Source organism: Neovison vison, chromosome 3, assembly GCF_020171115.1.
Source record: "Neovison vison isolate M4711 chromosome 3, ASM_NN_V1, whole genome shotgun sequence".
Taxonomy (NCBI): Eukaryota; Metazoa; Chordata; class Mammalia; order Carnivora; family Mustelidae; genus Neogale; species Neogale vison.
This window is the reverse complement of record NC_058093.1, coordinates 156,160,584-156,232,672: the sequence shown is the minus strand read 5'-3', so window position 1 is coordinate 156,232,672 and position 72,089 is coordinate 156,160,584.

Here is a 72,089-nt window from a genome sequence, read left to right as displayed (position 1 = left end):
TGTAAGTCTATGACATCTAAGTGTTGGACCCCTTTGATAAATCAATAAATTGATCTGAAATCCATCTTCTTTATCTACAAAATGAAGATAATAATATCAGCCTAACAATATTATTACAGAAGCAAGACAATCTAGTAAATATGTATACTAATAGGTTGGGGGAGCTCTTCTGTATCCAGGGAAGAGGTGACACTTCTAGAAAAATTTAAGTTCAAAGTTCCTAGGAGAGTGAGAAATACTGGGAGAACATAAGATCTTATTGCTTCAAATCCCCAAGTAGTTATCTGCCTTGACACTCAAATTGGAAAGATTTCAACTGCATATCAACTCTTTTTCCTTAAAGGTTGATATAATAATAGAATTTTTTAAAAAACTAGATTTCAGAGGCTGTACTTGAGCTTGTGGTTACTTGTCTCCAATTCCAAAGAGCATATAAAATCAGTTAGTTTCCACTGATGTATTCCCATTTGACTACTTAATAGAACTCAAAGAGCTCACCTCATATTTTAAAAAAAAAATACACGTAGTAAAATCTAACCTTTTTGGTATATATTTCTAAGTTTTCATAAATACTTCTAGCCATGAAACTACCACCCCAATTAGGATGGTTGGTAACTCCATCAACCAGAATGATTCTTTCATTGTTCTTTCATGATGCCCCTTTCTAGTCAACTCCTCTCTAATTGTGTCACTGGTAACCACTGCATTGTTTTGTGTTTCTATAATTTTGACTTTTCAGAATGTCATGCACATGGTATCATACAGCCTATGGAGTTAGCTTCTTTAACTTAGCATAGTGCCTTTGAGATTCATGTGCGATACTGTATGTATCAACAGCTTGTTCCTTTTTGTTGATAAGTAATATTCCATTGTATGATTGTAGTACAGTTCAGTTCATTTATCTATCAGTTTAAGGGAATTTGTGCTGTTTCTAGTCTTTCACAATCATGAATGAAACTGCTTATATAAACATTCATGTACAGGTTGTTGTGTGAATATATGGTGTCATTTCTCTTGAGTAAATTCTTAAGGTTGGATGTCTAGTCACATGTAAATGTATTCTTTGTGAGAAATTATGTTCCAAACTGACTGTACCATTTTGCATTCTCACTCTCCTGTTCTACATCTTTCCTAGTATTTGGTGCTATCAAGTTTATTTTGCTTTTTCAAACTATTATTTGTGTGGTGGTGTCTTACTGTGGGTTTTTGAATTTTCCTAATGGTACTGATGTTGAATATCTTTTCATGTATTTATTTGTCATTAGTATATCTTCTTAAAGAGCTGCAGTTTAGTCCTTACATCTTACTTTTTAATGGGCATGTTCTGCATGATGAAATAATCACTATATCCTCACTATCCATTCCATTATGAGACTGTACAAAATCATTCTGAATTTGGGTCCATTCAGCTTCTTACTGAGGATCTACTCAAGAAATGTCCATTCAATGGCCACAGAGGGGGATATAAACAGACTGGGTGAGCCTCACAAAAGCTCATTCCCTACTCCCTAATTTCTATAATGATCTTAAGTTCAGTGAAGTGCCAACTTTGGCAATGGAATATTTTATCAGCTTTTCAAATGAGCTTCTGCATTATTTTAATGCAATCCACTCTAAAACCAAATATACAGAACTGTGATTAACAAACCAGAAAATACTTAAGAAGTTATTTATTCCCTCTTCTTCTGCTAAGGCTCCTTTTCTAATGCAGTTAAGTCACTAATATTGGGGACATTATTCTACCTAAATATTTATTGAAGGTTTACTATGCATAAGACACTGTCTTAGTTACTCAATAAATATTTGTTGAACTGAACGGGAGACAAATATATACAACCATATATTTTCTAAATAAAATCTATAACCCATATTAAATCATTCAAATATTTCATATCTAAAAGTCACACTGGGACTTTTTACTAAGTACTAATGGCATGCTAGATATAAGAACACCCTAGATGACTGAAGAGATGAGAAACATAACCCCAGACCTCAAGAATTTTTTATTTTGTTTGGAGGATATACATACATGAACCAGAGGACAAAATGTGCACAAAAAGTGCAAAGTAATATATTGGTCTTTGCATAAATGCAATGATTGAAATGATATAACCATAGGAAATGGTATTCCAGCAGGGATGGGCCATAATAGGGGCATAAAGGATAGAGATGATAATAAATTCTTTCTTGGGCTCAAAGCACAAGGGGAGGGGACACAAGAATCAATATGGAAAAGACAGTGAAGAAAAGGAGTATCAATTAAGTCCGGGAACAAAACCTATCACCCAAGAAAGGAAAAGAACTGAGGATGAATTTGGTAGCTATGCCGTGTGTTAGGTGATACAGATCAAAGTGGCATGGAAGACTTCCCAGGTACACGGAGCACACGGACAGGGGACCAGTGTCAGCAATATTTAGAACAGCAAACTGAAGACCAGTAATGCTAAGATATTCCCATAGTCAAGAGACCTGGCGATGAATGACAGCTAGACTTCAGCTCTAGAAGGAGGAGGAGGAGGAGGAAGAAGAAAAAGCAAAAGTTTCAGTGCATAGTAATAAGGACCAGTATGAAAGTTTCATCTTCAGCTATGATCGGATGAAGACATAATCATTTTAGGAATGAGTGAAAAAAGAAAGTCCTGTTCTAACCATTGGACTATAAGAGCACATCTTTGGGAATTCATTTAGTTTTACCTGGTCAGGGGACAAGGTGAGACCTTGAATGGAGCTAAAAGTGAGCTTAGCTGAGAGATGCTAGAAAATACTGAGTCAAGAGAATCAAATCCAAATTTACATGAATGAGCATGACTATAGGATAAAAAAAGTAATAGGTTTGATACCTGATTTTCAGGATATTAACAAAAGGAAGTTAATGATATCCCCCTTTAATATTATATTTTGCCTCCCCTTAGCATCCAAGACCATATTTTGCTTCTCTGGTACAGACCTAGTAATTTTCAACTAGTAATTACATAACTCCCTCCTCCTCCCCAAGGAGAGAATCATTTTACAAATGCAATATACAAATAAATAAAGGCACCAGTGGAGCTAGACCTGCAAGCTTTTAGAAAGCCGATAAAATTTGATTAAATTCTTCTTTTGTTGTTATTATGTTTTCATCACCTTTGTCATTGTGTCTACACTTCTGAACTCCACCTGGGAGCAGCAGTAACAAGGTATCACAAAACTGGCTTTTCTCACTCTAATTCCAACCTGCCAGAAGCAGCAAACACAGGAAATCTCAGGAGAAAACCCCTTGTCATACAATTTACTGCCCAATTTTGCAAACCCGAGAGGTTTAGCTACTAGTGGTTTCCAGAGTTTCAAATAAGCTTACCAGTTTGGGGCTATTTATCCATAATAAAATTCTAAATATTCAAGATCAAAACCATGAGCTTTCAGCTTCGAGTAGACTGATGAATATTCTTTGAGGATTTCAGGGAAAAGGGAGTTCAATATATAAAGATGCCATATGATTCTACTTCTCTGTTACCACCTCATATTTACAGTGAAAACTGTGCCACTGCAGAACTAAAAGAGACCTTGGAGATAATCTGATTTAATGCATTCATTTTATAGAAAGGCCTGAAAATGAGTTATCCAAGATCACACAGTTATTTAGTAGAAGAATAGAAATACGAATCTGGGTTTGTAACTCTGCCCAGGCATATACTCTATTCAGAAATTGAATTGAATTCACTTCAACAGAAGCCCAAAGATGTTCTACAAAAGAACTAAAAGGGATAATATTTTTCCTCAATAGCCTTATACTGTCTACAAAACACATGGGTAAAGTAGATGATGCTTTTTGGCTATATAGGATTCTAACCTAAACTGAATCCATTGAAATAGCAGATGTGTGATGTTCTGGTACAGAAAATTTATTGAAGGTGGTCATTAAGTTAATCCTTGGAGATATGTAGATAGAGAGACAGGTACTTTTTATACTGTAATATATAAACAAAAAAAAATAGGACCATGGGATTACAAACAAAGAGGAAGAATGAAAATCATCTATGAATGTAATGAAGACAGGAGAAAATATACAGTCACATTTTCTAAATTAATAAATTTCTAAATCAAAGATTTTAGTTATGAAAGAAGTATTTAATTTACTATTAGAATCTTCTTCTAGGCTGATCAAACTAGCCTGTAGGAAAGATAAATTCCATCTGTAAGTGTCAAGTAGCAGCAACAGATCTATTTGTTAGTTTGTCTTTAAATATGTGAATTTTTAATATAATCACATGTGAAAAGATTGTATATATTTTATTACTTTTTAAAATTTTTATATTAATAGATTTTATTTTGAAAAATTCAATATTTCAAAAATAGGAGAGTTCCTATGTAGCTTCTCTCCATTCTCCCCAATAATAACACCTTATGTAAGTACAGTGTTAAAACCAGGCTTTTACATTTGTACAACATTATTATTTATTTTTAGAATCCCATTATTTTCATTATCTCTTTTTAAATATGTTTTACTGATTGACCCCAGACTGGCAAACAGATCAAAGCAAGAAAATTATTTCATACCTGTTCTAGTCCAGGTGCCTTCAAGAAAACAAATGGCATACACAGAAGGGTAACTGAAGAGATTTTAAAGACCATTTTTAAAGGTCTAGGCAGAATTAGATGACAATGGCGAGGCAGTGAAGCTCCCTGCAGGTATCAACAGCAGCCAGTAAGAAGCCTAAGCTGAAGGCACGAAGCTGAGAGAGCAAGAGCTGCACTGTTCTAGAGCGACACTGTTCTAGAGCTGCACTGTTCTAGAGCGACACTGTTCTAGAGCTGCACTGTTCTAGAGCTACACTGTTCTTAGGCGGTGCTATATCAGACATGAGCTATGTACAGTTTTGAAGAGGAATGCAGTACTATGTACCAGTGCCCTTGTAAAACGCAAGCTGGGGAATAAATACCCCAATTCCTCTCTCATCTTGGTCTTCCTCTGGTTCTTTCCATGGCTCCAGACCAACCAGAAACCATAGGATAAGACAGCGGTTGATCCATTCAGTAGAGGTCAACTTCCTTGAACACCAAGCAGAGTGAGAAGAGCAGCTGGTAAGTCCAGAGGGGAAAATAGAGAATATCCAGCAAAGTAACTGAAATATATAATAAACAATTCTTAGTTCATACAATTATTTATTCATTACCAATCCTGCCACTCATTTGTTGGCAGACTTGATAAAGCAGATATGTTATTAATTTACCTACACCAGTGCGCCCTTATTACTCTCCATTGTAATGTCAAGGTATAAAATGTGGGAAGGAATTCATGTGAGATAAGGAAGTTGAGGCCTCATACGGTAAACAATAGCTCATGATATAAATAATAATACTTGCATCAGAACTTTCTCATCTCTGATCCTCTCACATTTATGAATGCAAAGATTTCATGAACAACTTATCCTTGTTCTTCCCTCTGAAGTTTCAATCTCCCAACCACCACCACCACCACCAGCCCCCAAACACTTTTCTGGGTTGCTTCAATAACAGTGCTAGTTGTTTTAGACTTCTGCTTCTGCCCAAGATGGAGTAACAGAGCCATATTTGACCACTTTCCAGAAGCTATGAATAAATGACAAAGCATATTTAAAAACAATTTTCAACACACAGAACATTCAAGTAGTAAAGGAGAGTTATCTTTGAGAGATAGGACACAAAGTGAGGCATAAGATTTCCCCAGCCTATTGCCATGAGCATTTCTAGTCTATAGGGCATCCAGGCAGAGTCCAGTACACTTACTCACTTGAGGAGATGGAGCTAAACATGCCAGGGAGACAAGGGCAGCTAAAACTAACAGTTCTAGCTACTAGAGTAGTACCAGACAGGAAGTACCAGACAGTACCAGAGAGGAAAGATTATGTAGAGGGAGAATGTTAGAGATTTGTGGAAAGTTACTTTCAAGTGATTAGCAGAGTACTAATAAGCACAACTACCTGAGGAAAATATTTGAGACTAGGGTAAAAATCAATTGAAAGAATTAGAGGAAACAGTGCCAGCAGTTAGCCATGTCTGGGAAAAGTGCTATTCCCATTAGACATACTGAATGGCCATAAATTATAAGGTTTCTTTTTTTCTCAGTCAAGAAGTTCTTGCCCCAGAATTGGGAAATGATTAGGTCCAGATTGAGCACTGCTCTAGACCCACCTCAACAAATGATAGAAGAATCAAACCTGAAAGCACAAACTATATATATATATATATATATATATTTGTAAGATTACAAAAATTTCGAGCATCTAACCAGGTGAAATTTGACTACAAACTAACATAGATATTGGGATTTGAGACAAAGACATAAAAATGGTTCTTCCACATCTTTAAAATATAAGCAGAGGATTGAAAGGTATTAAAACTGACTGAAACAGGGCACCTGGGTGGCTCAGTGGGTTAAAGCCTCTGCCTTCGGCTCAGGTCATGATCCCAGGATCCTGAGATCGAGTCCCGCATCGGGCTCTCTGCTCAGTGGGGAGCCTGCTTCCTCCTCTCTCTCTGCCTGCCTCTCTGCCTACTTCTGATCTCTGTCTGTCAAATAAATAAATAAAATCTTTAAAAAAAAAAAACCAAAAAAACAAACAAAAAAAACCCTGAAACTGAAACAAAACTCTTACAAGTGATAACTACCATGTCTGAAATGGACAAGTTTTTTGCAAATCTAAGCATTTGAATTGTACCAGGAAGTAAGATATAATAAGGTTTCAGGAATTCTGTATGCAAAAAATTAATAATGTGCATTTCTAGAAAGCTCCAGTTCTATAGTGGAAATACTTTCATCAGCCAATAGGAATTTAAAAACAATACAAAATCTGCACAGATGGTTTTATATAACTTTTATATAACTTATATTTTTAAAATGGAGTTTATTTACGCACCTGTGTGGCTTAATCAGTTAAGCATCCAACTCTTGATTTTAACTCAGGTCATGATCTCAGGGTTGTGAGACTGAGCCCCCCTTGGGCCCTATGCTAGGTGTGGAGCCTCCTTAAGATTCTCTCCATCCCTCTCCCTCTGCCCTGCGCCCCCACTCTCTCTCTCAAAATCAATCAATATGGGGTGTATACACATATTTGTTTGAATATGCAACATAAGCAATAAAGTACATGTGTTCCCAGTCAAAAAATACATATTTAGAGAGAAAGAGCATGCATGTTGTGGGACTACCTCAAGTGGTTTATAAACATATAATTAGCATTCTCTCTGCCAAAAGAGTGGGAGAGGAGAAGAGACAGAGAAAGAGAAGGAAAGAAAGAAAAAGAGAGAAACAGAGAGATGGGTAGAAAAAAAATAATCAAGATATAATGGCCAAAATCTTTCCATATTTGTTGAGAACTGTATACCTACCAATCTGAAAATCTCAATGAGCCCCAAGAAAAGGATACGAGAAGTAAACTGCACTAAAGGCATACCACAATCAAACTGCTCAAAACCACTGATAAAGATAAAAATTTTAAAGCATCCAGTAGAGAAAAAGAATATATACTTCAAAAATAAAGATCACACTGAAAGTTGAAAGAATTTATCAACAACCAACCAGCACTACAAAAATGTTAAAGGAAATCCTTCATAGAAGGGGGAAGACTAACCAAAGGAGATATGAATCTATACAAAGTAATAAGAACACTGGAAATGGTAACTGGTAAACGAGTAAAGATATAGATAGATATAGATCTATGTATGTAATATGTAATGTGTGTATGTGTGTATATGTATATGTGGATATATATCTCACATGTATATATACATATACACACACATATATACATATATACACATATGTATGTATACATATATGAATCCCAAGGGAGATGAAGGAGCAAGGCCTATCTGAGGTGGCTGGAAATCATTTGACTATTTTCACCACATAGCTCTATTTCTCCTGCCCTTTCTACTCCCCTGACACTCCTCCCTCTTTTAGCCAGTCAATTGAGTGTTTTTATTCTTTAGTTAAAGGGTTTCCTGTTGCTCCTTTGTGCTCTGCCTGGCTTCTGCCATCTCTATTTCTCCTTCACATGGCTACCTCAGAAAGGTGGCTTTCATGCCTAAACGGTGGGGTAAACACCAGTGTGAGAGACCACCGATTCCTATTCAGAAAAGTGCTATTGAAATTCTAGCTGATTTCCTGAAGATCTTACTGAAGTGTAGCTCCTTCTTCATTCTTTTTTTTCTTTCTTTCTTTTTAAGACGCTAGCTGGTCTGTGAAAACCATTTTCTCTTAAGCCGTACCACGGCGTGGTTCCCATTATGAGCATGGTTAAATAATTCTTAATGAATCCTCCTTTATCAGTAAGACTCAGCTCTTATGAGGAGGATTTGCTACTTTTAATTCTATATGGAACATAAATGGGTCACCAAATTGTTCCACGCTATTACTGACAAGATATGTTGCCATCATTTAATTACATTAAATTTTCAATTTTTGAGAGTCGTCTTTAATGTATGTGACTACACATTTTGCGTACAAGGGATATGGGGGTGGGGGAGCATGTCCAGGGTCCTGAATTGCACTTGGTGAGGCAATTTAAGGAAGGGCTAAGTTCTGGGATAGCTTATGCAATATAACTCGTGACTTCAGAGTGAAAGAATTTATAGAAACCAAGTGCTTCTCACAATTGGTGGACATAAACATGCATTAAAATGGTCATAAGATCGTAATTACCTAGACATTTGGGGATGTTGCTATCTGAAAACAGACGGTTTAGAATTCCAGTTGAGGAAGGGCTCAGGAGTGAGGCAATGTGCTTCAGTGATCTTCGGAAAGTTACTCCAATTGCTGCCTGTATAAATCATTTGTTAATTAATCACACCATGTGTTCTGCAGCAGTCTTGAATTGTAACTCAAATAATTCTTGTTGTACGCTTATCCTGTATCTCCCCAAACAAACTCTAAGATTCTCAGGGGGAAACCCATGTGTGCTTCACTGACAAGAGGAGGTTGAATAGTCCCTTGTTTATAGTTTGTGCCCAATAAATATGTTAATTTTTGATATGTTACTGAAACAGAATGAAGAGAGCTTACGTGACAAATAAGTATAACAGAATTAAAGGGGATATTATAAAGTCTTGAAAAATTGAAGGCACATAAAAGTCCTGTTTAAGGGTCAAGTGTGGAAGAGGCATGAAACCTACTACTTTGTAGACCCTGAATGGATCAAGAAGTTGAAAGACAGGGAAAGATTATATATTAATGGCTGTAAAGGAAAAATTGAGTATGTAGAAGGCTTTTCTAGTTTCTGAAGTTTGAATGTAACAAGTACAACAACAATAATCCATGAATTTTACTACCCCAGATCTCATGAGAAATTGCACCTTGGGTTTTAGACTCTTGTATTCTTATGATCTTGTTAGACTGACACAAAGCAGGCATGTGACATATGACAGATGTATTTGTTTCCTGGGGTTGCTGTAACAAATCACCAAAAAGTTGGTGGCTTAAAAACAACAGATTTTTTTTTTTTTTTTCTCTCACCGTTCTGGAGCCCAGAAACCTGAAATCAGTATCAGTGGTACAAAATCAAGAGTCAGCAGAGCCACACTTCCTCTGGAGCTTCTAGAGAATCCTTTCCTTGCCTTTTGGTGGCTTCTGGCAATCCATGGCTTGCGCCTGTATAAACTCCAAACTTGGCCTCTGTAGTCCCATTACCTTCTCCTCTTCTGTCTGTGTGTCAAATCTCTCTGTGTCTCTCTTATACAGACACTTGTGATTTCCTTTAGGCTACACCAGGATAATCCAGAATGATCTCTTAATCTCAAGAACTTCTACTTAATCACATATGCAAAGATTCTTTTTCCAAATAAGGTAACATACACACTTTGCAGAGCTCAAGCCCTGACATCTTTGGAAACAATTATCAGTCTACCATAACATCTATCTTTGCTGTTGCTTTTATTATCTGTAGCAACATATTCATGACTCTTTGTGATTAGACAGAGCTGAGTTCACAACCATGTACTATTAAAGTCATATTGAAGAAATTATGTACCTTCATGTTTCAATTTCCCTACCTGTTAAAAGGGGTATGCATGGATAGTATCTCACAATACTGTCATAATTATTAAACAGGATGGTATATATTAAATTTTAGCAGTTTACACTTAGTAAGTTCTCAATAAACCATAGCTATAATTATTTTTATAAAATTAATAAACCCTATCACTCAAAACAAAATGTCAGTTAATCTAAAGGTTACAAAAAGGCATAAATCTTGACCACCAGTTTTAGAAGTTTGCAAACTAATTGGTGAGATAAAATTTACAGCATAAAACAAATACTGGAGAAGAAATGCATACTGAAAAACTTAATGCTATAGCAGTTCGAATAAGAATTAAGGGCATGGCAGGTTTTTCCACAGAAGGTTTGCATTGATGGGGCTGACAGGTAGGAGATGCAAAGTCACATGGGAACAGGACATGTGCAGTAGTAAGAAGGGATAAGAAAGGGTAGTAGGCAACTGGCAGCCTAGGACATAGAGGGTGCAAGAATGACTGGAGTAGAGTATTGGAATGAAGGCTGAAGACACACTGTCGTCAGTACGCTAGCCTAGAAGCTCCATGAATGGGACAACTGAAACTGTCTCCAGACATTGCCAAATGTCCTTAAGAGGAAGAGGGCAGAATTGTCCTGGGTTAAGAACTACTGGGAGAAACCAAATGAAGCACTGTGGGAATTAATTTAAGTTGAGCAGTTTCAAAAGGGGAGAAGCTGGAGTACAATTCACCACATATACTAATGGATTTCCAGAAGACATGTACTCTATTGATTTTTACCTAGTGAAATCTAGAACGTGATTCCTTAGCAATATAATAATATAATCATTTCTAAAATTCCAAATAATTTTTTTTAAACCCAAGACCACAGATCGAAATGCTTCTTCAGATGTTGTTATAGCTCATATATTTGGAGGGGAGGGTCTCCATGAAACAGGAGGCACTAGCCTGCTAGTGTTGCTTACGGGGCTGGCCCTGGAGTTCTGCACCTCCCGTTTGCTCTACAGAGGACACCCTGCATCCCCAGGGGTGCTGGTGTATATCCTGTTATCAGAAATAGACTTGATTTAAAAGGAACAAAGAAAACACACATATTGATTTCTGCTGCATTAAATACATTTACACTTCAAAGGAAAAAGAACATAGAAATGTTTCAATTTGAGTTACATACTTTAAATTCCATTATTAAAAAAAAATCCACATTCTCTAGCAAATTTGGTAATACTCTTTTTTTACACTTTCATAACCAAATGGTTTCCTTCTTATGGGCTATATTTTTTGGAATACAATGAAAATGGCAAGGCCATAGGAAAACAAAACGTGCAATTGCCTATTTAGCATAACAATACACACGTAACAATACAAAGAAATTTGGAAATACTCCATACTATAGAATTTTATATTAGGAGCCCCAGTTAGAGTTACTTTCTATTAACTTGTGGTAATAGAACAAAATGTGAATCTGGACAAATTAAGTACACAGATAATACAAAAATGCCCACGTTTGGGCACTATTTGAAGTAAGCTCTAGCTCCAGGTAAAATGGTAAAATTGCTAATTTTTGGGGGGAAGAGGGCAGCCTCTGTTCCTTCTTTAATAGCTTTTTCCCTTGTTAAATATACCAGTGTCTGGACAGTTAGTACTTTGATGCTTTTATATGGATGATGTATGTATTTACTTATTCAACAAATATTAATTTGGTACTTACTGTGTACAAGACACAGTATTCAACAATGATATTATCAAGATGAGTAACCTATAGATTCCCTATTTTCCCTGACCCTGTTTTCATCTTTAATTAAGGTTTTCCTGTCCAATTTGATTTCTTCCCAAAACTAGTTTTTCTTTTACCCATAGGAGTTTTATCCTATTTTAGAGATGATATGATAAATGAATTATTTCTAGTATATTTCTTAATGATATATGACCTCCTTCTGACAATAAAAATCAAAGTAATAGGATACTTAAATTTATAAGTAATAGGAAATAGAAAATTTTTTTAGCGTCATAACTTGAGTGAGGCCAGTATTATTTGGAGGTGGGGCTTATTATAGCATCCATCTAATTATTATAGCATCCATCTAATTACATCATCCAGAAAGCTTATATTTCTGATTACCTGGAATTTATGTTTCCCCAATTTACTTTGCTTAAGAGCCCATAAACGACTTCTTTTGTCCTTTGAAAGGAAGAATATTGGAGAAATAGGCCAAAAGAAATTAACAAGTGATGGGAAACAAAACAAAACATAAATGGACTGGTGAATCACCTCTGTTTGAATGTACACTTTTTTTTTTTTTTTTAAAAAGGTAAGAACTTCAACTTCCCAGTGGCCCAATCACATTGAATTCTTGATAACCTCAGGAAGAACTATTTGTAATTGGAAGTTACCAGGGGACTGAATTATAAGTAAAGAAAAGACTGACTCCATTTCCAGAACTGTTCTAGGCCCTATGGAAATGCAGAAATGGTGTCATAACTCATTTCTCTCTGGGACAGCTAACTAATGCAAGCATGAAGTACTCTAGAGTGTCAAAGGGGATGGAGATCGACATGAGTTGCCAAACTCAGGGATGACTCCATGGTGAGTTTTGATATATCCTTTATGTGTCTTTATGTCACCAAGAAAGAAAGATGTGAAAATAAGCTTTAGGATGCTTAAATTACTCCAATTTGCTTTTCTTTACAGTTGTGTAGTTCCTGAGGATAGTGTTTGAACTGAATGCATTTTGACAGCACAACAATACAATTCCCATGATCAGTATGAGATTACCCATTGCTACACAGATCTGTTACCTGCTTTGTTGCTTTTTCTTATGTCTGGTTATCTACTGTTCACCATGTAGTAGATAATTACCATCTTATTATATTTCTATCTTTAGATGGAGCAAACTTAAAAAAAAACAGGGGAATATGAAGAAAATCAGAGAATTTCATTTGAGCCACAGTGAAATGTAATTTGTATTTTTTTTAAGATTGAGAACCATTGTGTGCACTCAAGAACACTTAGATCTCAGTGCTAGAAGAAGGCAAAGAGAAGGATAAGGAAAGTATTCTTTCACTGTGCTCAAAAAATTGGTTATATATTTTCCACAAACATATTTTCCTCCAAGTATTCTTAAAGTCACTGGGAATTTTCACAAAAAAAGATGCTCTAAGCACTCAGACCATCCGTCACAGGGGTGCAATTATACGAATCATGGATAGGTAGTTTTTTCAAACTTGATTTCTCCAAATCTGAATTTTTAAATTTTGAGATGGTGGGACCATACTGTCTTACAATGATACAAAACACATGAGCCGCTGATATCTCTACCTGTTGTATACATGGCTAGAAAGAGTAGGATACAAAGTTCTCTTAGTATGTATTGCACAGAGCAAGAGGTTTCTATGAGATGCTGACTTGATTTTTTTTTTTTCTTATAGCTCTATTTAACACATGCTTAATCAAGTAGGGCTACAATTTGAGAACAGTCAGATGGTTCTCTATTCAAACATATCTCCTCTACCAGTATGGCAAAATTATAAAATGTCCATCATTAGACATCCCCTTTAGTTAAGACATTAATGTTTCTTATTAAAATGCAAATATATTATTAGACATTAATATCTTATTACTAATTAGTTAATCAATTTTATCCTGACGAAGAGAGGGATCAAAAGACAAGGGAAAATCAGTGCTGGGCAAGAATATTTATGAGGTGAAAGATCAGCAAAGGCCTGAACCATAGGGCATTTCTGCGAGGAGGGTTCAGATGAGGTAGCATAGAGGAGGGATTGTAAGGAAGGCGGATAATATTCTGGGAGCTTTGAAACTTTCAGATCTGTCTCAAATCTTGATACCAGAATAATCATATATGCTGACTGAGCCAGTGACCTGACCTGAAATGTGTGTGTGTACTGGGAAGTAGGTAAGAGTCATATGTACATCATTTGTATGGATTTGCATTCTGATGATTTAAATTTACTTTGGAGGAGGGGCGTAAGACAGAATTCATGATTTTTCTTGGACATACAAAATGCTTAAATTTGAGCAAACAACACAACCACAGTTTGGGGGGAAATGGTTGGGTTTTGAGAGATACTGAGAACACAAAGTAAAACAATATAATAACAACAACAACAACAAGTGGTTTTTATGCAGCAGCCAGTGCGCAGAATGAGACTATGAAAAGATGAAGAAATGACAGGGAAATGTTAAAGAGCATAAAAGAAGAGCTGCTGAGTTGGCGGGACAGGTGTTCCTGGATGTTTCACTCTTGACCTTCCCGTGTAACATCCTCAGAGAACAGTCCTCGATCATCAGGAAATCCTAGTTCCTGTGGTTCCTTCTACAAGTAGACCATTAGTTGGCATGTCAGAAGTCATGGCCAATATTAATAACAGCTAAATATTTTGAACCTTTGCAATATATCAGGGACTCTGTTAAGCATTTTATATGTAAAGGTTATGGTTATGGTTATATGGTTAAAAAGGCCATGACAAACAATAAATTACAAAGGCATCTAAAGAAACCATTTCCAGAACAGAGGGGTACTTAAATGTCGTGCTTTAGCCTGTCTTTCCAGACATCAAGATAGAAAAAGGCTTTCTTTCTCTCTCACCTTCTAAATAATAACTAATACTTTAATGTCATAACACATTACCAGTTCACGCACTATCAACACTTTGATGTTTAGAATATTTACATGCTTCTAATTTTTAATTTCTTATTCCATTTTTAAAAAAACCTTGGAAATTATGATAAGAAAACTGAGACATAAATTAGTAAGGAAATTTGCCCAAGTCACACAACCTGGAGCCAGGTTGGAAACTCTGGCAAAGGCAGAGTTCTTAATTACAAGACAGAGTAGGTGACTTCATGAACCGAGTCAGTGTGACCTCAGTAAGTCTCTGCTCTCCCATTGGTCAAATCTGTAAAATAAAAGGGGTGGCACTGGAGTTCTGGAGTCCTTCCTAGCTTTTAAATTCTATGACTCAATCCTAGTGAGGCTATGGGGAAACAGTCGTAATCATATCCCACTGGAGGGTCTCAACATAGATTGCTTCATAGCAGAAACTTGCCAGTGTATTATTTCACTTCTAAGAATTCAACCCAGGATACACAAAATATAAAGGCAAGACTTGATACATGAGAATGCTTATCTGAGGTTTATATATACTACCATACAATTTGGGAACAACTTCAACATCTAATAGAAAGGGGTTGTTTATATACATTTTGATGTATACTTTTGATGAACGATCATGCTCTTACTAATATGTTTAAAAATAATTAATGATATTGAAAAAGCTCACAATAATAGGCAAAAATAAAACAATATATAAAATTATAAGACTATCCAAGTTTGATTGATATTTACATGTAGATGCAAACAGTATACATGTTTATATTTTTTAAAGGCAAAAACATACAAGTATTAACTTTTTTGGCAACATCATCATACAAAGCTTCTATTTCCAAATTTGCTAATACTCATTACTTATATGATCAGAAAAATAAAATAATTTGAAACAAAGCATATTCAATAATGTATAGCAAATCCTATGAACGATTACCCTCTTTTCTTCTTTCTACCTCTGATGTCTGAGCAGATCAATGAGACTCTAGTCAAAGACTGACTTTCTATGGATCCCCAGGAGCTTGTCATGTTCTTGCTGCAACCACTTGGGAAAGGTTTTGGAATGGCCATATACTTTTGCAATGATTGTAAGATTTCCCACCTGGAGAGCATGCTGATGGCAGCATGTTATCCATGGCTGAGACTCTATTTGTAAAGACCTGTATAGTGCTGTTAAATCCATGGTCATCTGATGCTGCCTCTAATAGTATGTAGCATATTGTTTGCACTCTATAAATTTTAAGTCATAATAATCAATAATAATAATAATGAGGCAATAAAAAATAACTGAACTCAGTAGCACTGATGCAGTAGTTCTTTATGAGTTCCCAGTAGGGAAAGCAAGTTATGAGCAAAACTAGGAAAGCCATAGTGTTCAGCATGACAGACCTTCCAGAACAACCTGTGAAGCAGAGCCAATCTCAAGTGTGCACACATCTGGGCATGTAGTCATGTCAGTTTGCAATTCTAGGAATCAGGCCTGATTAAATAGATAAGAGGAACTGGAAAAATTTGCCTGACTCTAATTATCTCTCAATTGTACCTATACCATTATGAGAACAGGGTTTGAAAAATCTGAGCATGTCATGAACTTGGTTGTTCAAGCAAACCCAGTGTGAACAGGGTGTACAAGGTGTACAGGCAAACCCAGTGTGAACTTGTTCCATTGTAATTCTTATCTTCCCCAAGGAATCTGTTTAAATCATCCCAATTTTCGTGTTCTTTTCCTTTCCATACTGTTGTTAGCACTTGCTGCCTTATTGGTGCATTCAGATGCTTGAATATTTTACATTGTACCTTGGATGTATTTATGCACTTTTCTCTCTGTATCTTCTTTGTGTATTTTCTAAATTATAGGATAATTTGCTGGAGGTTTTTATTCTACCAACAAGTGACGTTGGAAAGTTAGGACCTTGTGAGCGAGACCCTGGTCCACTCTTAATGAAGCAACCGTGGAATAGAAAAAGGGGCCTGAGGGCTGGATATATATGTATATATTAATTTCTTTTATTATTTTCATTCCCTCTTGACTAGAATGTAAGTGGTAGGAGGGTACAGCTTTGTTTTATTCACAGGGTAACTCCAGCCACTAAAAAAGCATCTGCAACACACGGAACACTTGATAAATATTTCTGGTGGGCAAAAAAATATTTGGAAAAAGTTGCCCTCCCAGAAAACATACATCACTATGAGAGGCCACCTCATCAATTCTCAAAAAAGGCCTTTTAAATCCATGGGGCTTGGCCAGGCTGGGGTAGTAGCTGATTTGAGAACATTCAGCCTAAAGGTGACACAATTTCCCTTGTATCTATCAGAGAACTGTGCTGAATTCATTTATTTTCCCAGCCCCTGACACTGACCTGATTACTTTCTGACACTTAATTGTGACAGATCAAGTATTTCTCTTTGTCCATCTTTCATCATGCTTTGTGATCCAAGACACCAACTTTAAGCTTTTTTAATCCAAAACAATCACAACTGACCAAGCCAAACATATCAAAACAAAACAAAAATCATAGGACTGGCCACAAAGGGGATATTCACTAAATTCCTATTGTGTTAAATGACATACTCTACTTGCACACCAGCCGTAATAGGAAAGAAATTCCTATGTGTATAAGACGCAAAGTAAAAGACTTATAATGATAATTGTTATTATTCAATAATCTCTCTTTGTTTTCAGTTAATACACAGAGGAAGTGGATTATGCATTTTCACTGAGCTTTCAATTATATAGCTGTAGATAGTAAATATGAGATATGCATATGTTGAAGAATTAAGACTATTCTGACTTCCCCTGACACTTATTTTTAGGTTTTGCTGAAAGTCTCTGTGTGACCAGGGAATTGAATAATAAAATACGTGTTCAAACAAAATTTAAGGAGGTTGTTGTCTACTGTTGAATCATACTCCACAAATAGCATCCTCACACACTCTCAGATAAAGATTTTTTCATATATTTCAATGTGTGTGTGTGTGTGTGTGTGTGTGTGTAATGTTTCACTAAGTTTGTCACGTCTCTTTCCGAATGTAAGCTGTTTGGGTTGAAATGCCTCACAGAACTAGCAAAGGAGCAGCCACAAGGTGTGGACTGTTGGTCTATTGTTTGGAGACCTATGGTTGGGATCCCTGCTTTGAGCAGGGAGATTTTATTGTTCATCTACTCCAAAAGATTTACCTTTGTCTTCCTCAAAATTAATCATGGACTTTCTCATCTGAAAACGTCCTTAGGGATCATTCCTGCCAATCCCTGGTCTTGAAACACGAAATTCATTTATCCCAAGCTGAATGAGTGGCCATCTAACAAATTCCGGGATGAGAAAATTTAAAAAGTAGAAATTCAAGGCCTGCATGTAAAATGTGAAATAGCAGCAAAAGCAAAGAGACACAAACCCAGGAAGAATAAAGGACAATTGACTTTCAGAAAATTTGAAAAAGAGATATGATACCAAGTTGGATACCGAGTTGATCAGTGCCAGGAAACATCACGTTTTACATGAAAGTAAATCGACAAGACCCCCTCCTCTCCACCTGTGCCTCTTTCACAGTCCAATTAAAATCACGTTTTCTTTGAAAACACAGAAAAAGAAAGAATTGTCTGGGCACGTAAGAGACATCAGTCGTCTGGTTGTGCAGACAGGCATATTTGTCATGCCCAGGGGAATGATGGCGATAGTTTCATTTTATTAATTGAGAAGATTATACATCCATGATAGCCACGGTTCCCCATTCTCCTTCTTGGAGAGAGGATGGAGGAGGGAAGTGAATATTCCATAGTTAAGCAGGAAAAAGACCCCCCCCCTTTTTTTTTGTTTTATTGCATTCTAATTAAGCATGATGGGAGTGAGAGATCCTACAGCAATGCAGCAGGCTTGAAACACTGACAAGGTCAATTATCTCCTGATAAGCCTTGCACCAGCAAGAATTAATAATATAACTAATATTAATTGAAAGTGAGTTCATTGAGTTTTATTTCTTATTTTAAAGTTCTCTTGGCGGGTGTGCACGCCATGGTGCTCGGAGAATGATGGATGGAAGTGATGGAATCACTAATAAGCCCTTCGACCCCCATGGCCCACTAGGCACCCAGAGGATGGAGGTTTGATTTTCTTTTTGGGTTTCCAAAGAAACCCTGGCAGAAACCTAAAAGGAGCTAGTTTTATAATATAATTTGTTCCATGAATGAAGAAAGTACAAGAGATTTCAGACCTATGAATTCAGAATTTCTCAAATGAAACTAATGTACAACTAACTGATAATGTCACTTAAGGTGAATTAGGTATAGTTGTTTCATATGGAGAAAAAAGAGAGCAGGTCCTACTTTCTTTCATGGAATCCAAACTCACAGATAAGTTGGTAATATATAATAATATATATACAAATATAATATTATAAGTAATATTAATCATATTATATATAAAATATTATTATATATAGTATATATCACTATATATTGTAATATATACAATATAATGTAATATGTTGTATATATAGTATATATTACATTGTACATATAACATTATAATATTAATCTATTATATATAATAATTAAGTACTATTAAAATTATTTGGAATTATTAATATAATAATATAAGTGTATTATAATTCCTGTACAATGTTCCCTTTAATTTTATGCATCTTTGTTATGAAATTAGGAAAGTATGTCCAGGGACAGGACTTGTTTTGAATGAACTGAAAGATGGATGCCAAAGCTTGTACTGTGTATTGTGATCTTGAAAGTGATTTCATTGACTTGGGAACTGAGATATGCTACTTTAACCCAATTTCTTCCCTATGCATTGGTATGGCTTTTATGGCTAAAGATATCAGGCCTCCATTCACTGATTCCATAAACTTACATCTCTCCTTTTCAATGTTGGGAGGGGATGTAAGGAGTTGCATATTCTAAAGCAAAGAAAATATAGTAATTCTGTGTTTTTAAAACATTGATTCAATAAAACAACATCACACTTTATTTGACTAATCCTTTCTGTTTGAAATGCTATTTGCTTTTCAATGAATGTTTGGTTAGAATGAATGCTATCCACGGAAATAAACAGGAGAGAACCAAAGAAAGTAACCGCAAGTGCAACAAATGTCACAAAAGACCTAAAAGTGATTTGAGTCCAGCTTGTCAATGCTTTGAAGATACCTTCAAATTACATGTGATATTTAAAACAGAATATCAACTTCCAATTAACTCATCTTTAAAGTTTTTTTTCTACCTGCCTCAGCTAAATATAACCCCCCCTCCTCTGAACTTAGAGTTCAAAATCAGGATACTCTAACTTGACAGCTAGGAATTAGTTTTACTATTTGTATCTCCATCATTTTGCAGTTCAACTCGTATGCAAATGTGTATTCCTTCTTCCATGTCTTCTGGCCTTATCTCCTCAATAGAGAAATTTCTTGAATATAGGTGCCATTTCTTTAACAGTTTCATATCCTAAAGAACACCACAGGAGGCAGAGGATGCAGCAGGTGCTAAATATTTAATTGAGTAACTAAGGCTCCAGCATGTTCTACATTCAGATGGGAAATCAGTAACAGGCATATGCAACGTGCATGTGGAGGTGCCTTTACCCCGGCGATCCTGATAACTTCTAGAGAATCACCTGGATTTAGCAAATGACAGTCATGCTGGGGGGAGGAGTAGGGGCCACAGGACACAGTACCTACTATTCAAAACTAACAGATCATAGTGGGAAGGGGGATAGTGAGAGTGAGAGAAGAAACAACTTCTACTGCAGAGAAGAAGGAAGAGGATACTCATTTGTGCCAAAACAAAGCCATAAGCCAGACTCCTCCAGGGGCACCAGAAGTTCAGAGCAATGAAAAAGGCGCTGGAGAGGTTGGTACCATCTGTAAGTTTATATGCTGATAGCTTGGGGGGGGGTAAATTACAATTATTTAGAAATACTGATGAGAAAGTTCATAATTAAGGAAAGCAAGATTTAGATAAAATATAAATAGTTGGAGGTAGTGTTCTCTGTTTTGTTGTTTCCTTATTTTTCTTATGATCTACCATTTAGTATCACCCAGGAAAAATGAGAAATCCAGGGCCTGATGATACAGTTTCTGATGCACCCTCTGCCCAGTGATTTTGTCCACTCATTTTCCCTCCCCTGTGAGTGGGGTTGGCAAGTACAGTTGCCACCAAATGACAGCAGTTGACGGCTAGAATATTAAAGTCTGATGCATGTGACTGGGGTTCAGTGAAAATACATCAGGAAGGATGAAACCCTTCCAATTCAGTCATACACTTTGCTCTGCAATTTTCAAAACCAAAATACTTGAAGTCCCTATTGCAACACACTGCAATGTCCCATCACCTATGTCTTTCAGAATTTTCCATTTTATCCATTTTCCATTTTTACAGTTAAATGCAAAGCATGTTTATAAATGATATTTATTTTATTATAAATAGGGTTTGGGTTCCTCTTTACTTCTGCCCTCCCCCCCTTTTTAAAAAAATTTTATTTATTTATTTGACAGACAGAGAGATCACAAGTAGTCAGAGAGGCAGGCAGAGAGAGAGAGGAGGAAGCAGGCTCCCTGCTGAGCAGAGAGCCAGATTTGGGGCTTGATCCCAGGACCCTGAGATCATGACCCGAGCCAAAGGCAGAGGCTTTAACACACTGAGCCACCCAGGTGCCCCTACTTCTGCCCTCTCTTAATGCATTCTATGAAGTACATAAAAGTGTGGGCTCAGAATCCAGACAGACATCTTCCCAGTTACCATGACGGAGAGAGTGACATGTTGGGTTCAGAGTCACACTGTGTGCTTATACTCAGAATTATACATTGAAATGAAGTTTAACATTTTCTTATATAATAATGTCTATTTGGCCTTTCAGAATTATCTGTATTTCCACTCTATTTCTGCTAGACGGTAAGGATCTAGTTGGGGGTTGGAGAAGGCACACTTGATGAGGAAGCATGCACCTCTACCTTTTTACTCGATGCTTGAGGAGATGGATTTCTCCTGCCAGTGACTAAATATTGGAGTCTGTACTTTCTTCTCGTGCTTAAAAAACATTTTGAAGCACCTCACTTTAGAAAGGGGAAGAGGTAGAATTTCCTTCCATCTTACCCTAGTACATGTTCTTTACATTTCTCCCTCCATAATCCTGAAACTTCCGATCATCCTACCCCATAAATGGAAGAGTGCATGTGGTAGCAGGTGGAATCTCATCAGCTCTGAGTCATACATAAAGCATTGACTTTGAATCTTAAGCCTGCAACTTAAGATCTGTGTCTTTTTGGAAAAGTTAACATCTATTTTCTGAGTCTCAATGACCATTCTTCAAATGAGAATATTAGCATATACTTTAGAATGTGAGAATTAAAGGAAATAATCCATGCAAAGCATCCATTTCTAAGAAAAGAAAGAAAAACATGGGGCTCACTTAACTCATCTGGAATCCAAATTCCTTTATCACAAAATGAAGGTGTCTAAATAATTAATACTCAGCACGTTAATGGGTTTGCCACTCACTAACCTTGTGATTCAACAGTAACGTAAATAAACGGAGCATCCGTTTTAGCTCAGTAAGGATGTGGTACAATTGTCCCCCAGTGAGAGATAAGGAAACTGAGGTTTAAAGAAATAAATTATGTGCCCTAAGTCATACAGCTGACTGGTAGGGTTGAAACTATTTGGCTTCAGAGGGTTACTCTCATTTATTGCAAAGTGTTTTATAGGTGTTACTATCCTATTCAATGGATCAATAAGACAGGTACTTTGTTCAAACACTGCTACATAAGAGGAAGATAGTATGCCATGAAAACTCTGAAATACTTTAAAAAATATTATTGTGAAATTTTATCTCAAAGATAACAGAAGTAGGGAACTATCTTAGGCAAAGGTGAAAGTTTACTTTCCATGAAAATATGAATAGGAGACCTTCTCAATTTATGCCATTTATGAATTGGGACTTAGTTTTAGAATGTGTGTGGGTTTTTTTTTTTTTTTTTTTTTTTTGCATCTGGGTTGTTTCGATATGACATAACATATACAAAACTCCTTTAAAAAGGAGGCAGACTCATGATTGTGTCGGATAAATCAATGGCTCACTTGCCAGTAGGTAATTCTGAACAATCTCAGCTCTTCGACTTTGCCATTCCTGAAGAAAAAGCTATAAGAGGAGTTTTGTTTGTTTGCTTGTTTGTTTTTAAACAAAGGTTCTTAGAAGAAAGGGAAATAATTTCCATGCTCTTAATCCTGCTGAAGGGAAATGACACAGAGTATCTTCAGTTCCTTACTTGGACTTGTATGTAAGAGGAGGCAGTGGAATAGAAGCAGAAGAGATAACTGATAAAGGTGGGAAGTGACTGGTAACAGCAGACAGCAGAGGAAGATGGCAGGACTACTAACATGCAGGGAACGGCCCAGGGATTCAGAATACACTGTCATGACCCGAGGGAGAGGAGTATGGATCTGGACCTTCCAGAACCATGATTTTTGTTCATGAAGAGGACTCCGAGACCGTAAGGAAGTGTGAAACTACTCTCATAGTTCCCTATGGAGGAAGGCAGAGATTCTTATTTTAAAAAATCCTTCAAAAATTTTAACAAAAATATTAAATATTTTTATTGCTTTGTATAAGGAAGTAACCTTAATTGTCTGAAAAAATAATAACATTGATGAAAGCTGTGTTATGACAACTGGGAAAGCAAATCATTTTGAGTCTGTGCGGCAGATGATTGACTTACTGCCTGAGATAAAATGTTGCAGCATGAAGGCTCCCTTCAATAGAGTGATTGAATATGTCTACGAATAGCAATCCATGTTGAATGCCTCTAAGAAAGGTGGTTGAGAGTGTTCTCTCAAGTAGGGAAATGTGACCCAAACTGTCACCACACCACATGGGTCCATATTAAAACTCAGTTGCCTGTATCTTCAGTCTGATTGGTTCCATTATAGAAAAAATATCTATCTGGCATCATTTAAACCAAGCAACTGGTCTATCATATGGTTGAGCGCCCTTCAAAAGTGGTGACAAGTCTAAAATGACTGAGAAGTGCAGATGAGAGATAGAGGAACCACAGGTATGACTGTGTGAAGAAGAACCTATTTCAAGTCTGGTGAACTTATCCAGTCTCATTATTTCAAATATCACTCATGTGCTGATAATTTGTTTTTCCAGCCCATACTTTGCTCCTAAATTCTAGATTTAGGCCTCCTACCACCATCTCAACATTTTTTTTTCTTTGGGTATATACTAGACACATATTTAAAACTGGCATGGATAGAGCATGAGTTGCATTTTAAGGATGGATATAATTTGGCAAAGAAGAGAGGAGGAGAAACACACACACACACATCAGATGAGAGTTGTACAAAAGCATAGCATAGATCAACCAGGAGCAAAAAAGGAAAGTCACAGTACAATTATGATAAATGAGAATCTTATTTTGCAGAGAGCAAAATAGTAATTTTATCTCCAAATATGATAGAAGAAAAAGAATGAGAAATTCTTCACTGTCTCTGTGAAGAGTTCAGATAAGACACAAAAACAGAGGAGCTAAACATTTCAGCTTAATGGCTTTTGTAATTTTAAGACTGCAAGTATCCCCAAGATTCTCATTGATAAATCACCTTCTGGAACCCCTTCAGATTTCCAAATAATCCCTAGTCTTCAATCGAAAGAGAAATCAAAACATGCTGTCATAATTTGGGAAGATTTTGTTCCAGTTCTATGTTAAGTCAAGGTCCAGTTCAAGAATCAATAGGTTTCTACCACCACCATCCACCCTCCACCTTGGTGTACTCCTCACCATATTCAAGTGGCTATAGTTTTTATTATTGCAGCCCAGACTACCTTCATCAAACTCTTTCCAGTGCAATAAGCTTAGAGATAATAGGATAGCAGGAATCCTCTTTTACGTCTCCTCTTTACCCCTAATCTTTATTGCCTGTGCATTGCAAAAACAAGCATGAAAAAATAAGACAATTTCCAAAGACAGTGTAAAATCCCAAAAGGTAACATATAACCATCTGGAGTACAACAAGCACATCATATTTTCTTTCTTTAGCAAGACAGTTCTGAGTTTTATGGAAGTCATCCCAGTAGGCAAAGACCTACTAGCTGTTTGTAACTCCTTAAAAATTTTTTAAAAAAATAATAAAACTGCAATGTTTCTTTAATGTCACAGTCTGAATTATAAGCAGAGAGTTGGCACATCTCTCATTTTATTCATTCTAATTACAATTGCCTTGTCACTGAGATGCCAACCTGACGAAGAGCAAATCAGGTAGCAAATCCCCAGGGGCCGCTTAGTAACAGGAAGGCTGTCTCCAGTGGAATCAACGTGACAATTTCTTCTTTCCCTCTTCAAAGTCGAGAGTCCCCCTGGACAAATTCACATTTGATTATTTTCGCTAGGCTCTCTGTCTTCAACTGCTTGATTAGCATCTCACTCACCTAAGAAATTAGACTAAAGTTTGTGACCATTAAAAGGAAACCAAAGCATGTGTGTGGATGCCTGTTCGTGCATGCAGCACACCTATGAAAAACCATGTTCTGAACTTGGCACTGAGAGCTAGCACTGATTATACCCTGTGAGAGCCACTGTGTGTGTGTGTGTGTGTGTGTGTGAGAGAGAGAGAGAGAGAGCACGAGTGTGCGCATGTGTGCGTGCTTGTGTGTTGCTGTTTATCTTCCTAAGAGGTGATCTTTTTGCAAATCTCAGTCTAGAAATGTTGGAAAACCATAGGCAAAGGTGTGGTAGTTGTTTCCATAGGTACCTGATTTTCCTCTTTCTAACTTTACAGCAGCTGTGCTTAGAGATAAGACCACTGTGCCTATTGCTATTAAAATGTTTTGTATAAAAGCTGCATTCTTTCTGGTAAAACACATTTCTATACAATGGTGCAATTAAAGTTAGAGGAAAACTAATACATCAAATTAAAAACATTCTGAGAAAATTATCCTGATAGTCTCTTCTCAGTCCATTGCCAACCACTGATGTGATGGATCAATGGCCCAGGAAACAGGACAGAGAAGGGACTGATGGAGTCAGAAATCTGCCTTCAGAATCTTTCTCCTACTTCTTCCCTGAGGTCTTCCTTAATTACCCTGGTTGATGGGACAATCATTCTTAAGTCTTGGTGTATATAATAGAGCAGATAACTTGGCACTGGGTACAGACATTCCACTTCACTATATGTGAGCTGTAGCTCAAAACCTGGATTTCAATAGTCATCAGTGGTGATTATATTAGGAACACAACTACATTTATTCTTTCAGATCCAAAATCCTATAATGATAATGTCAATATCATAAAACTGTCCCACAGCTCAACTAGGACGAACTTTTAGTTAGGATGTATGTCAGCTGCTCACAGGCAATTTCCAAGAAAGGACTAGGTATTAACATTTTCTTTTTGCTACACTACACACCGTATATAATAAATGCTCAGTAAATGCTTGCTGGTATGAGTTGATGTAATGCAGAAACAAAAACTTTTGTTTCAGTGTCTTCCTTCTAGAAGGCAATGTTTCCTTTGCCAACAGATAGACCATATACTTTTTGAATTCTAAATTATTTTAGAAAAACATTAGTCTCTTCAAGGATATTGGCCATGGGTGACTAGCTCTCTCATGGGACAGTCGAGCTCTAGGCTACATCTCCTTCTTGGATGAGGTGAAATGATTCAGTGCTATTTCTGTCCAGTGCATGGTTGATGAACTGGCTCCTCCACTCATGGCCACCTGAGTTGCCCAAGCTGAAAAAATACACCTTTCCCTAGGACTGGAATGTCAGCCAACGAGAACAGAGTTATATCAGCTAGGATATAGATTAAATACTGTGGCTTTGAACTTTCATGCCAAAGAACAGGTTCATATTCTCCTTCACGCTCAGAGATCAGCAAATTGAATTATCAGCCTTTCATATGACAGTTCTGTGCCCAGTTCCTTATTGCTTCAGGGAATGGAGAATAGCAAGTCATTGTTTTTGCCCTCAAGTATCTTGCAGTTTACTTTGGGAGGCAGATGATACAATGTATAAAGTAAAATAAAAATTTCAATAACACTTAATGATAGGACACTAAGGATGTGCCAAAGAGTAAAAGAGTTCTAGAGCTGTCTAGGAAGACAGAAAACAGTCTGGAGTGATCTGAAAAACCCTCAAGATGGATGTGTATCTTGCTCATTAGAGCAATGAATAGATTTGAATACAAAGATTTGTCAGCTTGAGTGGAGATGGACTGGGTCAGAAGCATGACACAGGCAAAGCTGGTTTTCCTTCCTCCTTGGTTCCTAATATAAACTGGCACTCAACTAAAGGTCTGCCAGCTAGCCCATCACATTAGACCTGTCTTCTCTGACCGTTCTTCCCATCCAACAAAAACTTACCAAGTCATACATTCACATATTTTCTTACTTGTACAGAATATATTATTTATGCAACCTGTTTTGTACTCAACTATTATATTGCATAATATGCACTTTTTATGTTTGTACAGCCCCTTATACTCATTGAAACCTCTCTCCAGTATTTCATCTTCATGGTGTCAACTTACAAATCAATGGATTAATTCCTACAAAAATAATAAATGAGAAACTCAAGGGATGCTCTGACATAAAGGCTAATAAGGATACATTTTTTCAGAGAGACTGGGGAAAAGACTCAAGTCACATCAGGAGGGCTATGACTCACACAGAATAAGTCCTTAGCAGCAGGATATGTGCTCTCAAGTCTAAGCAAGTTAGGAGTTTTATCTTTGATTTCACCAAATTTCTATATTTGTCCATATCCTACTAACACCCATTAACAAAAACTGTGTACCTTAGTCTCACTCTACCCCAAAAGGCTGTGGCTTTCAATTACTTATGAGGAAATGGCTCTTTTGAGCCTCTATAACAAATTTGTCCCTATCTGTTCAAATTCCATTGTCATTGCTGAGTTGCCCACAGAGTTAATTTCATTCATTATTCTCTGTACTCTGTATTTTCTTGCCATAGCATTTTGCTCAAATGCTCCATCCTTCATGAAGGCCCTAGTTCTCCTTTTTATCCACTCAAAGCCATCCCTCCAGACCTAGACAAAACCCAGAAGTCTTCCGGATGTTGTTGATTCTTCCACGTTCTTGGATGTAGAGTCACAGGCATTTATTTCATGTGATGGGACTTGACTGCATGTGTAGCATGTATGTGTGTGACTGCAGAACATTGGAAGAGCAAGTGTGTGCTATTTGGAAAGGGTAGATTTTCGTCATAGGAGCTAGAGTCAGTTTGTACTGGAACCCTTTGCCTCAGTGGCCAGAGGGACCAGACCTCACTGGTGCAAGCAGCGTGTTTTTATAGGTCCACACAGGAGTCAGGGAGGCTACAAAGGAGGTCCCCCAGCAAGCCTGCCCAATCTACTTGACTATCCCCAAGTACAGACTTTTTCACAGTTGGAGTAAAACACATCTCAGATACTCTTCTCCTCTACCAGAATAAAGTGAGTTGCATATATTTGGGTAGTTTAGGAGGTATTTAAAATGCAAGCAGACAAGCATTTACAAAATCATTGTCCTTTGTGGGGATATGAGGGACCCTGTACATTCGAGGGGAAGACTATATGCATACGAACCTCACATTTTTAAAAACCATTTGACAAAGAAAGTTCTCTATTTTTCAAATCACCGCTTCTAGATTCAGTATAATAGCAGATTAGGCAGTTCAGTCTGCCTGGGCTTGAGCCAATAAAACTCATTTGTAGTATTTAGTGGATGGCTCTGGTGATCAAAGATGGTTGCAAAGCCACCTTTCCCTCAGGTAACCATTCAACTACCAGAATTGTGGTCCAACTATGAGCAGCAAGTTTAAAAAACAAACTCAAGTGTGACTCAAAGCTAATATAAATCAATCACCATTAAAACCTTTTGGAATACAGCTCTCTTTTCCACAGCTCTTCATGTCAAATACCAATGAGCATGTCATATATTATTATTCCCCAGGATCTTAAAAGAATGAAGATATCAACAGCCATTTAAATAGGCACCAGGAATATAAGTGAGACTAAAATGAGTGAAAACAAGACCTAGCCAAATGGCAGTGTTCTCTTTTATAATATCCTTAAACATGCCTCATAGTTACATCATATAATTAATTACTCAGTTAAATAATAAATCCATTTATAGCTGAGGAAAGCAGAGAGAAAATTAAATGATGAGGGAGGTTTGGAGGGAATATTTCCCTCCATTTCCTGGACTGTTTTCCAGGCTGGGAATGGCAGCCTTGAGAATCAATAAGATTAGGAAAAACAGGCAGGCAGTTCTCAATACAGGCACCTGCAGAATAACAGACTTAATCCCAAACTGGAGACTCCATAGAAAGAATGAAAAATTTTCTACTACGGAGCGAATTCATGTAAAATAAAGTTTAATTTAGATGTAGAAAATGGACCTAGTATGGGAATGATTTCCTGATAATGCTGGAAATGACAGAAAATGTGTTAAAATAATTTATAGGGTCCAGTTGTACTTCATCAAATGATTAACGGTATTCCATCTGCTTTCTAAATATTCCCACCTTCTACTAATTCCTCTGAAATTTTGCCATTTCAGTCAAGCTAAAATTTATTAGTACCCACTTACTGTGATTTACATGCAGGATGATTTGCACGCCTCTTTCCTGGGCTATTTGCATGTCTTTATTAGGGATGCAGCTTATTTGGGGGCACATTTGATTTATAAGCATTTGGCAAGTCTGCCCTTCTATTCTTCTTTCTTTTTGATTCATGCAAGGGCAGAGATATATTCCTGGGGCTTATTCATTCCCTAGGAAATTAATTTTTTAATGAAATCTTCCCATTTGGTTAAAATTTGCAAAAAATTAGATTCAATTTCCTTTGCTTGGCTGCAACAAAAGTAGTAGCTAGAATTAAGACTTGCTTTTGATAAAATTTTGAACTATATGAAGTTTGTATACAGTGGCTGTGGACTCACCATTCTATGACTATATTCTCTTCCTGCTCCCTAACATAGTCTTCATACTTTATCTCAAAATACATTGGATACCACTTTTAAAAAAAATACTCCCAAATGCAAATCTTCCCTCCCCACCACTTGGTCTTTTTACTCCCTCTTCTACCTTTTGAGGACCATTGCTCGCTGGCCTGCCCTTACCTGTCAAGAGAAAAATGATCTAATAAAATTATAACACCAGCGTAAGAACAATGCCTGCCTCCATGGGGCAGATGGGATTTGAAATGGGACACTTAGAGAAACAATGCCTTACTTATAATTTCATAATTTAAAATGAACTATTCACATATGCTATGTACTTAAATCCTTGAAATATTCTTCAGGATAATAATTATACATATTTCAGTTTTATGTTAGGGGACACTATGACTCAGGAAAGAGGGAGACACTATAACTCAGGAAAAAGATTTAGGGGAAGTTTGTGGGTAATGGGATATCCAGAGCCTGGTCAACTATCACCGAATCCCATAAGTTTGCATTCCTTCACTGGCTCCTAGTGCTAAGGGACAACGCACTAGTAGCAGAGATTTATTTCCGGAGTAAACTGTAAGATGCATTTTCTTCTGGGCTAGAGAGCTTTTTTGTATCTTTCAAATCAAATTACCTGAGTGTCTTCCTATTCTGCCTAAAATTGAGGAAGAGGAGGAAAAAACACATTAGGAAAAGGTTGAGTACAACTATAGGGGAATCTAATTTAGGAGGTGATCTCATGAGACCTCATGCTCACACAAAACAGTCCACAGCAGGTCATTCTTGTCAGCTTCTCCAATCAGCGTATTTCCATTTTTAGTCTAATGCTGTTCAGTGACCTTGTCCTGTGGCACAGCCAGACAATATTATGGGAGAAACAGGAGCAGCAATAGCCTAATTATACAATTACATATTCATTTACCCCCTAGAGAGCTAAGACTTTTCTGAGAGCCAAACAAGAAGTGGTTGGCTGGAAACTCATTTTGAAAAATTGCCTCACTCCAAGATACAGAACCTTTTCCATATATGGAACATAAAATCATCAGCTGAATTGCATTGGTTGATGTCAGGAGAAAAATAAATTATGGAAGACACTTAACCAGATGTCTTAGATATGTAACCAGATTTAGAAATGTATCATAAAGTCTGCATTATTTGGCAAGGTAAATTTTATCAGTGGAAGACAATTCACACTCAGATTGTGTCCAAACATTTTCTTATTTGAGCAAGTCATCATCAAAACTGTCTTCTATTCCCTACCCATGCTATTTTTATTCCTTTTTGATATAGGAGATGTGCTGCTAGGAAAGAATAGGGGCTTTTGGGAAAAAAAAAGAAAAAGAAAAAGAAGAAGAAGAGGAATAAGAGCAATCACACCCTACAAAGTCCCTTACTGCTTTTATCTATCTTAAAGACTGATAAATTCATCATTGGTTGCCCAATTGTCTTTCCTAGTAGTAGTGATATATGCTGACATCTACATCAAATAGTATATATTTGAGGCTTTGCACAGCACATGTTCTGTCTCAATTCTTGACTCAATTCTGCTGTTCTAGCACAAAACCACCCTTGGAAAATATGTAAGTAAATGAATATGGCTGTGTTTTAATAAAAATTTATTTACAAAAAAAAAAATGCAGCAGGTTGCACATGGCCCATGGACATGTAATATACTAACTCCTGTTCCATAGAGTCCACATGGTCTTGAAAGGTGTGGTAGTAATATATGTTAGGGAAGGTAGGTCATTGTTTCTTTTCCACTGTTTCCATTTTCAAAATTGTTGTTATAAACTAAAGAAGATCAATGGGTTTCCTATTTTTCATAGTAACTCTGAAATTTAGCATCAAAATACCTCAACATAAAAATAAAGATATACTTTTACTGAGCAAATCTCAAATATCCCCAAAAACTTCTAGAAAAAAAAAATGTCATTTTTTTTCCTTTTGCATTCAGCATCATTTCAATTGATAAAAAGTTGGGCCCCATAATGCATTTATTTCCACAATTACTCTGTTATAATCAAACACAGATCTCTACATCTACAAAATTTGCTTTTTTATCATACCATGTATTCTCATGGCTTTTCATGTGTCATGCTTCTGTCCTCTGGCCGTCCTTCTACATAGAGTACTCCCCTCTTCCTGCTAGATACACTTTAGTCTTTCATGGCTAATTTAGGTCTCATATTTCCTGATAATGCATGGTTGGTTACCCAAAATGGCCACTCCTTTTTATATTCCTGACCCCTTTTTCAGATTTTTGTATCTAGCTCCACTTTCATGTTTCCATGATTCCAAGGAAGATGTCAGTGTCTTTACATTTTCCCATAAGCAGCTCTTTGTGCAGAGAGGAGGACTTGTATCTTAATTTACTTTCCCCTGGCAGGAAGGTGACTCTGCAGAGTAGTCATACTACCAATTATATTACATGTAACAACGAGCATCTGTGAGATGCTTGGACAGAATATATGACTAAATTTGGAGATCACAATACTCATTGCCATTATTGCTACAGTGTTGTTTGCAAATTTTTATACCAGTTGACCCACATGGAGATCTAAACTATAATTTTCATCTTATTATACAATGATCTAATTATCTCGGCTAATTTTCCCTCTTGTTGGGGGTGAGCTTAGATATATAACTAGTTTTGATATTACTTCTACCTTTCAATTAGAGAAATAAAAGCTAAGAAATTACAGATAACCTGCCTCAAATGACATAGCTGTCATTCTTATGGTAGATTACCTAAAATGCTATATACTCAGTGAAGCGTTGTTTCTGCTGGATAGTTTGCCACTTTGAGGATGAATATGAACTCTGTTACCAGAATTAAATAATCAAAGATAAAACTGTCTCCTAGAAGTAATTGGAAAGAAACAAAAATACAGAAACACCAAAACATCCTTGTCATAAAGAGTATAACCCAAACAGGTACTTCCTCATGGGCACATTGGAAAAGCACAGCCTATTTGAAAATGCTCTTTATATTCCCTTATTTTCTCTACACTCATTCCTTAATCATTAAGAAATCAAATGCATGGTGACCTTAACAGGACCCCATGCCTTAAGTGACCATCCCCATCTGCTTCTATTCCCCACCTGTGTATGTATGCACAAAAAACTATCATCTTCTTTTTAGGCCATTGCCTGTGATAGATGGAAAGCTGAGACCAAGGCCATAAACGCAAGGTTTTGAAATGCAGCCAGGTGGTTGCAAAAACTCTAACAGACTGGGGGTTTCTAACTTCTAGGGCATTGTCTTCCTTTCCTTTCCTTCTGTGAAGATGTGTTTTCCTGTATGGTTGTCCTACCACATCTTCAAAAGACTGAAATCTGGTTTCCCCATTGATGATAAAGAGATGTCAGATTTCTTCCCATTTACAATATCAATTCTAAGCCTGAATAATGAAGACAACCTTGGGCCTCTTGTCCATTTTATCTTGTTGGTAGAAAATGAATATACAATATGCATATATTCCTAAATGGAAGTAGGATTACTCTTTTGTATGATTAATGACTGAGATCAAGTTGACAAATTCAAAATCCCACAACATGTTACTAAAGGAAAAGGGAAAAGGGAATTTATGGTATATTTTTAAGCCTGGAAGCAAGAAGGTACACAGTGATTGTGTTGGGGAGTGGTTGGTGGATATGCCAAGGAGAAGTTCTGCATAAAATATGAAAGGAACAAAGAAAGGACATATAAAAAAGAAACTATGACAGGAGAAAAGCAAGTCGGTGGAAGTCATCTGTGTGTAATTGTAGAAAAAAGGCACCCTTAACTGTGCCTCTAATTATAAATCTGTAATCAACAAGCTATGCAGACTTGACAAAGTACTTTAAACACTTCTATAGTTTGCTGTATGCATCTGTCACCTAGGACTAGCAATATTAAAGCATATGTGAACATCAGAGAGGATTCTGTGCCTGGCACTGTTGGTCACCTCCCAAGAGCCATCCCACCCATCTTCTTCCTTGGGAAAGATCTCGAACCTTGTTTCCCATTGAATTGCCATGTACTCCCTGGCACTTTCTCCTGTCCTGAGATGAAAGGTAATCAGTCTAAGCAATCATGACCAATTATCCTGCTTATCTGTGCTGAGTTCACTCAAGGACAAGATGGCACAGCCAAACCTGCCCAATGATATTAGAGGAGAGTATCACTGGAAAATTTCTGGGAAAGCAACTTCTCCAAGGAAATACAGTTGGTTGAGTCAAGTTTCAAATCCAGACAGTCTGAATCAGTCTTCTTTTGAAATGTTAAGAGAGACCAAGAGGTCATTTCTCTCTGACTCTATAGCAGATATTCTCAAGTTATAAAGTAAGAAAGATTACATTGGAGAGCTTATTAAATACAGATTCCAAAACTCTAATTTTATTATTAAGCTCTCTGGTCAGCTAATGGTGATGCAGGTGAACTTGGGATCATACCATGACACGGGCCACTTGAGAGGATTTACTGATTCTTGCTCTGTGAATGGAACTGAGGAATAGGCAGTTCCTTATCCCTGTTGTATAGTGGTTTATTTAGTCTGGGGAATTGTATTAATAATTTATTCTCTAGTCCTCTGTAGGTAAATGCATGGCTTTTAAACTGTCTATGTCTGGTGAATAATCCTTGATTTCTGCCCTTTGTTCAGACAGAACATGTGCCAACTGCTTTATTTATATTGGTATGTGCTTGATGCAATTACTAGGATAATCATTAGAAATGCCAAATTCATTTGTTTGTTCTTCTGGAATAGTGCTGTCCAGGAGAATTTGGTAAAACAATAGAAATGCTCTGTATCTGTGGTGTCCAACATTAGTATGAAATTAGTCATGTGTGGCTATTGTGCACATGCAATGTGCCTGGTTCTACTGAAGAGCTAAATCTATAATTTTATTTAACTTCTATTTATTTATATTTAAATAGCCAGTGTGGCCAGTGGTTGTAATACACAGCTTTAGAGTAGTGTGTATATATGTACAAGTAGGTATTTTAGGAACTTGAGAAAATTATTTTCTATTACTGACAAGTCTAATTTGTAGAATGGTCTCTGCCATGCCATTTCACTTCTCTTGAGAGCCTACCACGTGATTCTAAGCCATTATAGTTATTGAGGTAAGGTGCTTGTCTTCACAGCCTTGCCATTCCCAGGATGCCCCATCTCTGTGAGGCACTGTAATCTCAATGTCAGACACATTCACAGAAGCCAGTCTCATAGAATACTGACAAACAATAGCCTGGCATCCTGACGAGCCGCCACAGTGCTCCCAGGACAGGAACCACCTTTACAGAGAGACTAACTCATTCATTATTCTGAAAGATTAAGTACCAAATACCTCATTAGAGAAACTGCAAGCTGAAAAACAGATAACAGCTGGAGAAAAGGGAAAAAGCCATTTTCAGATGAGACAGTAGTAAGGGTAGGGATGAACTGGTTCTGCACCAAATGGGTCTGGCTTTCTTTCCCAGTCTCCCAGGACCACATTTTGCCCAGAACTGGTGCCCATGAGCTTCCGGATTCTTACTATTGCAGCCAGGTAGTACTCACCATTAGAGTCCTGATGGAATTAGTAGAAATGACAGACTGCTCAATAAATCACATGCTGGTTTCTTCCATTTGAATGAGAATTGACTGGCACAAATGATTGATTAACATTGACAAAGCCATATGGGTTCAAATCATATTCCTTTTGTTCATACTTTCAAACAATTCAAATTGCATCCTTCTCTAAGTTCCAGCACTGAGGTTTTTTGTTCTACTTTATTTTTTTTCTCCATAGGAACATGGGGTGAGTGGGAGGGGGCAGACTTACAGTAAATGCAAAACTTTATGATTCTCAAGTCATACTGGCTGTGTGATCTTGGGACAATATTGAAGCCTTTGTCTCCTCATCTATAAAACAGTATCATTCTTATTGGTATAATATTCAATAGTCTGGCTTTCAAGACTGGCGTCATCACCATTAATACAGCTTCCACCAACCCTTCATGCATATCCAGTTTCACACACTTACAATATGATTTGGTTTCCCACAAGTAAGTATAAGATGCTGTATCATTTGAGATTTAGCTCTTCTCTCAACTAAACGGTAAGCTCTCCAAAGACAGGCACAAACTGTAACTGTGTCAGACCCTCGTGACCGTATGTTCAATAGAACACAATTGACCATTTGTTTCAGTCACCAGAGCTTTTTCTTCTTCTTCTTTCTTTTTCTTTTCTTTTCTGTTTTTTTTTTTTTTTTTTTAAACTGTGGCTGCAGTGGAGGAAAGTGTGAGGGTTATTGGAACTATTAAGAGGACTGGCTCCTTGCAAGAGCTTGCCAAGAATCAGATAAACATCAGAGTCAGGACTGGAGCTCAAATAAGGTAGATGCTATTCTGTCAGAGTCAGAGAGAAAAGCAGAATCATTAGGACCTCCTTCCTTGGGCAGGGCAGTAGATCCTATCCTGGGATCTAGGGCAGAACTTACTCTTCATTCAGAGGAGGAAAAAGCCCAAGAAGAGTGAAATTGGGCACCTAACTCAAAATTTGATTTCATAGCATAATTCTTAACATAACACGAGGAAACCTGACAAAGTAACTCCAAGATAACAAAAAGTGCAATTTTAGCCAAATGAGCCAGGAAGAAATGTATAGGTTGAGGCTAGGGAAGGGCAGATATAGTCAAGGCCATCATTAGTGTTAGGAATACGGAGAGGGGAAAAAAAAAGAAGGGGATCAACATTCTGCAGGAGCCTCTGTCATAGGTCTAGATGGAGAACTTTAGTCTAATTTCTAATAGGGTAGGGGGTGGGGAAGTAAAGCACAGATCTGACACTGGGAATGCCCTGCCTTACTGGGACTGACTCGGGGTATAACGCAGATAAAGCCTAGAAGTGAAAAACTTCCTTGAGGATCTCAGCTGGGAGTTGCTGGGTAAAGCAGATTCAGAAGAATTCTGTTTGTGTAAAGTGCACGTTATCCTCAAGACATGAATATTGGTCTCCTGAGTACCCATAGTCTCAAGTACATATTGCCGGTCCTTATGCTGACCTTTCACTATTGTAAAGATTAGTCCAAGTCTAGTTGGCTTTTCACATAGGGAACACTGAACAATGACCAACAGGTGGGGGTCATGCAGCATGGCTATCCAAGTTGTAACCATGGGAATAAAATAATAAGTTGGGACCAATATACCAGCCAGTCTGGGAAAGCTGAGGTCTACAGATGGATAGCCGTCACTGCAGGCTTTGTGTCAAAAGACCTGATGTTTGGTCAACCATGGGGACCTCTGAGTTTGACTCACAACATTTCAAACTGACCTCTCTCCCATCTTCCTATAACTTGGACTATAGATTTGAGTTTACATCCTTTCTATGCCCTCACTCTGTGGTATGCTTGGATTCTGTCTGGTTTTTCTTTCTGCCCTTACATTTCCATCCTAGAGGAGTCTTGAGGGGGAAAAAAAAAAAAAAAAAGACTGCCTTTTCTTATCAACTTTCATTCCCAAGTGCTAAAATCTGCTTAATCCTCTAATTATTCCTGTCTGGCTGGCAGTATCAGAGTATATAGAAGTAACTTACTCTCTCACTCATCGTATGTGTGTGTGTATGCACACACACACACACACACACACACACAGGTCCATTTCCCCCAGACATGAATTGAACCACATCTGTGCAATCCTTTTCTAACATTGTAGTTTGGACAGAGCTTTGTATTTTTTCAAAGTGGTTAAGAACACAGATTCTAGAGTCCGAAAACCTTAGGGCAAAAACCTGGTTTCACTGGTTGGGGTTAAAATTGAGCAAATAACTAGACCTATTTAAGCATATGATTCTTCCAATCCATCATGAAGGAAATAACAGTGACCTATGTCATTGTGAAGTTTAATATTCCCTAATACTTAGTAATTATTCATTTAATGTTGTCTTTATGATTACTTAGTATTAACATTGTTATAACATTTCTCCTATTATCTTCACTTTCAGAGACCAGATAAGACCACAGGTTCAAACTTTTCTTCACTGTTAATTAATTTCCTCCTTTAACAAATTGCTTCACCTTTATAAAACCAAGATCCTTCAACTGGCAGTGCTCTCTTATTTATCTTAAAGAAGTGTCACCAGCATCAAAAGTAATTCATAGATGAGCACATTTAAACATTTTAAACTATTATAGGTGACTCTCCCAATAGCTCTTCAATACATCCCACCACTACCACCACCACCAGATCCTATATTGAACATTGCCACTTTGCAAGTTTGACACACTATTCTTTGACCCAAGGTAAAACAAAACAAAAACAAACAAAAAAACAAGCTAAATTTCATTTTCCCCAGTGATTTTCTAGGTCCTTATTACTACCTCGCTAAATCATGTGTACCATTTAGGGTGAGCAATGTATCAGCCACACATTTTATAAATAATTTCCCCTTACCTTTCTTACCTAATCCAGTCATGTGGGTCAGACTTCATTATTTATTCACATATCAGGAAATGGGAACAAGTCAGTATATGACTTGCCTAAGATAGAAAAAGGGCATAGAAATGAGGGCATGATGGAAATTTTTTTTTTAAAGATTTTATTTGTTTATTTGACAGAGATCACAAGTAGACAGAGAGGCAGGCAGAGAGAGAGAGAGAGAGGAGGAGGAAGCAGGTTCCCTGCTGAGCAGAGAGCCGACATGGGGCTCGATCCCAGGACCCTGGGATCATGACCTGAGCCGAAGGCAGAGGCTTCAACCCACTGAGCCACCCAGGCACCCCGAATTGTTGGGTCTTAAACTAGATTTGTTACCCACTGGTCACCAGAGTCCTACAAGCTTGGGTAGTACTCTCACAATCCATAATATGTCATCTATTGCTTTGAGTAAGATGGTGGGGGAGAAAAAAAACAAAACAAAAACAAAAACAACTTGCTCAATACTAAATGAGAAGCCAAAGAAGCTTAGGTGACAATACTGTGAGCTTTAGTAAATATAATGCTGTCTCTGCCTTTCACAAACTAAACTTAAGCCAGATCACCACATACTCTCCCAGATGAGTTTCCTCTACCTAGTCTTTGCTCTGACTAATAAATTCAGCCGGACTAATTTCCTTAAGATTCTGGTCAAGATCCTAAGAAGTCTTATTTTTTAGCACCCACTAGTGTTGGACTGGGAATTTGCTGGGCAACTTTTCTTTCCACTTACATTTCTGGGGAGGCTCTGTGTCTTCTCCATAAGTCATTTCCATTCCTCTTCTGACATGGCACGTGCTTATCCACACAGACTCATTCCTCCTTTCCTGGGCTAACCCTTCCTGCCCATCACTGTTGAGGTCTTCTCTCCTTGCTGCATCTCTGAGCTCCTAGGACTTTTGTCATCTGACCTCCCAGACTGAGTTCTTATTCTTAAAAGATTGGGGATATTTGCTATTTCTTGGGTTTATTTTTGTTGTTGTAGTTGTTGTTTTAATCAATTGCATCTTGGAGCATTCTGAGAGCAGATTTCACGTTGCACAAATCCTCTGTTCTTAGAACCCAGTGAAACCATCCAGAAGAAATTTTTGAGGTCATCTGAGTAGTTTCTCAGTATTTTAAAACTGCAACTCTTTGGTTTGAACATAGAAGCCTACAGTTAGAATAGACCAGAGCTAGGTAAAGTGCCCATACCAACCTACTCTGTTTATCTTCTTTACCCATTTCTCTTGAGAATCCCCAGAACTCTGAGGAGCAGAATTAGAAGGTTACTGAATGGCATTTCCACTGTATAAATGAGGGCCTGGGGTCTCTGAAAATAACATAGGATACCTGCTCAAAGATATGGAGCTGACACCTTGCACAGTGCTGGCAAATCACTCAACCCAGGATAGGACTAGTTGAATTGAAAGCATTGGTTGATTGCCAGTTGTCAAATAGTGATTACCAAGGCTTCATTTTGAAAATGAAAAAAACAAGAGGGACTATCAATTTATATCAGGAGAAAATGTGTACTACAATACTTAAGAGACCTTTAATGATACATATTTTTGTTTGCTAAGATTCTAAGATGTGGAAAACCTAAGACGACCATGCTTAGTTATTTCCCATAAGCACCTAGAGAAAGTAGGAACCTCTGTGAACTGGAGGCCATTTTAGAGTCTTTCTTGCTTGCTGTGCTTGCTGAATGCTCTCTATTTAATATCACTCTTCCAAAGAGGTAGTTAACCAAATAAGATGTACAGTGGTCTTGTAAATGGAAATCACATCTGTCAGGGGTGAAAAGCCTTCTGAAAGGGGTCCTCTACTCTCAACCAAGTAGAACTGTAGCGTGCATATTTTTCTTCCTCTTTGTAACCACTCTGATGGAACTGGAGACATACAGCCCCACTGTGTTCATTATTATTAATTCAATCCTGAGATAAACTGCGTAATTTGCAGCAGGATTCTTAATATTACATAGAATAAAACTGTAGTTTTTCCTCTGCTCATTTATTCACTTAACTAAGTGCCACTTTCATTCAGAAGGTAGTTTGCTCTGTTTAGGTCTCTCTTTGTAACCTGTAAGCCTGGTGGGTTTAAGAGACTTGTAGTTTGAATCCCAGATAGCTGTTGCTTTTCTCTCTCTGTGCAGTAGTAACTGATCTATGAAATTTAGGAATCTCTTAATTAATACCAAGAAGTCATTTCTTAGGTGGTTGTGGGATTCAGGAAATTCTATTTTGAAGGTGACTGAGGACTTCACACTGCAAGCCATAGTCTGGATTTTATGACCTATTTTACAGTATCACCTCCCCTTTTCTGACTTGCAGAGGAAAAAAGTCAATATAATATGTGTGAGGCAGTATACCTGGAGGGCAAATGTGTATCTTTTGAAAGGTATGCACAACCATGAAGTACAATAGTACAATATGAAATTCACAATATTGACTAATGTGGAATGAAATTTTGCTTTCAAATACAATTTATGTCTTGTTAATGATATTTTTTTTTCCTCTAACATTTCTCTGTTATTTTCCCTGGTATGGATCCAGTTCTTCTAGGACCTTCAGTTTTTCCTCACTATAAATGCATCTCTCAATAGCCTTTATTAATTGACTCAACTTCACTAAGAAACTATAAAAATACACATAATTTGCACCTCTGAGTATGTGCATCAGCCACCTTCGGTCCTTAAATTGACAAATAAGTAAAACCTTAGGATTACTTAAAAGACATATTTGTGTTGATAATTATATTTCACAGTTAATATGACATAACAGCATTGGGCTAACCCAAATGTTAGAGCAATGTAGGTGAATCTGAGCCCGTGCTAGGACTATGTCCTCCTTTATTGGAAACAAAGAGTGAGGAGGAAACTGGCACTATCCAACAAACCATCCATCCCTGCCAGTGTGTTGAGTCCTCCACCAGCCAAGTGTTTCTCTTCGGATGCAGGTTTCCGCAGGTGTATACACTCAGCAGGTCTGAGTTCAACCCAAATTTATATTTCAAAGTGCACTGATCCAGGACTTGATACTTATTGCCCATTTGTTTCTCTCCTGCTCTCCTGTGCTCTTTGTTCTCCAGTTTTCTGCAGAGTGCTCTGACCCTCATCTTCCATCTCACCTTATTATATGTGGATTTTAGACCCCCTGATCCTGCTGGATTGTCCAATCAGCCCTTGGTCTCGACTAACCCTTGTCCTAAGAGGACTTGAGTTTGTCTTACATGCGTGGATGCTATTTGCCTGGAGACTTGGGATAACTATTTCCTTCATACTCAGGAAAGCTCCTCTATCCCTGAGGACTCCAGGGAAATTCGGTGACACTGAACAAAACACTGAGCATTACCTTTAAATATTTGGAGATAAAAAATAATCAAAAACAATCAACTGCTGAGCCAGATACGAAGCTGGGCTTTAATGTGAGCCTTTTAATTCTAGAATTCCAACATTATTTTTCTTATCATTAGTTAACTTAGGTTTCTTTTTTTTTTTTTAATATTGAAACCACATAGCATCATTGCAATGCATTTCAAAGCTTTTGAATATTAAACCTTTCTATGCATTACTTATAATTCTCTCTCAGGCTGAAGTTAAAGAAAAGAAACATGAAGTACACTTCAAAAAAATCTGGTAAAATTATAATAGCAGAATAGCAACAGCCCGACCACCTATATAATGAGACTTCAGCTCCCTGAAAATGTGGTTCAACACATGTGTCAGTGTCAACCTAAGGCTGAGATCTAATTAGGGCACATTCAGCCAGTCTGATTATGTGTTTCTTGTTTGGTGACAAATTCGTTCATTTTGCAACATTTCTGTGAACGTCCAGCAATTTGTTTCTGAGCCTGAAGCAGATTTTAAAAAATAATATAATTCTATGGGGTGGTGAGTAAGAGTGTTCTTCAGTAAATAACCATTAACATACACTCTCCTCATCCGACCCTTTAGATGAAACGGCCAAGCCTGTTCAGTGAATGCACGGATTCAATCAATTAATATTTTTGGACACGAATCTGGTTTGTTTACTTTACTGATGACAATTGATGAGTAGGATACTTAGATGGTTTGATTTAAATGGGTAGATCAGATGTGTGTATAGACTGCGTCTGATTTTCAAGGACCAAACATGTCAGGGAAACAGGTGTGAATAAAAGAAATACACTGCGGGCTTGATCTGAGTTTGAGTGACCCGCCCCCCCCCCCCAGCCATGGGAAAGTCACATGACTTTTTTAGCTTCTATTTCCTTATTGATATCATAACCTTCATACATTCATCACTTGGAAAGCAAAATGAAATAATGGTCCTGGCTTTTCCTGGAAAAGTTTGTAGTCACACATATGGAACAGAAAAGAAAGTACTTAAGTTTATTCAATATCACCAGGATATTTTTATGAAGCAGTTTTTTTTTTTAAAAGAAAATATTCTGATAAGACCTTAGGTCTAGAGAGGGACATAAGGACATATATGTCTCTAAAATCCTGAGCACTTAAAAGTGTTCTGGAAAAGAAGGAGACAGAGAGAGAGAGACAAGGATAAAGAGAGAGAAAGAGAGGGAGGGGAGGGAGAAACAAATCTACACTTTTGTTTCTTAGATATTGGTGAAGTGTAAATACAGGAGGAAGTTCCTGATGATGGGGTAGGCAAATAACTTTTTATAAGTAAATATGTATATTTATGATATACATGATATATTATGATTTAATTTGAAGTTGTTTGTATTGCTTTAATATAAATTCTTCCTCCTCTCCCCCTGTTCACACTCCCCCCAAACCATAGTCCAATGCTATCAAATCCTAATTTAGCAATGAGGTTAATATGCTGTATGAAAACAGCCAATATAGAAGCAGCTAATTGAAAGTAATGGTGATTTTGAAAAAATAAACTCCAGAAAATGCACTACAACTTTCAGGTGGATTTTGGCTGTCCGTGGGCTGTGTGAAGATGAGCATTCAATAATCTTGTTTAGAAGTCCCAATGTCTCAGGACGCCTGGGTGGCTCAGTTGGTTGGATGACTGCCTTCGGTTCAGGTCATGATCCTAGAGTCTTGGGATTGAGTCTCGTATCGGGCTCCCAGTTCCACAGAGAGTCTGCTTCTCTCTCTGACCTTCTTCTTGCTTATTCTCTCTCTCACTGTCTCTCTCTCTCAAATAAATAAATAAAATCTTAAAAAAAAAAAAGAAGTCCCAATGACTCTATGAGATGGGTAACTAACAGTCAACATTTTTCAGATAAGGACACCAAAGCACAGAGTTTAAGTGACTTGTCTGAGATCATACAGGAGCAGAGCCAGGATCTAAACCCAGATATTCAGGTATCAGTTTCCAGCTGCATTATCTGGAAAACCCTTCAAAAAGCTGAGTGACTAATGTCAATAATTGAGTGACACATAATGCTAAAATCCCTAGGCATCAGTCCAGCTGGGAGACAACCTGAGGTCACCAAATGCTAGACTGGTTCCAGAGTCCTGTCTCTATTGTCCTATAGTCTGGGCAACGTTCCCAGAACTGAGTAGGTGGGAGATGTGTCTCACTAACTGAAGGGGTACAAAGGAAACCCTTACAAAGGGAGCTACATAAAAAACCAGGAGTTCCAGAGTTCCAGCATCAGCTCTGCTCGCCGAGGGACTGCTCTTCCCATACATGATACATTTGCATGAATGACTCCCAGAGTTAGCAAATCAAACTTCCATGCTTCTCTCCTATAAGCCATCAATCATCCCAGGTTGTATTCATCATCAGTGGTATCATAAAATTCTCTTGAGACTCAAAAGGATGTTTCATTCAGAATGGGGTCTTCTACCCTTTGAGGATCATAAAACAAACACGCTTCTATGTGTGGACATTCATGGGGTAAGAACAGTTTTTCCATATTAATTGGAAGAGTGCTCCTCACTATACACAAAATACTGGTTCTGAACAGTCCCTTAAACTTGTATTTTTTGTTTTGGCATGGTGTGTGTGTGTGTGTGTGTGTGTGTGTGTGTGTACCACAGACAGGATTAAATATAGTTGGGGGTCGTTTTCAAATAACCCCTGAATTGAGTTCATTTATACACACACACACACACACACACACACACACACATCCCACATATATCAAAGAAAAAATGTGTTTTATTTGCAATGTGAATAAATATTCTGTTTGCACATATGTTTTTATTTTGGGGTTTTCTAAAGCTGTATGTTTGTTGTGTAATTCTTATTCTATGTTTCCTTTTATGTATATATTATTGTCCAAGAATGAGGGCTTGTTTTTCTCTGTAATATTTATACAGCCTTGTCACTGAGACTTAACCGTCAGGATAACACTTGTCACTGAAGATTTTGTAAAGGCTCCAAATAAATCACCAATTACAAGAAATGGAGTGGTAGTCTCTTGGGTTATAACATTAAGATGCCCAAAAAGAAACAGAACCGTCAGTAAAACTAGGTGTTTGATGCTCCTTGTGAAATTCAACATGGGGGAATACCTGAATTTGGATACCTTTCTAACAGCTTTTTTCTTTTGCAAAGACATGGCTTGGATGTTTGTTTTTTTCCCCTGATGAATATGTGTATACATTATCAAACTGAATTTAAGTTGGTTATATTTTTGCTTACATTTCTAACCTCTCTAATTGGATTTGTATTATTTTTCTGTCTTCACCAGTGCCTGTAACAACTTCCAATTCAGTGCTGCTTCATGTTTTCATTAGTGTGTGGTTCCCTCCCTCTTCTAGCCATTAATAATGGTATTAAATAAAGCCAGCTCTCCTAACTGCTGGTGCTAGCCACCCAATGCCTCCCTTGAGTAGGATACATTTCCATTCACCATTGCTCTAAGTTGACCATGATCCAAACCAGCAAAGTAACTACATTCGTCTTCAAGTTTATTTTTATTGTATTCTTAAACTGTATCTCATTACATATTGGACCTGATATTTTCCTCCAGCCCACATGAATCATTACTAAAATCAAACCTAGTGGAAACCAGAAGAATGTCAGGGAAGGAAATCCACCAGTTTAAAAGGTGTTGGTGTAATGGGTCTTTTTTGTGATGTTTGGGGAGGTCTGAAACCAACAAGATTGATGCAGTTTGCATCTCAGACACAGGAGATAATCTGTGGGGCTGGAATGATCACTTCTGATTCCTATAGGCTGGAAAAATGCATCAATGGATAGACAGACATGTTTATTATTCCCAATAAATGCTCTGGGTCTGACAATTTTTCTTAGTTTAATGTATGAATTTCATTTCATAACAGCAATAAGACACTCCAGGCTGTGCATTTGTTAGGGATTATTGCACTTCTTGGGTGGTTTAAGTCATTCTGCCTTTAGTCTTATGCCATATAACATGACCCAAGGCACCTTATAAATAGCAGAGCAATGCACTGCCTGTCATGTGTTATAGCTTGAATAGCCTTGTAAAGGGACATGGATTATAGAGGTATGATAATAACTATAAAACAGGAGTGGTAATTTAAGTACCTGTGTTGGATAATCTGTATGATTAGGTTTTTTTTTTTTTTTTCGGTCTTTTGTGTTTCATTCTACTTAGAATTCTCATTTACTGAAATCACTGCTCAACAATACAATGAGCTAATGGGTTGAAGGTAATTCAAGATTTAATTTAATATTTTAAATCTTCTCATTGTTTTGTTTACCAATTAGTTGTCAGAGGTTAGGCTGGAATTAGCTGACTTACACAGCAGCCTCACTGGCTCAGAGATCACAGGTTACCATCATAAGTTATAGCGAATACTCTCGGGGTTGGATTCTTAAACTCTATGGAAAAGTGATGCCACAAAAAGAACACCTTAATGTTTCAATACCACAACCAAAAGGGCAAATGAGCACTATCTGTACTTTAAAGCGAAAGCCTGGTGGTGGGCATTAAGGAGGGCACGAATTACATGGAGCGCTGGGTATGGTACATAAACAATGAATCTTGGAACACTGAAAAAAATAAAAAAAATTAAAAAAAAACACTGCTAAAATTTTAAGAGGACAGCATATAACATTAGGGCTAATGGAGATTTTACATTTTGTAAGCCAACATCTTATTATGCCAGATGCATTTTTTTAAACTTTTTTTGTTGTTGTTCTTGAATCCAGATGTTTGACATAATCATCAAATTTATCTACATTTGTTTAACTATTTATTATGAAGGAAATACTAAGGACAGTTTTAACTGTCAAGAGGCTCTCTAGGGTTAATGAAGGAAAAAGAAATTAATCAATATGTGGGATCAGGTCCCTGAGCTTCTAGTCCCTCCTCATTAGCTGACTTTGACAGCACACTACCAGCATCTCGGTGTTCAACATTTTCTTTATCACTTTCAATGGGAAAAATACGAAGTATATATTTAGAAGAAGGGTGACAGATGAATATTTATAATGCATGTTATTTATATCTCTCTATCTATCCACCTATCATCCACCCATCCATCCATCCATCTAATCCTGATATGTGAAGGGTTACGGACAATAACCTACCACCACACACCCCATAGAGGCATTAGTGCCCACCCACCCACTCCCCCACCCCGCCAAGACCCTGAAATGTCAAAGCATGTTAGAAGAGACATTCAGTTTCACATCTCATCTTGCATAAAACGATATGGCTGTATCATAGAATTTCTGAATTACTGGAAGCACTGAAAGAAGTCCTAAAGCCTGTTTCCAAAATAAGCTTTCACCCATGTCAGATTTCTTACTAAAATATGCTGGCTGGATGGACATTCTCTCCTATAATGGAATTCTACTGTTGGAGAGTTACGGTTAGAATTTTCTCAAGTTATATCAAAATAAGTCTGTCTGTAATCTCTCCACATTGGTCAAGGTCTGGCCTTTTATGCCAACATGAGGAAAAAAAAATGTTGTTCAACTTCTGATTCTAAACTTCTGTGAAGACTACATAGTATTCCACTTTTCTTTAGTTACTTTTAATCCCGGACAAGAAGAAGTTCCATAAGGCACATTGCTAATTGTAGCATGTATGCTTAATGATGAAATTCTGTAGTAACTGCAGAATGTTCTGCAAAGCAGTTTATAGATTAAATTTGTCCATGTTTCATTCAGTGAAAGGAGAAGAAAGACAGATAACATTGACAATAGCCTCCATTTAAATTCATGTAATAGATCTAATATGGCACTTTGTAGCATTTTGCAGAGCTGTTCTTATTTTATCAGGATAGGAGTAGTTACTTTTTAACAAAAGAATAAGATTGAAAGAGTATTTTAAAAAAGAGTAAGTACGTTGGTATTAATTTTTATAATAGTTCATTCTAGGAATATATAGACTATCATGCATATTATTATTTCAAAATTCTTATTTTTCTTTTCCCTTTATTACCTTTAGAAATCACAAGCCTGCTGAGGGCTAAAACCAGGCCAAATCACTTATCTTAGCAACTGGAATATGCCTGCAACAAAAAAGATACGTCCTATCCATACTAGATAAATTTAGGTGTCCAGTTTAAATACAATTCCCACTCTACCTTCTGGCCACACTTCTTTCCCATCAAAGCCTTCTCAGTTAACTATAGCCTAGAGTCAGTTTCTTCTCCTCTGTTGTTATATAATAATCAATGGTCATGCCATTGTTACCAATTATTCATACGTTGCATTATACAATTAATTGCATTGCCATACTGAATTTTTTTAATGTTTTATAATTATTTAATGTTTTAATTGTTTGTCTTCACTGACCAATGGAATTTTATGCTGCTAAATACCAAGACTGCTCTTATAGGCCCCTTGACTTTCTTTAGTGCCTTGCATTGACTAGGCATATGGCAAAACCCACAAGCTATATTTGCACATTTTTACCAGATACCTAAGTGGTTTCTTTAATTATTTCCAGCATCCAGGCCATCTGACCTTAGTGGGGGGTGGTAGCAAATGTTAGAGAAATCAAGACTCACACACAGCATCTTGTGTGGTTAGAGCTGAGTCTCAGTGAGGTGAGGTGGAATGTGCTTCATCATTAAAGTCTCATTTCAGAAACTGCACAATGACAGCCGAAAGTTTTTCTCCCCCACATATATATTTGAATGCTCAGAAAAGATAAGAAAGCCTGAAGAAGAACAGATGTGTTAGAAGTGTGAAATGGATTAACATCAAAGCCCCCTGGGAAAAATCTGAAACATGAAATGCAGGCTCCTGACTGACAAGAGCTATTCAGAGAGCGTTCAAAGCCCGGCAGTGCATTTCAGACTGTGTCTCTCCCTGAGCTGTGAGAGGCCTGTGTGGCAGGTAGAGATGCAGGGCGGGGGAAAACCCTCTCTGAACTTTGGGGAAATGTAGCCTACCATGAGTGCTGATGTGAAGGAGATGGGAAGGCAAGGCATATTTTTTTTAACCATGTCAAGACTGGTTCTGTTTCATATATAGACAGAGAAAGAAGCTGCTGATGTGTCTGATATGAAGGGCAGTGGAAAATCGCTTGTATAAAATCCTACTTACCCACCGCAGGGACTCACACGTTCAGTATTTATGACTTATTCCACTGGTCTTTATAGGTGAGTCCCTTTTGTCTACCATGACTTCTCAGATTTTAATATTCATTCAAAACTTATTATTTATCTTCATGATTTAATAGTATAAGCCAGGGTCTAGAAAATATACTATCCTCCTCAATAGTTTCAAACAAGTTATTTTTGAATAACAATATTTTTGGAAATAGTTCATTTTGTTTTCAAAATACAAACCTAGTCATTTTACAAAACTGACAGGTAAATTCAATGAAAACTTAGATCTGGAAATCCTAAGCATAGGTGGAGTCTTAAATATGAAACAAGAAGTGGCAGAGATGACTTTGGAATGAGAGAGGGTTCTAGTTAAAGGCTATATTCTGCCCATTACTGTAGATTTTAAAATTGAGCTATTACCTCACTTTATGACCATGCCTTAAATAGCTCCCCAAACCTATAGGATGTGTCTGTAAAGTAATTAGATCTTTGATTTTTCTTTTCAAAACTCCAACAACACATATATAAACAATATAACCCCCTGGTACTTAACCCCTATTGCCCACATAAGAGCATATTCAAAGTTATGACATCCCTTCTTTTATAAAAGTGTGTTTGATCTTTAAGAAGTCAAAGATCAAAATCACACCTGTCAGATAAGATGATTCGGTTGTTCATAAACTCTGGAGGCCATTTGTTGTCTGTGAGGAATGGTGGAAGATGGTGGAAGGCATCTACTTCTATTAGGAATCACACTATCTCAACTCATCTCCTACCAGACCACACATCCGCTAACCAAAAAGGTTAGATTCATTTCAATATTTTGCATACAACTTATAATATGAAATAATTAACTGACTTAATATTTATTAAGAGTCTATGATATTTTAGGAAAGGTTATAGGAATACAAGAGAAAAGAAACAAAAAATTAATCATGACAGATAAAGCTCATACCACATAACTATCTATCCAATCAACCATGTATAGTTATATTTGCCTTTTTTTTTTAAATTGTTGGCTACCCTTTTCCCTTGTATATGACCTATCTCTCCACCAAGTTTTAACTACACTAAAGTAAACATAGTGAGGCAGTTAATGGCCAGTCTGCAGAGTCAAGTACGTATGTGTTCAAATCCTAGGTGTTCCATTTAATAGCTTTGGCAATCTTTAACAAGTGTTTTCATCACTGATGCAAATGTCCCTAATGCTTAGTTTTCTCAGTTATAAAATGTGAAGAAAAAAAGGGATATATTCATTGATGTTATAAATCAAATAAGAAAAAGGACATGAAGAACTTAGCACAGTGCTTGGCACAAAGCTGCTCAACTTCTCTGCTCACTGAGTCCACTGGGAGGCCTTGTGTGATACCTATAATAAGGTTGATACCTAATGCAGTGCATTGGTCAATTTTGATGGATCTTTAAAAGTTTTGAATGCGTTGTTAGAGAAAAACCACTTGAACAATACATAAAGTTGGCTCTGCACCTGGTTATCAACATGGTGCAGTCTGAAATGCATGAAGTAAAAGGCCCTGCTTCCACTGTTCTGCAGTTGTTTCCTGGAAATCTGATAATTTCATACTTTTTCAAGATAAGCATCTTTTCATTGCAATCTATTTTTTAAATGTAGATATCCACTGAAATGGGAAGTTTATTCATTATGAACTTTTTCTGTAACTTAGTTTATCAAAGTCATTATCTGAATAAAAAAAATCGTTCAGAATCCATCAGTTATAGAAACTGTCTTATTCATCTTTCTAGTCACTGTGCAAAGAAGAGTATACAGTTGGTACCTAACATTTATTAAATGGATCAATGTATAAATCCATGCATGATTAAAAAAACAATTCTTTCATTAGCATGCTAATGTGTTTAAGTTTCAGGTTTGTGTTGGTGGTGAGTGATTGGTGGTTAGAGGGCTACTGTGTTCTTAATGGGGTGAACTCAGAGGAATGAAGCAGAGAACACTTAAGATTTTCCCTACATCACTTTTCCTAGAATCTTTCCCTAGTGTTATGACATCAAACAACGATTTGGCCAGACTGTGATTAAGGTCAACACCTACAGAGGAAAATCTTGGCCTTATGTATGTTGGAGAGATGGGGGAATTCTTCTCCTGAGCCAAATTAATCCTTTCTTACCAGAGCCATTACTGTGCCCCAAAGGAACTGCTCAGGAGGCTTCGTGTGCTCATTTCCTCTAGGGGGAAAAAGGGGGGGGGTGGGGAGAAAGAAAGAAACCAACAGAGGTGAATTATTAGCTAAGTCTAAATATTATCTGAAGGTAAAACTTAGAGCTGTAGAGAATATTTGACCTTAAAATTTTATCTCAAAACTTTTTTAAAGTTTTATTTTTGTATTTTTTTAAAGATTTTATTTATTTGACAGAGATCACAAGTAGGCAGAGAGAGAGGGGGATGAAGCAGGCTCCCCGCTGAGCAGGACCCTGAGACCATGACCTGACTGAAGGCAGAGGCTCAACCCACTGAGCCACCCAGGCGCCCCTATCTCAAAACTTTTGAAGGGAGAAAATCTGAACAGCATTGGTACTTATTTCTCAGTGGGGGAAAAAAAAAAAACTTTTTGTTTTTTTTAAAAGATTACTATCAAAACATATCCCTTTTTTACTGGACTTGGATGTTTATTTGAGGCCATTGTGTGGTGTTTACCTAGTTTCTTCTAAATTGTTCATGAATTTTTTATCAACTCATTCTTTATAAGGGAAATTATTTTTTGAAGAAACAAAAGCTCAGATTACAAATATATGTTTTGCTGTACATAGCTGGGGTAGGCTGGGAGTGAGGTGAAGTATCCGTCTCTAACTATGGAGCTACACGTGCTGAGACATAGGAGAAGAGGACAATAAGAAGCTTGAAGTATCTGAACTACTATGTTATAGGATTCATACAGCAGGAATTTTTCAATGACATTTGAATGTATCAACTCAGAAAAAAGTGTGGATCTATTAATATTCTACCTATTAAAATATATTATTGTACTGATGAAAGTGGTACTAGAAGAAGGAAGGAAGGAAGAAAGAAGCAGTACTAGAGATTGGGTGGTGACAACTTAAGTCAGAAAATGACTCAGCACAGTTGCCAGGATAGAAGCCAAGGAAATAAGAAAGCTATCACCAACAGCCAGTAAAAGGAAACTCAAGTAATTAGGTGTCAACATCAGAGAGCTTTAGTGCAACCAGTTGGCAAATATTTCAGCATCCAGAGGGAGAAAATAATTTAGGAAGTTGAGTGAGTGGTGGTAAGTAGATACTCACATAAATGTATGGTTGGGACCAGAGAAGTCCAATAGTGGAAAAAAGAGTCTAGAACCCAGCCATGCCCCCAGGCTTCAGGAAAATATTGATGCCACTTTGGGGTTCAAGGTATGACTTAGATCCAAACTGAGTACCAAACAAGGCAGTTACTGAGATACTAAAACTGGATACATGAAAGAAGTTGTTAAGAAGCATTAAGACAAGAAATCCATTGCTAAAATTAGTGTGAAAGGACTAACAACAAATTGACTTAATGATGAGCCTTGAGGCTGTGGAACCACCATACTTCATGCTATCTTCCTATGGACCAACAAGTCCCACTCTCTGCAATGGATTTAACCGATAGGTATAGATTCGAGGTTCTCCAGTTGAGACCCATGTGAGTCATAAAAGCACTTATGCCAAAATGTGGTGTCTCACAAGAACAGCCTTCTGGAGAATAGTTCTTAAAGGCAGGCTATCAAACAGGCTTAAAGTTCACAAAATAATTGTCAAGAAGTTCACACATGAAATCCATGACTTTCATTAAAGAAAATATATATAATCAACTTTTCCATTCAACTTAAGAACAAACCCACAAAACAATAGAGTGTGTGTCTTTCAAAAGAAGTGGGTGGACAGAAAAGGGGGATGGTATTAAAGAACATGACTTCAAATGTGGCAACTGACAGCCATTAAGAGAACTTGACAAGAGATTGCAGCGCTGCACAGAGCAATAATAAATGATGTTGATTTCCTCTTCTGTTTTCTTTGCTTTAAAAGTTAGGGCAGCTTATGAAACCATTTAGAAAGTTTTCCAGCCAACACGGTTCAGCAATGGAGTAAGGAAGGCCATCTAGAAGCTTCAATGATCTGACAAGACCATCAGGGGGCAACACTTCATTTCTGGGAGATTCTGGATACATAAGAGGTCAGATAGAGCTCTAAGAATAAATAGAATAAATAGCACAATAAATGAAAAATCAAAGTCTTAGCATTATTGAGAAAATGCCAAAGTGACATCTCTTAGCAGTATTCCTCAATATGGCTTTTCTGAATGAAGAAATGAATAGCATAAGGGGATATAACAATTCCCGATCCTGCAGACTTCCTTCAGTTTCCAGCTTAGCAGTTAAAAGCTTGAAGTCTCCTCCTTTATAGAGATTGTTGCTCAAGAGAAATTCATGTAAGTCTTGGATATGGGAGGTTTTATGTTTATTTGATGTATGGAATTTTCTGCCCATTATTGATCCCTGCCACTCTTAGGAGTAACTTAGGTGTCCGACACAAGTGAGTTTATAAAGTAGACCATATCTTTTATCCATTAGCTGGCATTTTGTATATTGTCCAAAGTCTGCCATGAGCTTTGTAGCATTCCACAGCAGCAGCACCTGCCCAGGGAGGGATCGTATTTCAGGGTGTACCCAGTCCATCTGCCATAAAGGGAATTGACCCTTGATGACAGTCTCCCCACTCCCTGCCCATTATCAGAAAGATAACCCTTCCTTCTCTCTACTCTTAAAAGAAGGGGGGGGGGACATGTTTCCAGGACAATTTTATTACTTCTGTATCTATCAGCTAGGTGTGTTTTATGATTTTTGATGTCTGTTAGGGTACACACATTTGCAGGTATGAGAAACATACTAAAAAACTATAAAACGTCATAGAGAAATGTCAATAATGTTGCCCTAAAATCTTCAAGGCCTTTAAAAATCAACCCATGTATCTTAAAATATGGGAAGCAGAGAATCCAATTTTTGGATGTCAATGAATTACCGGATATTTCCCTACATGATTATATCCATTATCTCATTTAACACTCACAGAAACTCTATGAGATACATGTGATTTTGATTTTTATAGTTGAGGAAGACGAACTGCACTGGTTTTATATGTAATAACTTGCCAAAATAAGACCAGGATAAGAAGCCAATTCATGGGTCTCTAAAGCCCAATATTTTTCTATTACATTAATGTTATCTCTGTAACAATGGCATATATTTTCTTGGAAATATATAATAATGACAACAACAGCACAATAATCAAACACTAACATTTATAAGTATTTAACATGTCATAGACCATATCAAGTATGATCCCATTTAATCATCAAAATTACCTAGAAAAAAGCATTATTATTCTTATTTTAAAGGAAAAATTTGAGACAGAGAAGGTAAGTAATTTGCTCATGTTTATAAAATGGTAGTGATGGGCAGGTATTTAACCCCATGTCTGACTCCAAAGTTCATGGTCATAATAACTGTTATAAGTGCTTAACTATGGTAAGTGCTTCCACATTCATTATTTTATTTGAGCCTATAAAACTTTACGAGGGGGTAGAACAAGCATCCGCTCACTTTACAGGCAATGAAATGGAGGGTCAGACTTGCATAGAGCTGTAAGTGGCAGGGTAATGTCTTAAGCTTGGATCTTCTAACTCTGGTTTACATATTGTTATACTCTACAGGAAGTCACATGATGCTTGAGTAATGGAGAAAACATGGCATTTTGTGGAAGAAGACATAAAGTTGCATGCTCTGCTTCACACCTTGCATGAGGCACACTGAGCACAAGAAGAGTATAGGAATACTGCAGTGAGTCTTTCCATCTCCTTGAACCTGATTTCTCAGTCAGCCTAATTAGCCTAACAGCCACCTCACAAATCTATTGCTTAGGGCAAAAGAGGGAATGTGTATGAATGTTCACCTCTAGTACTGGCTTAGCAAATTATAAGGGCTTAACACTAGTTTAGAATAAACAAAATACAATTCTTGCCCTCAAGCAACTTATAATCCAGTTGTGGGGATTACTTACGTGGCACTAGCAAAAAATGAAAAAATGTGTGATGTGTGCTATAAATGTTTAACAAAAATGAATGAGTCAAGGATGTTATTACAGGCCAAGTTTAGGAAGAGATGCTGAACTGACTGATTCTTCAGGGATCAGCTCTGCAATGTAGGAATGGAATTTCCAGGTGAAGGGAATGACCTGATTCTCCACAATGTCTATGGTTTTCTTAATAGGCTACTTTGAAAAAAGGTTTCCAGAGTACATTATTCAATGGCTCCTTAACAGAGTTTTAGGCATAGAGTAGCTGATTCCCTACTTAGTGCCTGAAGGTCATCATTTAGCATTCATGTTTTTGAGTTCATTTTTTCAGAACTGTAGGAATCTACTGTAAAAACATACAAATTTCTGGAAGGAAAAATACTATAAATTAAATATTATCAATTGTTACCTAATACTCACACCTTTGCATGTATAAATTTCTCATATTGTTATTTTGTCTAAGAGCTAGATGAAAGTCAGACTAAGAAATGGAAAGTCTTAAAAGAAATAATAAGGGGGCACAGAAGAGGTATACTAACCCAGGTTGGCAGTTCCAGTAAGGTATTTCTGACAGCTAGGGATATTAAGGAGGTATCTGGAGAAAAGGAAACCTAGAAGTTTGCTGGTGGCAATGCAATAATATCTTATTTTCCATTCTTACGTTTGAGCCCCATCAACTGACTTGTCATCAGAGACACAGTATTTGTTCAGAAAATATACAGATTATAAGGTACAAGAAACAACAGAGGCAGTCTTTGTGAGCCCAGGCTTCCCTGCCATCCATAAATATCTTTTCCACTATTCTCATGCCCCAAGCAATCCCCATTTATATAGTCCTTCTTTGATTTGACCTAAATAAGGACAACATATGTAAGGACAAGTTTTGCTGACACCTTGAAAACAGAGAGATTGGTTTCTTCTAAGGGTTCACAAAAACAGGGCTTGTTGGTAAAGTCTCATATCACCTCAATGAGCTCACCAGATTTTCAAGCAAGCTTACCAAATCTGAACAAGAAGCGCTGGTGACTATTTGTCTCAGGGTACTCTTTGACCATGGGTGCCCACTTGGTCCTGTGAGCAAGGTACAGGTGATTAATGCCTTGTGTGAGATGATGGGAATTTGTGGATAAATACCCTGATTATCAGCCTGAGTGGGATACTTCTGATATACACTCCTTTTTTTTTTTTTTTTTTTTAAAGATTCTTTTTTTTTTTTTTTTTTTATTTATTTGAGAGAGACAGTGAGAGAGAGCATGAGCGAGGAGAAGGTCAGAGAGCGAAGCAGACTCCCCATGGAGCTGGGAGCCTGATGTGGGACTCGATCCGGGACTCCAGGATCACGCCCTGAGCCGAAGGCAGTCGTCCAACCAACTGCGCCACCCAGGCGTCCCTGATATACACTCCTTAACCTGACTTTCAGTGTTTCCTGTAGGGGGAGGAGGGAACTCCAGCTGCCCAAAGTAGTAACTGGTTTAATAACATACCAGTTATTGGATTCTTCACCCTTTCTGTCTTACCTCTCCACTCCCTTAATGGAGTTTCCTGGAATCGCACCCCCTCCCCCATAAGTTATTTGCAATTGAATCATGTCGGGAACACAACCTACCCATAATAGAATTTCACATAACATAAGTGAAATGTACATCACTGGCTCCTCTTCAAGTCCTGGTACTCTATTTGCAAGACACAATAACACAGCTTCATAGCATTTCACAGTTAAAAAATCCTTTAAAGCCGCTTTAAATAACATTCTGTCTCTACCCAAAGAAGCCAAGTAAGAAGTCCATTAATAGTAATGCTTTGCTCTTGTGCATAATTTTGCACTTTTTAAAGCACTTTCCCATATATAATCATATTTGATCCTCATGACAACCCTGTACAAAATGTAGGGCAAATGTTAGCTTGAGGGACAATGTGGAGTGGTGGAAAGAGCTCTCGGAACTGAGAGTCTAGAGACCTGATTCTGTCAGTAATTAGCTGTACAACCACAGGCAAGGCCTTAACCCTCTCCAGGCCTCAGTATCCTCATCATGGCATGGGGCTCTGATCTATGGAGTTCCTAAGATTGTTGCAACTACTAACATTCTGTGAGACCCAAAAGACAGAGATGGAGGTGGAGTATGTGGATAGCAAATAGCTTCCTGAAGGTCAGACAATGGTCAGTAGTGAACTAGATCATTTCAGAAAAAGGGTATATTTAGTAGCAAATTATATCTAGCATGGATGAAGACCCTCACATACTAGCCATTGTCATCAATCCTGGAAAAAAAAAAATCCTACAAGGTATATTTTGTTCTCAATGTACAGATTAGGAACCCTAGACCCCAAGTGTTTATATTACTTGACCTAGGTCACAAACTATAAAGGAAGCTTCTGTGTGAACCCTATTTATGTGATTTCAAAAATATCCTTTTTTATTAAACAAGTATGGGGGGCTTTTGTTTTGTTTTGTTTGTCCTAGAATATCCCACAAGAACATCAAGAATATTGCAACAAACTAGAAGTCTGATATGTATGGGTTCAAATCTTGATTCCTTCTCCAGTTATATTCCTTCATCTATAGAATGGATATAAATTATTTCCTTATGATTTTTGAGAGGATTAAAAGTGATGAACAACCCAGAAGTTTCTAGAATAGGATTTGTATGAGAGTATATGTTACTCTTTTTCCCTACTTCTGTCAATTTTTCCATCAAAGCAGTAAACGCAGCTCCTACAAAGTCCATCCTGGCAGCTTCATACTGCTAAAATCTGCCTCTCTCCTGCAAACACAGATGAGTAAGCCTGCGATATTGGCTGGTACATGGGAAAAATGAAAATCTTCCAAATTTATTTTTTCTTGACCTATTCATGTCTTGATTCCGGCCTATCAGGTTTGTGAAAAAGTCTACCCCCATCTATAGTTCCAGGATTATTATCATATTTAACTATTCTGCATAGGTTACTCTTCTCGGTTTTTTACCCATGAACTTAAGTGTGTCCACACACATGCACATGTGTGTAGGAAGCATGTATGAAGATTATTTCACTCACTTTTCAGATTCTACTAGTGAGTGATTCATAAGTAGTAGATTATGACTTTATCATAAGGCCAGCAGGACATGTTGCATATACTAGGGAAATTGCATAATCATTATATTTTAGCTTAAATAACATCAGAAAAAGTTTAATTAAGACTTTTAATTAATAGTTGAAAGATTAATCAATCAATAATTATAGCAATGATTATAGGGTATAATTGAGCTTAATTGGAGGGGGCTGATTAATGACCTGAATAAAACTTTCAGATTTCCTGTCTTGAAACTATTCAGAAATGATGGATTTTGGCTCATAGAATTAAAAAGAAATGCCAGGATTGTAGATTATGGGTCCTTGGCAACTAGGCCATGAAAGGGAAAACACATGATTGCAGTAAAAAAAAAAAGTATTCTATTGTTCAGCTTATACATCATCATATTGCTAATTTATACAAGTTTAGATTAATAGAAGAAAATATGCATCTGAGGACGTCTATGGAAAAAGAAAAAAAAAAAGAAATTGCCTGAGACAGTTTTCTTTGGAAGCTAATTTCTCAGGGGTGTTCTTTCCAACTCCAAGGGCAAAATGGTTGTGTGAATTCAAATGACATTCTTATCAGAGCATCATAGGAATAGATTTGGTAGAGGATCAGACATCTCAAGGAGACAGTCCCTGTTTATAGGATGACGACCCCTCTCATTTCTACCTGATCTGTTCTAATCAAATCCAAATGGCTACTGGGACCAATATCAATTCTACCTGAAGATGGTTCAATTCCCTTTGGAGAACAGGTAGGTGATCTCATTTCAGGGTCATCTCACTGATGAGGATGAATCCCACAATGTATGCCCCAGATGGAGATGTATATGCTCAGGGTTTGGGGTAAATGGTTGTTTTCCAGCATAGATAGCACCATGTTATTATTGACCCTGCACATCATTTTCAAGAAACAGGCCAAATATACTCTCAACATCCTTGAATACAAATGAGATTAGTCACACAGAAAGACAACCTCACAAAGTAATTTCAAAAGTCTTTCAGCCCACTAGAAAACCCATTTTGGCTACAAATCAGGAGTCGACTACTTTCACATCTGCCAATTACTTATACCCATTTCCTCTTGTTCCCCCTCCAACTTACATGATTCCTTTCGACCTAAATGTAATCCTAGTCATGGTGAGGATTCTGTGTGCGGAAGCTTTTAACTCAGAAGTTCATGAACTTAATCGATAAGAATATTTTTATTGATTATTATTGTATTTGTCCAGATTAAGGCTGGTCACTGTGTCAGACGCAATTGAAGTGGCAGATTGTACATCCTTGCCCTTAACTTCTGTAAAGCTAGCATATATTATTGACAGAGAGCATAATGTAGATAAGAGTAATAAAAGCCATGCAATTAAGTCTAGCACTAATCACTCCCACTTGCTATTTGGTTTTGGGCAAATTGCCTAAACACTCTTGTCTTCAGTTGCTGTATCTGTGAAAGAAAGCTTATTCTGAGTTTTTCATAGTTTGTCACCCCACTGTAATACTGCAGTGCAATTCTGGACACTTTCTAGAGTTAGGGCAGACACCCAAGTCTGTCTTCATCTCAATGATCACAAATTCTCAGGTTTCCAGGCCACCTAAACTCTGACCAACTGGCTACAAATTTGGTGGTTCCCACTACTACCTTGGGTTCAGTAATTCACTAGGATAACTCATAGAATTAAGCAAAATGCTATTACTTACGATAACAGTTTTATTATTAATGATAAAAATCAGGACGACCAAAAGAAGAGATTCATAGGGTGAGGTCCAGGATGGTTCTGGATATGGAGCTTCCATGTTCCCTTCCATGGAATCAGGGCATATCATCCTCCTAACACATCAATGTGTTCACACACCAGAAAGCTCACCAAGCTTTAGTGTAAGTTTTAGGGTCCAGAACTTTTACTGGTGTTCCCTACACATATGTGATTGATTTAATTATTGGCTACGTGATTGAACTCAGTTTTCACCCCTGCTTCCTTCTTTGGTGGTTGAGAGGTTGGATTGATTTCACATGGCTTAAAGCCACAATACTCCAATAACATGGTTGTTTTCTCCAGCATGGCCGGCTTCCATCCTGAAACTATGTAGAGACACATCACACATGACTTTGTTAGCATAAACTTTGGTGTGGCTTCAGGGTCACAACATGAGTAACAAAGAAACACCTAACACTTAACAAAATTCCAATAAAGTATCTTCCCAAGGGCCTGGGTAAATAACCAGATAAATTCTTCATTATACAACACCTACTGATTGCTGTGTTAACTGCACAAGAAAATATATATAATGGTGTTTCATTACTTTAAGTTATTAAGCAAAAATAATACCATAATTTTATTATTAGAAAGTAAGGGAACAATGGAAATTCTATTTTATTCACTGTGATCTGTTACTCACAATTTCAGAAAAGAAATGTCAATGCTGACCTCAGAAGTCAGAAGAATTTTCATAGCTGAGATAGAACTTAAGTTGGGTAGTGAATGATCAGTACAATTTATTAGAAAAAAAATCCACTGTATTCCATGTAAGCTGTCAATACAGTCAAAATGATTTAGCAAATAATAAAAGTAGGTTTGCTGATTGATATTTTCACCTTTTGATACACTGTTTTAATGCTTTGTGAACACACACTGCAAGAGAATCTAAGTGTTCTCCTTTAAGATGGCCATACAAATCAACTTAGAAGTAAAGTAGAGAAGGAATAGCCTTTATTCTGAGTCCTCCTTTCCTCCTTCTGTGTGTGTACTTGGGCCCATGGAGCATCAGTCTGTGTGGTGTCTGGACTATGGGGCAAGCCTGGTTCTGTTCTAATTTCTATCAATTTTTAGCTTGGTCAATTTACACATGACACTTGACTACTTAGAAATCTAGTTTCACCACCTGCTAAATGAGAATAGTATTGGCCAAGTATATATCACAAGATTATTTTAAGATTCAAAAGTTTTTTAAAGTACTTTAAATGTAACAAACTCTCTCATTTTAGAATGAAGTTCAAAGGTAGAAATTACAAAAAAGTTTAAAACAGTTCATATATCTTTAGTAGTATCACTGCCCCTTTCTGCCACCCTTTCTTACCTTATGGCAAACACTCCTTCTCTTACCCTCTTGGAAACACTTCTGCTATTTCAACTTATTGTTCAGTAAGTTCTAAAAAAATATACTGATACATTTTACATTAGTTGCATAGCAAATGAGAGATGGAAACTAAAACATATATAGTTCCATATACAGGAAGTATAATGTCCTCTTCTAGACATGGAGAGCAAGTCACCCCATTTGAGTAGGATGGCATCTTTAGCATTTTGATTTGGAAGTCACACTAGAGAGGGGAAGCAGAACTGTTAATAAATAATCATAGTGCAATTCCTACTGTGGTTAAGTGCTATAATAACATGAGCTAAAAAGTGCTGTGGAAGTTTAAATATGATAAAAATTAATTCTGAGGGTCAGGGCATGATTCAGGAAAGTGATGCTTGTACTCGGCCTTAAAAGGCAAGATGGGTTTTGAGAGGCAAAGAAGGGATCCTGTGATCATTTCCAACATAATCTCTAGCATGAACAAAGTGCAAAAGAGTGGAAGAGCAAGGTATGTTCTAAAAATAGGGGGAGGAGTATCAAAGCCGGGATATGAAGTGCTTTGGATAAAACACTGAGAACATCAACCACAGCTGAGAAATACAGATCAAGTATATGGTGTGGGGAGGAGATTGCTGAACACATCTTTGTTTTAGCAATACCATAATCACTCCGGTGAGAGGAGCTGATTGGTATACAGGAGAAATTGACATTGGGGAGGCTAGGAAACATTTCAGAGACTGAACAAAACATAGGGTTTTTACTGAGCGCTCGCTTATGTGCAACACTACATTCAAAGCTTGCTACATGTGTTAATATCTTAAATTCCTGAAACAATTCTGTAAGGTAAATACTCGTGTTCTCTCTTTTATACACAAGGAAGTTGGGAGCCCAGGGACTTGAGTGAGTTGACCAAAGTAATATCATGATGGCCATTGGCTCCAGATTCGTGTTTCTTAATCTCTACAAGTTGATCAGAGTACAAGCAAACAACAACAACAAAAGAGAGAAAGGAAAGATCTGTGCTTGACTGAGAAAAATTTCAAAAATTTCAAAAATATGACCCTTGTGACCATGGTGAGGCTACAGGGGTAGGTACAGAAGGGGAAGACAGAGTATGGCTTTAACTGGGTGAGTTTTGCACCTCTCTAGAATATACAGAGATATTTAAGAGTCATTAACTTTTGATGAAAGTTGAATCCATGGAAATTCACAAACTTGCCCAGAAGGAAAAATGCATCATAAAAGTTGAAGAGAGGTAGGTCACACAAAGAATTTTAGGTAGTAGGTAGTGTGTGGAGCCAAAGTTTGGACATCCCCTCTAATTGTGAGTGCAACACCCTTCCCCATGGGATTGTGCTTGTTAGGACAGTCGCTATCTGCTCTCATCACAGTCCGGAGTTTTGACAATTGCTTCTCACTGAGTTCACCCCTACAAATAAGAGTAAGATTCTATGGACAAAGGCCTAGAACTGTTGGGAGACGTTTAATTACCTTAAAAATCTCTACAACCTGGGGAACATAATGGTTAATGGGGTAATCAGATGGAAGGTATGGAATTTTAAACAGTAGAAACTGTGTCACTGGAGTACATTGTTACTGCATTGGAGAAGATAAAACCCTAGTGCATAAATGCTGACTGGAACATACCTTCAGCATTCATAAATCAATAATTGATAAAACGTACTCATGTATAACTAAGTAGATTTTTATATGGTAGGTTGAATAAACTGATTACAGTATACTGCAGGACTCAGTGGAATTATGGGCAGGGTTTTAAAATTCATAAAGATGAACTGGAGCTGGACATTGTTTTATAAAAAGCTGAAGTGTGGGGGCACTGAGTGGCTCTGTTGTTAAGCATCTGCCCTAGGCTCAGGTTATGATCCCAGGGTCCTGGGATTAAGCCCCACATCAGAATCCTTGCTCTGTGGGAAGCCTGCTTCTCCATCTCCCACTCCCCCTGCTTGTGTTCCCTCTCTTGCTGTGTCTCTCTCTGTCAAATAAATAAATAAAATCTTAAAAAAAAAAAAAACAAATACTGAAGTGTGGGTATCCTTACATTGTTAAAGCTGTGAGCTACAAACCTTAGATATAAATTGGAAGTACGCTAAGACTGTGTCAAAGGTAAAAGTATTAATTAGACTGAGGCATTTCCTTCAGCATTCCTAGTCTCAAAGACTATGAGAATTGTGAGCCCAGTAAGGGACTTTCTGATCATATTTCTGTTACCTTATTTACCTCGCATCCTCTGTGGTACCCTGGATAAAATATTGGGTCATTATTGGCATGTTGGCAAATATCGTAATGGAGATGTAATTGGGCAACCACTGACAGGTTTTGAAAGTTCAAGGGGGCAAGACTAAAGTGTGGTATCACTACTGTATTTTAGTCTTCTGGAATGTGTGAAGACGACTTCTTGACCATCTTAAAATTACTTTTGAAAAATGAAGTAGTTACATGACACATCTCCTAATTTATGCCTTCATTCTCTCTATTTATCTGCTATATGAAGTCTTCCCCAACTATACCAATGGCTAAAAATGTCTTATGTGCTGCATCCCTGTAAGTGCCAGTCTTCCTCACAGGGTCTTGGAATATTTGTGTGTGAAGAACCCTTAAAGAACATGTACTTAAACACATTTTCTAGACTCAAAGGCTGAAAACAAAACATTTGAGGGAGATTTCTCCAATTCAAATCATCTGTTAGTCTGAAGCTCTAGCTCTGTAATTAACATGGACAAAACCCCAGAAAAACGCAGTGTGTGACCCAGGTAGGTATCAAAGAATGGTATGAGATGACCAAGCAAAAGTACATGGTAAAAATGGTAGGAAACAGTAAGCAGAGTGCCTGATAGGTGGTAGAAACCATGTACAACTACAGACTGGACAAAGCTTGGTCAGATACAATTTTTGGAAAAATAATTCTGGAAACATTGGAAAGATAATGATGGAAAAAATGGAAAAGATGGAATTAGAGTTATGAGGATAATGAAATATTCTTGGTAAGTAGAAAGTTCTAAACTATGAAAATTACCTCATGTTTCTCTCACTGTCAAGCACCTTGTATTATTTCCATTTTGTTTGTTTTGTTTCTTGAGTTAGATTCTAAATTCATTAAGGACAAGCACATGATCTTCATCTTAGCAGAGAATTGAGCATAGTATGGGAATTAGTAGATCATCAAAAGTGCTTTGAGTCAAATGTGTTAGCACATGCTAGCTTTGGGTAGGTATATGATTAAAAAGTATTCAAATCTCAATCTAACAGATATCCATACTCCAACACATACTAAAGTCACCTAAATTGGGGGAGCTTCAATTTCTTCACTTATAAAATGTGAGAATTGTATTTGAAATATTCTAAATTCCTTTTCAATTTAAATGTTCTATCATTTTGGTTTTCAAAAACTCAAGCACGTAGTCATAGTCACTGTCTCCAAACTCCTGAGCAAACACATCATATTGGTTGACTAACGTGATACCATCAACCATGGTTTCTGCACACTTGCCAATTTCTGATAAAGGAGGTTCATGTTGTTCATAAACTTTCAGTTTCAAAGTGATTCATATTTTCTAGTTTGTTCACTCCGCTATGGGTCCAAAATGGCTTCATCATATTTTAAAATAAAGAACACACTTACAGCTCTTCAATTACATTTATCTTAAGAAGAAAATAATGAAAAAAAAAGAAGAAAATAATGTAATTATTATTTAATTTTTATAGCCTTAAACTTTCATTCAGTACATTTTGAGTGCTTTCAGACTACCTGAAATGCAGGAAAAGCGAGTTAAAACAATGTGTCTATTTCTATATGTGATTTGTAGATTTTTTGTAATTACTGTCATTTGTCAGAATCAACATGCTTTTTCCTGAATACAAGAGTCAAAACAGAGAGAATAAAAGAGGGCCTTAAAGAGGAAAGGACGGAATATTTCCTTGTTACTGTGAACAAGCAAGATTAAAATCCTCTGTGTATCTCTTGCTCAGGTGGGAGACCAATAGGACTGGGACATCCTTATTAGTGGAAAGTTGCCCCATTTCTACTGAGAATTGATAAGCAGACAAACACATCTGACAATCATGTATCTTAGAATCCTTGTAGGATTCCTTGCAGAATACTGCAGAATTTGACTTACTTTTGACTTTTAAAAATTATCAGTGAGACTGTCAAGAATTAGACAATATGATAGTTATGTGCATATAAATGATAGAAATTTTTAAAAATCATAGCTGCAGTTGGATTTTTGAATATAAAAGATGAGATTCTGCTGCTTAAGAGGCTGGAAAATGAGAGGAGACCTACTTGGTTAGTTTCTGGGGATAATATTTAATGGGGTTGTCAAGGAGGACAAGCTTAATAAAGTGACCCCCTTTCTCTTCTCCTTAGTTTCTTTGTAAATGAAAGAATTTGGCCAGGGCTCTTTCTAGTTCTAAAATGTAAATATATATATGTGTATACACACACACACACACACACACACGTTATAAATATATATGACATATATCTTTATATATGTTTAATGTTTGTGATAGATACAGAAATGTTCCCCAAAGATGTCCACGCCCTAATCTCCTGAACCTCAACCTGAAATCAGGCTACATAACAAAGGTGAGGGGGGTATTGCAATTTCAGATGGAATTGAAGTTGCAAATCACCTTGCCTTGAGACAGATTATTCTGAATTACTACAGTGGGCCTAATGTAATCCCAAGGATCCTTATAAATGTCCTTATAAATGAAAGACGAAGGCAGGAGAGAGAACCAGAGAGACAGCAGCTTGAGAAGGACTTGACTTGCTGTTGCTGGCTTTGTAGGTAGAAAAAAAAAACTGACACTAAAATTCATCTGGAATCTAAAGGATTCCAGAAAATGAAAATAATCTTGAAAAAGAAGGACAAAGTTGGAGAAATCACACTTCCTGAATTCCAAAACTTACTACAAAACTATAGTAATCAAAACAGTATCGTACTGACATAAAGACAGAGATATAGATTAGTGGACTAGAATAGAAGACTTAGAAGTAAACTTGGATATATGGTCAATTGATTTTTTGCAAGGATACCAAAACTATTTAGTGGAAAAGGGACAAGCTTTTCAACTAACAGTGCAGGAGTAACTGGATATCAAAGTAAAAGAATGATTGGATCCTTACCTAAAACCATATGAAAAAGACAAAAACCAACAAACAAAAAGAACAAAAAACACAGCAGAACTCAAAATGTCTCAAAGGCCTAAATGTAAGACCTAAAACTTTTAGAAGAAAACAGATGGGAAATATTTCATGGTATTAGGTTTGGCAGTGATTTATTGAATAGGACACCAAAGACAGAGACAACAAAAGAAGAGATTATTGAACTTCAGCAAAGGTAAATTTTTTTGTGCATCAAAGGACACTGTTGAAAGAGTGAAAGGATAACCCACTTATGGGAGAAAATATTTGCAAATAATATACCTGATAAAACATTAATATCAGAATATATAAAGAATTTATACAACTCAACAACAACAAAACAAAGCAATTTAAAAATGAACAAAGAACTTGAATAATCCTGTATCCAAAGAAGATACGCAAATGTCCGATAAGCACCTGAAAAGGTTCTCCATATTTTTAGTCATTAGGGAAATGCAAATCAAAACCACAGGATACCATTTCACACATATTAAAATAAATATTATTTTAAAAAATGAAAAATCACGGTATTAATGAGGATATTGATAAACTAGAATCTTACACATTACTGATGGCATACCTGCCATGGAAAATGGTTTAGCCTTCCTCAAAAAGTTAAACAGAATTATATTATGATCCAGTAATTCCACTCCTATGTATATATCTAAAGGAAATGAAAAAAGGAGTCAAAACTGGTTACTTGTATGTCAATTTTTCACAAAATATTTTTCATAAGGGCTGAAAGGTAGAAAACCCTGTGTCCATTAATAGATGGATTTCCAGGGAAAACTAAATGTGGTATGTACATATAATGAAATATGATTCGGCTATATAAAGAAATGAAATTCTGATACATGTTGCAACACCAGACCACTGAAACGATTATGCAAAATAAAGAGAGACATAAAAGGACGCATGTATGACTCCGGTTATATAAGGACCCTCTCATAGGCAAATGCATAGAGAACCAAGGTAAAATAGAGATTACTGTTTGGTGGGAGAGGGAAATTGGGAGTTACTATTTAATGGATATAATGTTTCTCTTTGGGATGATGAAAAAGTTCTAGAAATGTATAGTGTTGATGTTTGCACAACACTGAATATACTTAATATCACTGAATTGCACACTTAAAAATGATTAAAATGGTGAGTTTCATGTTACATGTATTTTACAATAAGAAAATGCAAGAAAACCCAGTTTGAAATCTTTAAATAATAACAATAACAGAATTAGCTAAGATTTATTATGCATTTAATTTGTGTGATGAATATTCTGACTTCTTTATCTTTTAATCATCACAATATTAGCAGGTGGAAGATTTTTAAAAATTATTACACCTATTTAAAAATACGAAAACAGAGGTTTAATTACTTGCTCAAGGTCACATTAAGTGTGTGTGTAGTTTGGGTGTGGGGAGGTTGAGGGGAGTCTCAGATTGAATCCCCACAATCTTGCTCCAGATCCATGTTCTCAGTATTGGCTTCCAAATCATCCTGATGCTTCCCAAATTATTGCTTAATTGTAAAAATGTTCAAATATAATAACAGTTTCATGATTTATTCTAAGCACCAAACTCTATTTCCAGAACCAATGCAGTTTTAGCTGTGTATAGAGGAGACTCATTCTAGGGCATGTGTTTCCGTTCAGTGACTTATTAGGAAAACTGACTATAGGTCTCCATATTAGCTTTCTGCCGCCCCCTGCCCAATTAGGCAAGATCTTTGTTGGGGTAGTAAGGTCATAGTGCATGTGGAACCAATGCACTTGGGGAGGGTAAAGAAATGGATGACTTTCCTCCGTCCTCTCCTTTTCTCCTCATATTATTGGTACCCCCATTCGTAGCCTTAGGTCCTTCCAAACTTGCCTGAAACAAGGGACATCTGCATGGATTTTTCAGCCGAATTGGAGCCCAAATTTTAAGTCTTTAAAACCAGTCCATTTAGAACTTCTGAAAAAGTGAGGGGGGGGAAGGAGGCTTCACCGTCAGACAATAAAAGGTCGAAAGCAAAAAAAAAAAAAAAAAAAGAACTTCTGGAAAAGTGGTTCCTGAAAGCAATTGCCTATATGACTCTGCATTCTCTAATGTGATATGCAAATCATGGCAAAATAACTTTCTTCCTGGGGGAGTCACTTCTTTATCTTGTGGTAAGAAATGTAACCTCTTTAGACATCCAATTTGTCTAATCTAGAACCCTTGATTCTGCGACCTTCACATGACTTCAGAGAGTGGTGATCTTTCTTGAGAAGACATGTGCCATATCTGTCTTACAGATGGCTCCTACATCCTGTGTCATCTGATATTTCTCTCTGTTCTGCAGTTAGGTGGCTCAGATTCTTAATTAAAAGATTCATTTCTATGGCAGCTTTTATAAAGCAAATATCTGCATATGAAGGAAAAGGAAAAGAGAACAGAAGGAGGAGGGAACACGGTCTGCTTTCCACCAGATACTGAAACGTTCCACTAATCTCTTTCGCACCTTGTGGAGTTTCAATTTTCCCTTTAAAATGTGGATTAAACAAAGTTGCCAAAAAACATATGCTTTCATGTCAAACATTTCACTTATTTGGGAGGCTGAAAGCAGCTTGAGAGCGTTCACTGCCTCTGCCTGAGGAAAAGGAGCAGAGTGGTTAAAGCTTTTTATGGGAGCCTTCCCCTTGAAGCTGAGATGTGGACGTGGGAAGAAGGGTGTGGGATGGGCCATTGGTGGGCTATGAGGACATCCCAAGGGGTTGCTCCTAGTGGACAAAGGAATCAGACCCAGTGGTCAACTTGGACACTGACCATACCTTTTTGGGCTGTGATCTTCCCAGATTTTACAAATGATCATGGCTAGGATGAGTCAGTACTTGATGTAGGAGACCTCCAAGGCAAATCCATCTGCTGTAGTCTGCCTTCTAAGTAAGAATAAATCGTGCTATTTCATGGAGTAGACTTGTAAACATAGCGGGGGATGTGGGAGGACAAAGAGCTGTGGGTCCTGGCACAGATGTTCCAGAAACTTGACTATTATGGTCTCTCTTCACATGCCAGTAACCCTGAGGGTGACTGTCAAATCACTTGAGTTTAAGGGCAATGTTGCAGTGTGGCAGAAGTTAGGCAAAATGATTGTTTTGCATCATATCATAGACACCTAAGGTAGTAATTCTTTGCAAACTACTAGCTTGGGGACTTTGAGATATTAATTTAATCTCTCTGAACCTCGGTTGCCTCATTTGTCAAATAACATGCCTACTCTTTGTTTTGCCCAGGGATGTTTTGATGATAAAATAAAATATGCATGAATATGTGATTATAATCTGACAAATTACATTTGTCTCTCAGTTTTTTGATTGGGTTAATGTGGATAATACTAATAGCAGATATTTATAGGAAGTTTACTGTTTGTCAGCTATGAGCTAGGGTTTTTAGATAAATCATGTCACACCATCTTCACCTAACCACTCTGTGCATTAGGCAATATTATTCCCATTTTACAGATGAATAAGTCAGGAGTCTCTGAGACCTAAAATAAATTGCCCTAGGTTATTCCACTGACACATACATGCAGGAGTGGAGAAGAATAAGAAGAAAAAGAAACCAAAGCTCAGCTGGTCAAGTTCCAATTTTATACTCTTTCCTCTATGTTGTCCTTTGGTATTAACACTGGAGTAATGTTTTCTTAAGTTCTCACTTTCTTACTTTATTTACCATATTATATTTCCAAGTTATTTGAATATAGTGAATTAAAAAATCCCTTCTCCTGACCCGTATCCACGCGAAAATGTCTTTAACTCATGCACCAAAAGTGCAATAGCTAAATAATTTACCAATCAAGAAATATTGAGTTAGCTTCTCTGTCTTTTCTTTGCTATAAACATTACTTTAATAAACATTAATGCATTAATTCATTTATAAACAATCAGAGCACAGACTCTGGAGTTAGGGCTCTCTAGCATTGAGTGTGGCTCCTATACCTTCAGACTTTCTTTGAGTCACTCAACTGTTTTGTAACTCATTTATCCTCATCTGTAAATTGGAAAATTATAGGAGTTAAGGTCTATTATGAGGATTAAGGGACTATGTGAAGTTCTTGGAGCAGTTTCTCGTATATAGTAAGCACCATAGAGACATCAGCTATTTCTCTTATCCATACTGGATTGAGATCTACCTCTGCAGTATGATTATGATGGGCATACCCTGTCCAAATTTCATCCTAGGCTTCCTATAAATAGCAGCTATTATTGCCTATATTAACCTGCAAAGGAACTAATTTCTTTCATGAAATTATATCATTAGAACTTTGTTGCTTTTTCTGGAAGATGTTTCAATCTTCTGGATAGGGAGCAGAGTTACATAGGAAGTTTCTAAAAACCTAAGTTCAGAAAAAAATGTACAGGACAAAGTAAGTGGGTGTGAGACTGGGAGCCTAAGTGAGAGGTCAGGGTCAAGAGGAAGCACACTGTTATGCGATGGGACTACACCGAAACATACTCTGCTTTCCCCAGGAATTTGTCCCTGATTAGTCTGAGGGGCAGAGCCAGTGCCATGCTGAGTCAGTGCATCACCACGTCCATATGGATGGCACAGATGTCTGTACTCTAGCCTTACCCTTTTTCCTGAGTTTCAAGTTCTGGGTCTAATCTCTTTCTGGAAAGCCTCTCGTGGGCACATCAAAACCCACAAGTCCAAAATGAACTTAATGACATCCACCCTCAAATTCACTTCTATTTCTGTGTTCCCCTCTCAAGAAATGGCACCACCATTCAGAGAGACACAGACCAGAAACCTGGGTGTCAACTTGAATTTCTCCTTCAGCTCCTTCTTTCCAGTAAACTTTTTATTTTGATAAGTATTTGACTTTTTATCCCTTTGTCTCCATTTCTAATGCTTCTATATTGACCCAGGTTCATAATATCTCATTTGGATTACTGTAATAGACTGAAAATCCTTCTTTTTGTCTGCTGAGTCCATATCTACTGTTAAAGGTTAGCCAAAAAAGGAGGCCATGGTTTGAAGATACCCCTAGACCAAACAATCACAGTCAGATAACTAAAATTTAAAACTGTCCTGATTTCCCCAAATGCTGACTCTGGCCTTAAACAAAACTTAACCTTTTTTCATGTCACTGTGACCTTTAGCTTTCCAGCCAATCAGCTACAAATAAGTAAGCTTACGCAGGGAAAAGGAATATAAAAGTTTCTAGTCACCAACCACAATAAAAAAAAAAAAAAAGTACTCCCTCATTCGCACTTTCTAACGTGAGCTATAACTGCTGAACAGAGCTTCCAACTACTTTCAGTGTGAAGTCTCCCCATTTGTGAACAGTTTGCCATGCAACAAAATATTCATATAAGTTAAAGATTTGTGAATTTTCTTCTGACACTGTCTTCTTTTGCAATGCCATCAAAAGTATTTCTTAATATAAATATAATTTTGTCACTACTCTTTTCCATACTGAATAATTTCAAGGCTGAAATGTCATGACATTGACCACAAATGTCCCCATGACCTATTTCCTGTCTCTTGACTCCACCTTTTCTCTCAGCGTAGTACCTGAACTAAACTTAATTCAATTCCAAGTTTTCAAACTGTTCCTTTTAACCTCTGGCTCTTTGCACATGCTGAGTCCACCCTGAGGAAGGCTTTGCCTTCAGTCTCTATCTGCCCACCATCTTCTAGTACTTGGTACTTAGCTCAGAAGACATCTCATCTGATCTTTGCAGAAGTCTTGCTACTTCATTGGCAGTACTCATTGGACCTCTCCTCTACTGGACCACAAAGCTTCCTGAGGGCACTTAGGATCCTATTCTACTTAACATGGTGTTTGGTTTAAGGCAAATTTGGATTAACCAATAATTGAGTACCATATGAGAATATGTTGGTTTTGGCTATATTATCAGCTGGAGAAATGTGTCAGGAAAAGTTATCCAGTTTTCTTGCCAGGAAAGTTTAAAACAGATAAGGAGATATACATATTGGGGAGTAAATACACAGTGCTGTACCTATTGAATATAATATAAAATCTCTTTATAGGGCAACCTGTAGATAGCAATATGCCATGATGGCAAGCAGCAGGGCATTGGAGAAAAATTCACAAAGGAGACTCAAGGTACTCAACTTGAACTCTCAGGCAAGTAGCGACATATGTGACCTGAGGGCACCTCACTGTGCCTTATGATCTTCATTTTAGAAGAGAAGTGGGTTTGGAGTTGATGTCTCTCCCGCTCTACAGCTCTATGAATTGTCAGCAAAAATTAAGAAACCTTGATTTACTACATGTCTATAACTTGGGT